This window comes from Trematomus bernacchii, unplaced genomic scaffold (genome assembly GCF_902827165.1).
Source record: "Trematomus bernacchii unplaced genomic scaffold, fTreBer1.1, whole genome shotgun sequence".
NCBI classification, from domain to species: Eukaryota; Metazoa; Chordata; class Actinopteri; order Perciformes; family Nototheniidae; genus Trematomus; species Trematomus bernacchii.
The window spans coordinates 3,421,977-3,494,065 of record NW_022987685.1 but is presented as its reverse complement, the minus strand read 5'-3'; the positions used below and the strand labels follow the sequence as shown (position 1 = coordinate 3,494,065).

At 42.4% G+C, this 72,089-nt stretch overlaps 2 protein-coding genes across 2 annotated transcripts; one reads left to right on the top strand and one right to left on the bottom strand.

Annotated features, from left to right (window-relative positions):
* Nucleotides 1-16,425: 16,425 nt before the first annotated feature.
* adgra3 (adhesion G protein-coupled receptor A3) lies at nt 16,426-43,149 on the bottom strand. Its single transcript, XM_034136636.1, is given in 20 exon segments — nt 16,426-17,985; nt 17,987-18,167; nt 18,853-18,948; nt 19,206-19,351; nt 19,806-19,929; nt 20,181-20,305; nt 20,468-20,676; nt 20,782-20,989; nt 21,077-21,244; nt 21,758-21,916; nt 22,449-22,598; nt 22,935-23,136; nt 23,661-23,825; nt 23,916-24,129; nt 25,185-25,345; nt 25,968-26,039; nt 26,147-26,218; nt 29,845-29,916; nt 35,291-35,362; nt 42,941-43,149. Coding segments are annotated over 20 exon segments (4,074 nt in total). The 3' UTR covers nt 16,426-16,716.
* Nucleotides 43,150-45,459: 2,310 nt separating this feature from the next.
* Nucleotides 45,460-51,667, top strand: gba3 (glucosidase, beta, acid 3). The gene is made up of 6 exons (XM_034136627.1): nt 45,460-45,494; nt 45,566-45,640; nt 46,719-46,943; nt 47,712-48,508; nt 50,630-50,753; nt 51,395-51,667. The coding sequence occupies exons 2-6, from the start codon at nt 45,586-45,588 to the stop codon at nt 51,592-51,594; spliced, it is 1,401 nt and encodes a 466-aa protein (XP_033992518.1). The 5' UTR covers nt 45,460-45,494; nt 45,566-45,585; the 3' UTR covers nt 51,595-51,667.
* Nucleotides 51,668-72,089: the final 20,422 nt, after the last annotated feature.

The window sequence follows — 72,089 nt, the reverse complement described above, 5'->3', positions numbered from 1 at the left end:
GAGTTTCTTGGAGAAGCCGGTGGAGGGAGGAGCTGCAGGGTTTCCGTAGGTGGGTGAACACATGGCTGCAGCTTCTCTAGTTTTAAATATAATGGGGCGTTATTAAAGGACCTCTGGATATTCACACAGGCCTAATTATTTCTCAAACATCAGTGAATTAGCAGTGAATATAATCAGAACACAGAAGTGGTTATTATTAGCCTTGTAATTCAAATGATGACCCCCACATTCAGACACAAACAGCTACAGCTTGCAAAACAATCTGTCGCTCTCAGCCAATGCATCTGGGAATTTATGCATTTTTTTCACCCCCTTGTGATGCAAGGCCATAATGAAATGCAGATGTGAACTTTTGGAGCGAGAGAAAGCTCGTCTCCTGAGAGGTTTCAGGAAGGCAATATGTTCTTCCAGCTATTCCAGGCGGGGGAAAGTAAATAAACAAAGTAACCGTCTCACACTGATAGACTGTTTAAATGAAACCAGCAGACATCCTGATTGTCTCCAGATAATCATCCCAGAGTAAAACAAACACTATTGTATGACATTGCTAAATAAAACATGAGCAGGCGATACCTCACTCAGAACAGTGGCAGGTCCCGTGGCAGGATCAAAAGTTTAAACATCAACAGATCATCAGCTGCTCTCTGGCTGGAGAGATTTTATGTATCTTTTAAATGCACACATTCTGAGGGCTAACTGCTATCAATGTCCCTGTGATCATCATCTTACCTTGCAGGATCAGACGCGGTGTGCACGCTCTCTCAGCTTCCTCAGTCTGATCCTTCAGGCTTCACAGGAGCACTTTCCTGAGCTGATCAACAGAGTGTGAACGGTAGGGGGGGGGGGGGGGGGAGGAGAGGGAGGACCGCTCTGTGGAGCAGAGAGAGTGAGAGAGTGAGGGAGAGAGAGAGAGAGGGAACCATGTGTGTGTTTTTATTCAGGTGTCAGAAGAAGTAGTGGTAGAAGATGCTGATGGTACCGCATTCAAAGCGGTTCGCTCTTAATGTCCTTTAACACCAAAAATAATTCATTTCTCCCAAATTTCTAATCAAACTTTTTTTTAAATCGTCAAAACTTGTTTCAAGCATTTTGTGTCATTTTTCTAAAAATAAATCACACAAAACACCAGTTTTACACTAAAAGTAATTTTGTGTACTATTACTGAGAAAAACCAACCAATACATCCCTAAAAATAAATACATTTCGTGTATCTTTTTAACTAAGAAGACAGCCATTAATGTCAGATACTTCTAAAGATATTACAGATAAAAAAGAGCATTTGAGCAGCATTTCTGTACTTCACTCTGTACGCAGGGGTTTGGTTAAAGACGATGCCTATGACAGTAAAGCCATTACACCACAGATAGAACTCTGAAGGTATTACCACACTGTTAAAGCTTCACACTGTCAGCACTGCCTAAAGCACCCTTCTGCTTATGCTTGGACATACACTGAGTGCCATACATTAACATGCACCCTATGCAAATGGCCTGTCCCTGCTCTCCAGCCAAATGGGCTTCAGCTGCCATTTAAATGCACATAGCATTAATTGCCGTGCAGTGATAGATGACAATGCTTAAGGGGAGACAGCAAAGCTAAAAATAATAAATTATAAAATATGAGATGCGTTTGATTAAAAGGCAGTAAAAAGCACTCCATTGTCCCCGACAGAACTTAGTCCATTATATTTACGTCCTCCCTCCCTTTATGTCCTCCTGTGACTCTCCCCTTTTTGTCTCAGTGTTGCAGGTGTTTTTAAAAAAGCTTAATGGTTATTCACTGCAGTATAAAAATGATAGAAGACACACATTCAGGGCAGCCGGCTCATTGGATCCAAGACCTGCATTTCCATAAAACCTTGCCAGGATAACGCAGGTCATTACAGGAGCCATTACCCGACATCAACAACATAGCACCGTAGCTTATAGGTGTTCTCCAGCACATTACTCAGGAGAGCTCACTAATTATCTTCACTACTCAAGTGCTAATGCTCAGAGGTGTAGCAGTTAAGTGGGGCCTACTACATGTTCAATCTTTTGGAAATGAAAACATCAATTGAAGGCTTAAAGGTTACCTATTATGCAAAATCCACTTTGTCATGTCTTTTATACATTATGTGTCCCCTCTGTGTAAAGAGATTCTGGAGGTTTCAGGAAAAAAGATTCCCTCTCTTTTTGTCCTGATCCATTTATATAAAAACCTGTCTGAAAATGAGCTGATCTGATTTTGGCCACTTTATGATGTCATAACGTTTTTTTGGCTTGTGTAACCATTAGCCAATCACCAACCAAGGTAACACCCCCCCCAACCTTATCACCTGAATCTCCTCCTAGAGCACCGTTGTGTTGTTTTTAACCAAATATCTCACAGAGGGGCGTGGCTCCTTATTTTCATCTAAAGTAGCGGACAGACAGAGAATCAGCACTTTTGAAACAGGGCTGAAACAGAGGGGATTATGGGATGCTACAACGCATGATCTGTTTGGTATTTCCAGCCAAACTCTTCAGAGACCTGTTTGTATATATCTGAGACCTATAATAAAGTCATGAAAAACAGTATAATAGGGGACCTTTAATGCTATGAGGCTAAAGGTAAGTGGGTGGAAGCCTCCAAAACAGTAAAGTTAAGATTAGTTTTAACTTTTCTAGTTAACCTAACGACACACACACTATCTCCAGCAACAGCAGAGTCCTGTCAAAGTATTCTGTCAATCACAAGTTGGAGCCATACATTCAGAGTGCTCATTATTCTCTGTTGCAATAGCTTGAAATCAGCTTTCTGCTTTCCTTCCCTGCTCCAACGTCACGGTGGTCAGAAACCCCCCAGGTCAGAGTCAGCCATCAGCAGATCAGCTATGTGCATCAAGGCCGGCTGTCTCTCTGCCTGCCGCCAACACACACACACACTTTCCCTGCCCAATTTCTCACACATCCACAGTGTCCTTGTCCTTAAAAGAGCTTACAATTAGCAGAATGCATGAGGGAAAACTGTGGATTAAATAAACTGCAATGCGGTATTTAAAGATTGCTCATCTTAGTAAAGTCATTTTGAAACATGAGCTCCACAATAGCGTCCTTGCGGAAACAGTGCTTGTGCCTTCATTTACTCCGGCTGAGCTGAAATCGATACAACCGCCTCTTGAACCCCGATCCGAGTAATCTGAGAGGCCGAGATCAGTGGCAGACTTACAAAAGAAAAGGAGCCTATACTGTAACTTCTTTAAATAACTTTACTCTCAGATAAGTTTCTTGTTTCATCTGGGTATATGTAAGGACTGCCTGCTGCCCCAGAATGCAACTTGTTCATTCAGATTACAAGAACCAACAACTTCAGCTACAAACATAGACAGTATAAGAGAGAAACAATGCCACTTTCAAGAAATTCAAAAGGCACTGCGAGAGGGTCAAAGTTGTAAAATGCTAAAAATCACAGTGACCTGTCAATCAAAAATGTGTCCTGCCATGAAGTATACAATTCATAATTTACAAAATGAACACCATGTTATATTGAAGACTTAGAACTAGCCATTGAGTCCAGACTAATCTTTGACAGCAGTGAGAGAGAATGCAGGTTTAAGAAACGTTGAAAGGGCAATGAAAGGGTTGCAGGATAATGAAATACACGCTGCCATAGCCACCGAACAAACTTGCTGACACAACTGTGTGTCAATCACAGCGTTAGTTCATTATCATGCTTTAATTATGCACCAGTATTAATTATCGCACTAATAAGGGTTCAGCACTTTTTAAATGACAACGCTCTTGGGAGAAGGCAACGCTGCATAATGGAATGAATAATGCGGACAGTCTATCAGTTCACATTTCCCTGCTCCGCCTCACACTGGTTAAATGGACCGTGGCGTCATCACGGTCGATGTAGCAGCAAGTTTTCGAGCCGAAAGAAACATTAAAAAAGTCAGCCCACATCATACTTCTGAAGGAAAGTTGTATAGACACATATCTTGACTAACAAACAACACACACCTCCAGAGACACAAACCTTTTACACCCCCTGCCCTCTTTGAGTGTGTGTCATTTTCGGAGTCAATGTGTTGGAATGCCTCCATAAATTATTCAGCCTCAGCGCCTGCTATGGGCAGATAACAGGGCTCTTTATCGGTCAGCGTGTAGAGACGGGACTCCGGCACCTTCTGTGAGAGGATGCGTGTCACAGTGGCACTGAAGCACACCGTGGAATACAGCCAGCTTTATGTAAGGTCACTTTCAGCTCAAAAGAAAAAGGGACAGTTGTTGCATTACTAATGAAGGCTAAAGATCAGGAAAGTGACCTGCCGTCTAAACGTGTTTAAGTGCTGAGGATAGAGAACGTTTGTCAGGAAAAATTATCTATACTGACATTTTTCAGCATGGTAATACTTGATTGAAAGTTAGTCGTTAATTTGTGTTCTTCTTTTACTCATTCCTCACCTTTGTTGAAAACTTTTAATTGAACTTTTAGTATAATATTTTACACTGACTGCACTGTAACTTTTATTCATGTATTTTTTCTTTTAATGTTTCTTTTATTATCTTTGCTTTTTAATGACTGTTTTTAAATGCCATTTTCTTAATGTCTTTCATTTTTGTAAAGCACTTTGAATGGCCTTGTGTTGAAAGGTGCTATATAAATAAACTTGCCTTACTTTATTTTATTATTTTTTTCCTGTCTGCAGTTGTTTAGGGATTCTATTGTTGCGTTTTCTATGACTCTGTTGTATATTGTCATACATCGACTTAAATGTATGCAGAGAGCAATGTCTGACCTGATCTTGACACTTGATTAAATATTAGCTTTAACAAGTAAAAGTTGGGTACAAAAGGCACTCTCTTGGAATGAAAAGTCAGAGAGACAAGTACATGAATAACCCAATAAACAAACCAGGGGCATGATTGCACTGTATGCAGGCTAATAGCTGGAAAACTGGATAAAACATGTGGAAAGGACATTTTGTACACACTCATTGTCTCCGTATAACCACTTGGTGTCAGCATTGCACATCACATGGATGCTGCTGCTACCATACAGAAGAAACTCTATGTTCAAGGTTGACTACTAGTTGACTTAACATTGCAAAAACAGATAATAATTCAATCATTGCTGCTGTTATATTTCCAATCTACTCCAGTTAACAGGATGGAATGAAACTGACATTTAGTAGCTCTTGTCCACATGCTTTAATGCGTGTCAAATCTCCCTTCGGAAACACAGATATGTTTAGCATTGTGTAGTCTATATATAGTGTTGGCAGTACCCTGCTGAGCATGGACTTTTGGAGGGACTTAAGAGGCTTTTTGAGCCCCCCCCCCCTTTGGGACGAGAGGACAGACAGGCGGCCTGCTTCCACATATGGCCTGTGTGATGTTCAGCTCTGACACCATTTCATCGAGAACTCCTTGGAAAGGGTCAGCCGACAGACAGACAGACGACTCATTCTTTAATGTTGGAGCCATCTTTTTCTTCTTTTTTTTAAGTTTAATGAGGCAGTGGAGCGTAACGTTGTGAGATGGGACAAAGTTGGAACATATCTCAAAAGCAGTTGATAAACTAAAGTCATATTTTAAGGTTAAGGATATCTCAAAGCAAAACGGAGAAAGATGAAATAAGAGCAACACTCAATTAAAATGTCAAGCTAGCAAATTGACATTTTTCAGAGGCCTTAAGATCCAAAAAGCCTTTTCTCCATCTTCCTTCCAGTGTGGAAAATGTTTGCTCTTACGAAATGTAGGACACTTCTTCGCAGGTCAGTCAGTTCACTGGGTATCGACAAAGAGATACAGACATGAAATTCACTTCTTTACAAAGAACACCATCAAATATCTATGGGACTCGAGATAAAACCAAACAGCATCTAAATGAAACATATTAGAAGTATGAGGAACTTCAACACATTATTCCTGATGTGGGCTGAGAAGAGTCATTCATTGTTTTGACTTGCAATAAAAAACGTATTTGTGTGTAGCAATTTAGAGAAAATATGATCTTCTTTCCAATTTCTGGACAGCAAGGTGGAACTAATGTTATTTTTCCGGGCACCAGGGAATGTGGTGTCTCTTCAATCTTACCTTGGCACAAACAAACAAAGAGGCGTTGGCATGCTGAGGCGACCCAGTTGGCATCAGAGGTCTGGAGTGAATGTGCGGAATAAACAAGCCCGCGGCTGGAAATATCAAGAGGAAGACTTGCCACTTCTTTTAGCCCTAAGCAATCATAATAAATACAAAATAAATATTGTGTTTCCTAATAGTTATTGCCATAGCATTGATGACTTCCCGTCTTCATCCATCCCTGTATTCTCCACCTCCTCCTCCGTCCCCTGTAGTAAACTCTTGTTCTTTCCACTTCTGCTTCCCTCATTCTTCTTTGGCCAGAGTCCCAACGCAGATGGTCCATGCCCCCCCCCTACTGTTGATAAATAAACAGAATCTGCAGGAGGGTGCCCAGCAGACGAGCGAAGAAGTTTGTGGTGCAATTAATCCGGGAATTGACCAAGCGCTAGTTTTATTGACAGGTAGACAGGAAGCACACAGGTCTGTTCACAAACAAAGATTTCTCTCTGGGATCCATCTCGATGCTAAGAAATACAATTAACTTCACAGCAGGGGGTTTGTCTTTGAAACCATCTGATGTGCTAAATCTGGCTGTTTCACAAGTCAAACTGCCCAAGTGTAATCTATTTATGGAGTGAAGCGGATACAAAAATAGGAAAACAGATCTGAAGCATCATGATTGATAAATTCACACAATTACCTGTATTTTTTAACAGTAAAAATAAGCAGCACCACCTGAACATGCTGTCAAAAAGCAGACTTTTATAAAGCCATAATTGCAATAGCGGCAGTCCAAAACAATCTGGTTTATGTCGGCCATTGCTTTCGAAATATCTCAGTGGTCACCAGCTTGAGTTTCAAAACAGGATCCATGTATTTATTATCCTTGCAAGAATGGAAGTAGTCATCACATACAGAGCATTTGGTACAACTAGTTCCTCGAATAGTGTCCTTCACATGCTTATATACAAGAGAGGGAGATACACAGTCACAAGATGGAGGAATACCGGTTCGAAGCAGTATACATTACAATGTTTGGTTCAGATTAGTTGAGGCCTATGTCAGAAATGATCATGCTTGTCATATGTCTATCTCCATAGAGGCTGAATCATCATGCTAATCGTTATCACAGTGTGTCATGCTTCTCTTACTAGGTAATCATACATTGTCCCATATAAACTGTTATACACTTGGGCCTTAGTTATCATGTGCATCTCTGTCCTTGAAATAGTACATTCAGTATTTTTCAAACACTAATCATTATGAAGTAAATGTCAATTGCATAATATAAAGGCTGTAACATAATACCATGTTTAAATTTCCCCTATAATCCTTGCTTTTCAATTCTGTCACCCACAAAATAAGATTTCCCTTTCACAATAAAAGCCCTAAACATACAAACTGTATGTGTAGGGTGCCTTTCTCTTCGAGGCAACTCAAAAAAGTAGCTTACAGTATCCATCCCACGGTAGAGGAAGAAGCATTTCAATGGTTTTATGAAATATCTTGGTCACACTGACATTAGGCACAGTATAATTTATTTAAAAAACAACGTCACATCTTTTGCTGAAACAAAGACAGAGGAACCTTCAGATCTATTATCTGAGCTGCACACTGTCAAAATGTTCCACTGAGAACCTTACACACCGTTCTGCTGTCTGACAGATTGGGAACACACACACACACACACACACACACACACACACACACACACACACACACACACACACACACACACACACACACACACACACACACACACACACACACACACACACACACACACACACACACACACACACACACACACACACACACACACACACACACACACACACACCACACACACACACACACACACACACACACCCACACACACACACACACACACACACACACACACACACACACACACACACACACACACACACACACACACACACACACACACACACACACACACACACACACACACACACACACACACTTTTTAAATTGCAAATAACTGCAAAGTGTTAGTGTATTACTTTCGGAAGACATTATCTAGCTTGCTAAACATAAGCCTTAGTAATTAAATGCAAATCAGGGTAAATGAAGCATTGATTCAAGAGCTATGGTAACATTTTCACTGTTTACATTTGACTTCTTAATGTTGCACTGTTCCGAGGCCATACAATATGATACATAATGTACTATGATAATTCATACTGACACAAATGAGAAGAGGACATTCATCATCACTTTGTTGTTCATGTACACAGCTCAATCATTTCAGAGCTAGCCGTGGTGCTGAAAGTAGCTCAGCCGGAACAATAAACCATATTCTGAGGCTCAGGGACACTAAAGGAGAGAAATGTCTGGGGGGGGCCGCAAGCACGCAACAACACAATATTCAATAGTGATCTGAGAGAGCTCTCCAAAGCAGTGATGCAAGGAATCACAGCACAGAGAAGCAGCTCTGGGGAGGATCAACTCACGGCTGGGTGGCTGTGGCCTTTCTGTGGACGATCGTTACATTTTAAGCTTCCTCTGGGAGGGATCATGATGTGGAAGCCCACTGGGAACTAAGTGGTGGGGGTTTTAGAGAGTGAGGAAGGATAAAAGAATGAATAGTTTGGAAAATAACTTGATTTGGTTTCACTGCAGGTCTCCCTTGAAAAAGAGATCTATGATCTCAATGGGACCATCTGGTTAAATAAAGGTTTGAAATGAAATGAAATGACTGCACAAAAGCAGTGAACAGATAGACCACCATACTGAAAATCTAACCACATGACAATGAGAAAAATGGTCAGGAGTGCAAATAACATCAAGTAAGAGACACCATGGCCCTTTCTCATGTCATCAAATGTCCCTCCTCGACTCCTCGGTTCTCCGGTAGTGACCCAGAAATGAATTTTAGCGCGCCATGTTGAAGGACATCTCATTTCTCGAAATGCACATCGAGGACCGAGCATCGAGCGTCGAAGAGGCTCTCTGGAGGAGCTATAACCGAGGATACACTGATGGGTCCTCCACGGTCCTCCACGGCTCCTTCGTGGATGCATTTCCGGGAACAGTGATGTTTCAAAGAGTCGAGACGCACGGCCGGACTGATCTCAGCCAATGACAGCTCTGCATGCATCCCCTGGATATTATTTTATTAACTGCTTTCATCGCGACGCGATGTTTACAGTGAGAACAGCTGTGAGGTCCGTGCAGAAAGCAGAGCAGTGTGTATAATATATATCATATCACTCAGTATAACAGGCCTACTCTCTTTATTTGCTTTAGTTTAGTAGATATCTACAAACAAAGTCGATATATTTCTAAAACCATTTAGTGCTTCACATAATAAAATACACAACGGCTGTAGCCTGATTATATGCTTTAGGAGCTGTAGGTGCGTGTGTGTGTGGTGTAGGTGTGTGTGGTACAGTGTGTGCGTAGATGCAGCGGACAGACAGGTCTTAGTTGGTTTGGTGTCCTCTGCTTACTTGTAATACTTGTAAATAAAACTTTTGGCCCGTCATTTATTTCCCTCATTGTAGCGACCAGAGAGGGGGGGGGATATATCCAGTCTCTGATAGTGTTACGTTATTATGAGAGTGCTCTGTTTGATTCTGAAATTGTATATATTTATATAAATATATATATGTGTGTGTGTGTGTGTGTGTGTGTGTGTGTGTGTGTGTGTGTGTGTGTGTGTGTGTGTGTGTGTGTGTGTGTGTGTGTGTGTGTGTGTGTGTGTGTGTGTGTCTGTGTGTGTGTGTGTCTGTGTGTCTGTGTGTATGTCCGCATCTGTAGCCTGTTATTGTCTCATTATACCGCACTGTGAATGAATGAAAGTAAATATACAAGTCGTCATGAACACATCTGTCCATCAGACAGAGGGCTGCTGTGCCTCCTGTCATCATTAATGGACGTCCGCTCAGAGGAGAGGAGTTCTCATTTCTCTAACCGCCTGCTGCTTCCCCTCCTCTCTCCTCGGTTCCCCTCCTCGGCTCCTCCGCTCGCATCTCCTGTGGGCGGGACTAAGTCTCGAGGATAGGAGTCGAGGAGGGGAGTCGAGGAGGGACATTTGAAGACATGAGAACGGGCCCATGAGCCGCTTGCTGCTGGAGGCAAACTCGTGAAAACATCAAACCTTTCAGAATTAAACAAAATACTTCTTGTCAAATACTTAATACTCTGGATTATTCAGCTCGTTTAGGTGCATTTGTCTGCATTTATCCTAAACTGGTACAAGTTTTATAATTCAAAAAGCTGTTATTTGAGCAGCTACCCACAATCGTTTCCCATTCTTCACGCCATGGGAAACAGGAAATCTAAATCCTGACACACAATTGAAGGGAGAATGACTACAGCTCAAATCCAGAAGGTATGACTCCTATCCTTAACGAAGGATAATCAGGAGCCAATTAGGTGTGTAAACAAATATTATCCTGGAGTCCAGCCAAGAACTGTGTAGGGGGCATGAGAGGATTTATGCTGCTCAATCTATTATGGTGTTTTTCCCCCTGATGCCCATGTGCCAATTTAAATTAAATTACCACATGGGGAATCCAAACTCTCCTGCATACTAATTGTAAGCTACAGATACAGATAAGTATAACAATAACTATATATATTTGACCATGGATTACATAACCATACAAAACTTTGGAAAAATGGTGATGCCCTGCAGGGACAAATATCCAGCATAAACAGAAATGAAGAAAAGTCGCTGCTACCCTGACACATTGACAAAAGACGCCCAAAAAAGGACATTATATTATATATTATATTTTCAAGAGAAGGCAAAAGTCGATATGTCTATGATCAGCATGCAAACTCAACTTTGGAAAAACAAGAACATCAAGCCAAAGTCCATTACAATAAACCTCAATGTAATAACGCCCAAAAATTCCATCTTCAATGGAAATGAGCGGTAATGGTCATCATCAACCTTCAATCATTTACATTTAATGTACATTTCTTTAACTGAATTAAATAGAAAGCAAACACCATCCTCAGTCTTTGTTTGTATAGTGAACGTTAATAGGACAGTGCGAAGTAATGAAGCTACTAGGTCAAGTTAAAGTTAGCCTTAACGCTAACATTTAAGAAGTAATGAAACCGCTACTTTAATCAAATGTTTAGGTGATATTACCAAGCCGAATTAAGGATTGTTCCTAAAATCACACATAGGTTAAGTTACAATTTACTAGGTACCTGTGTTTGACCGCTAAGAAAGGCAACACTTAATTGTGATTTGTATGCAAGGAGTTTGGCTTGACGTTCTCTCCATGCAAGCCCGAACAGCGGTAAAACAGCAACAAATGAACACATGCGACCACTGTCCTACCAGGTGGAGAAGCAGCAGCATCCACCCGGCCAGAGATGGTGTCCACTCTCTTTGAGTCCATAGTGTCTCCGGAGCTGGACTTCCTTCAGTGGAAAGAGGCGAGTTTCAGTGTGAGCAGCACCTGGCGAGGACTGGCAGCCTGCTAGTTGTTGATCATCACTCTAAAGTTTGAGAGAGAGAGAGAGAGAGAGACGCACTTGTATGCTGCTCGTGCACACGGGTATAGGCGGGAGCGCGCATACATGCTGGTGATGTGTCTTTCAAAGTCTGAATAATATGATCATACTATCCTCATCACGTCTTCATGAATAACCTCCACATTGAGCACCACGTCAAACTTGTGCCATAATTTTAAAATATATTTGCATACTTCAAGTAAAAAAAATAGCATACTATGTTGCAAATATGCAGAAACACAACATAGTATAGTATGTCCAAAATATGCAAACAATATAAGTATAGCTAGCTTGTCGAAAGAACATTAAAAAATACATTTTAGTTTAGCATCACACCAACATCTAACAAAGTGATGTGATATACCAAGTAAAAAAATAGGAAGCTGTTCCTGAGCCTGCTGATCCTGGAATGGAGAGTCTTGTGTCTGAAACAACAGTGTACAGGGATTTTTCATCTTCCAATAAGATCTGCTTTAGACAACTGTCTAAAGATTTTAACAACACAAAGGATTGTTCAACTATCTCAAGAATACCACAAAGGGTAGAGTTTTCTGTCTCTGTAAAACACACATTTAAACACCATAGACAGCTCATGACAAATCATCAAACAGAAGGCCATTTACTCTGCTAGTGTTATGAGAAATTGCTGACACTTCTCAAAAACACCTTCTTCTTCCCTAAACAGTTTTGATGTGCACGTTAGGCAACTACTTCAAACCACAGTGTACAGAATATTTGTAGACACATTTATTTCTGGAATATACATGAATTACATGCAAAAAAAGCAAAGAATAAACCTAGTGTTACATGTTCCAGTTTCCTGAAATCGGGGATTTCAGAAGATGTATAATAGAAAACAGGAGCTTTAAGAACTCAATGATACATGTGTTGGTGGAGGTGAAAGCTGCATATAACTGCAGTTTGCCTCATGCGTTGTCTTTTTATTCAAAGTGTTTAATCATATCTTTAAAAATGTGTTTTAAGATTATTAAAGGACTACTTCACTTTAGTAAATGCTCATAATAAGTGCTATTGTGTTACAGTAGTACAAGTAATGAGGAGCAATACATTTTGCTCAGTGAACAGAGAAATATCTAGGTAGTTTGCTAACATTAGCATAGCCTATGTAAACTAAGCTATGTTAGCTTGATGGGAAGATCAATATAGATTTAAGATGATCTCTTTAAATGCATGGCCAGCAACAGCTAGCCTTGCTTAGTGCAACTGGAACAAAATCTGCTTTGGAGTACGCTAGAAACCTTGGAATTATTACACTATGTTTGATTTGTGTAATCCAACAAAAATGATTATACGCAGTTATGTGCTAGTTGTTGCGCTAAGCTAGCCAACTCTCATGTTGTGATCATTAAAGATCCCCTCCTCATTAACACAAATAAGTCTTTGAAAATGTCTCTGTTCAATATTTGGAAATCTCTTCGGATCCGCACATGTAAAGCATCATTACAATCCCTACAGCATGTCCACAAGACAAATGTAATCCAAGGGACAAACTTTAATATCTGAGTGTGTGTGAGAGCGAGAGGGACACTGTCTTAATCTGTCACCATGAACAATGAGTGATGCTGTTTTTGAGGCGGCTATAAATAACAGAGCACCTGGACAGAAAGATGGGGCCAAAATGAGCTCCGACACTGTCTGGCACAGGTAGATGGATGGCAGTGCGAGGCCATTAATGAGAACACAGATCCACCAACACAGAGGGCTTGATGTCATCATTAGAGGGCAATGTCAGTATGTGTGACGCCGATAATATATCTTTTTGTCCAGATCCATTTATATAAAAACCTGTCTGAAAATGAGCTGATCAGATTTTGGCAACTTTGTGATGTCACAATGTTTTTTGGTTGTGCAACCATTATCCAATAACCAACCAAGGTAACACCCGCCTACCTTATCACCTGAATCTCCAGAGCATCATTGTGTTTTTTTCTTTTTAAACCAATCATCTCTCAGAGGGGCGTGGCCAGCAGCAGCTCATTAGCATTTAAAGCTACAGACACAGAATCAGCACTTTTGGAAGAGGGCTGAAACAGAGGGGTTTATGGGATGCTACAATGCATGATCTGTTTTGTATTTCGACTATTTGAGTCCAAACATTCAAACTGCTTTAATGATAATTGAAGCAGCAGAAGTCCCTTCCCTCGAGAACTCTTGCATCTATTTCTGCCCTGCTCTCTGATGGTGCCCAAAGTTGAATCATGATATATTTTGGTTTGCACACAAGGACTCTGCATTGTGATTAATGAGAAGTACCGTATATATTGGAATTATGCCACTTCAATTGATCTTAACACAAAGTTAGGGACTTAATATAATATTTTCATCCCACACATTCCAGGAGTATGACTGTGCCACAGTATAGGAGAAGACTCAATCATGAGGTGGAACATGGAATTTGCATTGTGATTTGACAGGATGAGATGTGGAGTTTTATTCTTAAATTGTTGACTGGCAGAATATTTAAAATGGCACTTATAGCCAGCTTCTTCTGACACCTTTATCTGTTGAATAAACAGTAAGTTCACTTCCTGAAAACACCAGCTAAATAGCACAGTTTCTCTTTAAAATAATCTTCCTTCATTATTAATTTGAGTCACTCGTGCTTCCCACGTCAATAACATGGACAGGGAAATGTCTACTCCTGTTTTGGATTATCAGCAGAAAACCAAGTAGGCCTTGCATAATCTGCTATTTTTGAGGAAATGATGTGCAAGTATGAAATATTCATGATGAAAAAAAACTAGCAACTAATAATTGTATGGATGTAATGTGACGCAATCATTTTGTCTTAGATAAGGTGGGCAGTATGATGTGTAATTAAGTGTGAGTTGAATGACTAAGTGCTGAAATGCAAACACTTACAAAAAGCCCTGACCTTCGCTTAAACACAATTTACAAACTGATGATTTCCAAATATCTGCTCAAAGAAAACAACAACATCAATTCATCAGTTATCTCAGCAGACAGCTGTTGGACAGCGGCAGCGATCATCACAAACCCTGTGTGCTAATTATTGCTTTAATCTTTACTACCGGCCTCAGAGGATTTTTGGGTAGATGATCACACTGCAGGTAGAAGTATTTGTGGCTCCCCTGGACAGCCACAGCCAGCTAATTACAATCAGATGGCTTCACTCTCTGAAAAGTATCAATCTTCATTGCAGAGGCAGGTTTCCACAGCAGAGGCAGATGCTGCTGCAGGGGGACGAGCAGCTGAAATGTAAACAGACATCAGCTGTCTGCCGCTGGTCGTCCTCCTGGTGAGGCACGCAGCTCAGATACACTCCACAGCGCACACTAAGTGGAAACTGGCTGGAAAAGACGAGTCATCGCTGTTCCTGAAAATAGACTGTTTACAATTAGGATAATCTGATTTGCTATTTCTGGCATCTGACCCTAAGACTTCTGAATGAGACTAAGAACAGATCTTAATGACTCCATTTGTTTTATCTTAATTTATTATGGATTTCCGCCCAAGGTGTCCCTGTGATCTTAAAGCAGAGATGCTATCAGTGCTTTAATGAGCTTTTCCCCCCAAACATCGTCCCATTGTCATTCCCGCCTCGCTGACAGCCGAAGATGAACTCTAGAACCGACGGCAGTGTTAAAGAACCTTGGCAATTATTTGAAGATCACTCTTTCATGCCTGGAGGAAATGTGCGAGGCTGCGACTAATCACGGCATAACTGCTCTCTACATAATTCAGAAGTCTTATTATAATTTGTCACATCCAAGTTGCCTGGACAATATATCTTTGCCTGTGTGTGTTTTATTAATATGCCATAAATGAAAAAACTGAGCTATGCTTCTTCTGACGCGGGTGTGATCAGCAGGCGTTCATTACTGATGAGTTCTTAAATGTGGAGAATAGCGGGGACATTTTGCAGCACAACCTTAAAAAAAAGAGTTAGTGGCATGCTGTGAGAAGACATGAATATCACGTTTAATAAGAAGTGATTGCCTTATTGAATAATAATATTAAAGCATTGGAAAGGGTTTTCAATCAAACAGTGTGACATTGACTTTCTGAAAATAATTGTACACTCCCCCAGACTGTTGACCCTTCAGATTTATCCCTTTGTCCTTAGCCCGACTAATGTTGGTAAGCATGAAAGTTTATAGTTGTATTGAAGTTAATTGTGGTGAGTACACCTTTCACCACAACATGGATGCTTTAGCAAAGAGAACTACAAATAAATGCAAAACAGCTGCAAATGAGACTCACGAGGACTATGAGAGGGGCAAAACGACCACAAGAGACAAGAAGCAACTTAAGTGAGACAAACAACGATCTTTAAGTCTGTGTCTTGCTGCTATATAGAAGAGGCGTCACACATCGTCACATATCCCCCTTGCTGTACTCTTAAAGCGTAAGAAGCAGAGAACAGATTTACTGTCAGACAACCACCATGTCAGATACATTCAAGTTATTCTATAATATAAATACTCAGCATAAACACCATACTTTGTGTCAGTTATATGCTCTCTGCCTGGGACTGTGTAGGAAGGGGGGGAAGGTGAAGGGAACAAGCTGCACTCCTCTCATTATTCTGTCTTCTCCTGGCGGCTGCTTTGCGAGTCAGCTGTCAATCACACCACGGGCATCGAGTCAGCGGGAGTTTAGGACGTACTGCACTCATCCAGTCTGCCAGCAGTCAGGAGATGCACCTCTATGCCTGAAGCCAGCTGCAATTAAAGAAGGCCCGCTGTGTGGGGGGGGGGGCTGAGGCCACCTGAAGGTCAGCGAGAAACCCAATTACCAGCTTGTCATATTCTGTCAGCATGAGTAATTCTTGGAAAGAAAGCAGCTCTGGCTCACCTTTACACCGGCTGCAGAGAGAGGAGATCACAGGAACAAAAACGTTCAATTAGGTGTACAACACTTTTGTTTTATTATTGTTGGGGCAAACTATTAAATGGAAAATAAATCCCCGGGGGTAAGGGTATGCAGTTTCAATTACACAACTCTTAGAATGGCACAACAAGGTTTGGATTAAAGTTATAAAAATAGACCATTTACAAAAAAAACATATCTACAGAGATAGTTCAGTGGCAGTAATGATTTGATAAAATAAATGTACAATAGAAAAAAACAAAAGCATTTCACAGTTTAAAGGCGATGCAGTCTTTGGGTACGGAAACTGTCGCTACACAGTAGTTTCATGTTTCCACAGGCCGGTCTTTATACTGGCTGCACTCTCTGTGGTTAGTAAAGGCACAAGCTGTCCGTTTTCTTTGAGTGTTCCACCGTTCTGAGTGATGAGGTTCAGCCCGTAAGATTTGGGCTGTGTCTCTAGTTCAGTGTCGGGCTGCGGGACAGGGTCAGAGTCTTTACTGGCGTCGGACCCCGCAGCAGCATCAGCAGCGACCTGCTCCGTCTCCACCGTCACCACCGTCCCGTTCCCCAGCGTGCCGCCGCCCCCTCCCTTGTCTGCGTGGCGGGGGCGGCGCGGCAGGCTGGCGCTGTCGCTGCTGTCGTGCTGCTGCTGGCTCTGGTGGCGCTCCCTGTACGCCATGTAGGCCGCGCGGCGACTGTTGCGCGCCGCTACGTCGTAATGATGGTGGCGCCTGTGATTGGCGCTCTGCACGCTGCCCTCCACGCTGGTGGGCACGTCATAGGCGTACTCCCGCAGGACCGTCAGCCGGCTGGCCCTGTGCGCCCGCGCTCTGTTTTTGTGATGCCTGCCCACGTGTCCGTTGGGAAGCGCCACCGGATTGTTGTTGATGTTCATCGGGCGGAACAGCACCTCCAGCGGAGCCACGTGCATTTTTATTTCATTGTCTATAGAATGTTCCGTCAGGCTGTTGTCTAAAACAGCTGCACCGTTGGCGGTCACAGGTGCCGAGGCGGTCTTGCACTGCGCCGCCTCTGCGTGCAGATTGGTCAGCTTGCTGCCGTGGGCGGAGTTACGCACGCTGGGGGCACTTTTATTGGTGTAAGAGGAGTCTGCGCTGCTCTGGCCGCACCGCGTCGACTCCCCGTCTGCTTTGCTCGCTGACCCTGCTGTCGACGTCATGGCTACGCCCGGCTGAGGCAGGAGCACGTCCTCCTGGGCAGAGTAGGCCCGTCTCCCCGAGCAACAGGCCTGGGACCAGTAGCGCCTCATATCCTGTCTGTTGACACAGTGATGGGCCACCATGAAGGCCCCCAGAGCCAGCGCAGCCACCCCGTAGAGGCAGGTGAAGGCCAAGTCGAAGGGGTGCTCCTGCGAGACGGCCATGGCCCCGAACACCCAGAGGGCGGCGTACAGCCCCAGCGCCCCCACCGCCCCCATCAGCTGAGCGGCGAAGGTGTGCTCGTTCTCCAGCGCCGACAGCGGCACCGAGTGTGGAGCGGAGCCCACAGAGGAGGATCCCTCAGGCTGCAGCTGCAGAGTGAGGGGGTGGCAGTGGCTGCTGGGAGCATCGGCCCCCCCCCTCGCTGTGGACTAGAGCCAGGTGCTGCTGCTCGTCCGTCAGCTCCTTGAACTCGTAGCGGCGCTCAGGGTGGCGGCGCAGCTGCAGGAGGATGCTGAGGAAGTACATGCAGTCCACGAAGATGATGAATCCCACGGGGCCGTAAAAAGCCCCGATACTGGGCTCCCAGGCCATCCAGCAACTAGAGAGGAGACGGACAATCAGACATTTCATTCAGGAAGACAATAGGTGTGGCGTTTGATACTCTTTGAGAGTTTTATGTGGAACTTGGTGGAAGGTTGTAGTATGTATTTAATAGTTATTAAATGTTATACAGCACCTCTTAAAAGTCAACTTGCCGACAGTGCTCATTAAAACAATACCACATCTCCTCATCTTAATCTGCCACCATCATTATTTACTTCTCAAACTCTTTGTAAAACTTTTGCGTGGTGTTTTTTACAGCCACTGTCCCATTACATTTAATAACCCAGGCTGGATTTGTCTTAATTGAAAGAAATTAATTAAACTCCAAAGACTTCAGACAGATACGGCTGCAGATTTCTCAATTAGTCATCCACCATCACTAAACATGTAAACAGCTGCTTCTGTAGGAGCGCTGTAAACTTGCAGCAGTTGTTGATGCTTGGATTCACATTACCATTAATAGGCCTCCATAATCAGAACATCAGGGAATAAACTTTTCATACCCTTATAAAAATATCCATTATTTACCAAAGCAACGCAGCCTGGCCGGTCGATAACTAAAGCCAGATCCTCCTGAGGAGAGTGTAAAACATCTCGTGGGCCTGGAGGCTTCATTTGAAACATCGCAGGAGCACAAACATGAAGGATCATTAATTGCTTTTCATACAGGGACTACTTACTATTGGGCATTGGTCCGGCTGCCGTAGTTCTTGATGTTTGCTGCTGCAGTGATTCCACAGACAATGATGGGTATCCCTCCACCGATTAAGTAGAACCTATACGAGAGCACAGAGATTGGTTAGTTAGTCATTGTGTTTGGAGGACGACAGCATTACTGGACAGTCTCTACACTGACACCGTGTGGCAGATTCACCAACAAAAAAAACAGGACCACTTCAGAGCAAGAGAAAATAAACCTGACATATAATTGCACAATAAAATACATTAAGGCTGACATGTGGAGGAGCTTATAAGTAATCTGATAATAAAACCTAGTTGTTAACTTTGTCCACCTATCTGTAATGTCTCGTACCTCAGCATTGGCCGTGGTGGTGGTGGAGGTTCGTCCAGCTCTTCGTAGCGCTTGGCCTTTCGGGTCACCTGTTTGTAAATGTTGCGTGCCGTCACCCCCACCCACAGAGCGGTGGCCAGAGTGGAGTAATGCAGCAAGATCCCAACCTAGCATAAATATAAACATAAGATTTAATGGAGATAAATGCAATTATTCTCCATTGTCAGAATGCAGCTGTAGTTACATTTCCCCAATAAAAGTAAGAATGATGGGCAGTGCGTCAGTATTTTAAAATGGCACGATGATCATTGAGCTATTTCCTATTGAGCGTGTCATTACCAGCCTGAGCTGAAAAATCTATTTGTGAGATATCTGTATGCCAGAGGGGATTACATAAATAAACAAAACGTTCTCTGCTAAAAAATCTTTCATCCAGGTACTTGGTGCAATGAACACTGAATAAGTAATGTGTTTCGAACCATAAGGGATCACCCCCGGACATGGAAACTATCTACTGTACCCTTCGATGCATCTTTTACTGAGTTTCCACAACTTTTTTATGAGCAGAGTGAACTTAGCCAAAGGCACTAGTTCTTTTTTGTGTTAGAGGAGTATACTCACTGCCTGGCACACGCTTGCATAACGCGTCTGATTTATTCCCCCGACAAAGACCCCGTAGGTGAGGCAGATGTGGAAGCAGAGGTTGACCAGCATGTGCCAAAACTTGCGGCTCACACGGACAGACCTGGGGTCAGAGAAACAAAACACAGTTAGCATTTCTTTATTACGGATGTGACACCTGTTCATGTAGACAATATATTTTACAATAACCTGAATATGACAACCAATGAGAAGTTAAAATGCATTCGTCTCGTGCATTGGTAAATGAATAAAATGAAAAAATGGTCGCAGAAAATCTCTCCAAAGCCAAACCCTGCAGGGTTTCAATATAAAAGGACAACCAATTAATGACAGACACACACGATGAGGTCTCACCTGTGATGGTAGATGTAGCTGATGGTAATGGTGAGCAGGCAGATCAGGAGTATGATGGTTGTGGCGTAGATGACAGGGTGCAGGGGCCGGATGCTGGGAGAGAAAAACTCCACACTGCTGAGGTCCTGCATGACAGAGGAGGGGATACATCCTCAGGTTTAGGTAATATTGGCACTCCAAGACACTACAGGTTATATTATAATGCTTAAAAAGACAACTACAAACTGTCCAATGCTGATACACGGACAAAGATTGCTGTCATTGTCATACAACAAAGAGCAACCCACCATCAGCAGGGCGTAGTTTCCCAGAGAGTTGCAGGATATGGTGGTGAAGTTGTCGTGATGATCCAGGATGCGGCAGCCGTCGCTCTGCCACCCTCCCTGCCCCCCCACCAGGCTGAAGTTCCAGCAGGCGGACACGGCGTCTGAGCCGCGGGCAAACCGCCGCAGGGTGATGTTCACGGGAGACCTCAGGACACGCAGGGACATGCCGTCTGATGGGAAACAGGTAATCAGAACTGATGCAAAAAGAACTGATGTCAAGTTGTTGTGTGCTGTGGGAAAAAATGATTTGAATTATAATTTGTCAGATTACTCACCAATCTTGGCCATGATGACGGGGGTGGCCACACTCCTCCTCTTCCCCCCGTCAGCTAGCTGGGAGGAGTTGCTGGTGGAGGGGAAGAACTTGCCGTTGCGGAAGGCCAGGAGGTGGAGCTTGTAGACGGTGTCCTCAGGGTGCCCGGGGAGCGCAGCGGGGGTGAAGAGGGCCTGAGGAAGCTGCAGGGAGGCCTCCACTATGGTGCTCTACAGGGACAACAAACATGAAACGGTTAGATTCTTACTCGGTTGTTATGTTAAACATCAAAGGATTTTATTCTTGATGGAGCTGACCTTGTGCAGGATGCTGGAGAAGGAGCTGGTGGTGTTGCATTTGAAGGTGAGCTGGCGATCCCCCCCCGGCGAGCGCTCCGGGCTCGGCCTCTGGAACAACATGCAGGTCATCCCGTTCCAGTCGGCCGCCCTGACAGCGTGAGCCTCCAGCGCGATGTTGGGGGAGGTCTGGAAGGATAACAACCACAACATTTGACTAAGGATTTTACAACTACATTTTAATAGTGCGACATGACATACAGGTCCTACTTAAATTGCACAATGCAGGCAGTCTTTATTATTGAGTATCTGCCGACCAGATATATATATATATATATACACTTTTCCCTTCAGATTACAGCTGCACAGCATACTGAAGCCAAATAACATTTCATTTAAAGACAGAAAGACAGATAGCCTCTCTTCTTCCTCATTAAACAGAATTTGTAGCTGCCGTTTTGACTACAATGAGACACATAATGACTACAAAGATACAAAGAAACAAACATATGGACATGCAAACGATCACAAAGCAAAGAAAGACATACAACTGTAAAGAGATACAAAAGATAAAGAAAATACATTTAAAAACTACAAAGAGAGACTGATCCAAAGACACAGAGACATGTGTTGCATGTTTTTCAGTTTAGGGGTCTTGCTCATGTATACATCTAAAGCTAAAAGGCAGAGATTAGGACTAACCAGGGAGAAGGCCTGTGCCGTGGCCAGGCGGTAGACGGCGATCTTCTGCAGGCAGGCGATGATGCGAGAACACGCTGAGGCTTCACGCTGAGCCATCCACAGCACTCGCTCATCAGCCAGCATCAGGTTGGAGGCCATGCTGATCATCACCTCACCCAGCTGAGAGAGGGAACATTTTTTTACATGAGGGAATGAACATTGGTTGTTGACGTGAAATGTCATTTATGAGTCATACCATATTCAAATGAGTATTGTCGTCATTTAAAATAGCTCCTGTGCTTAACATGGACCTGCTTTGTAAGGTTGTATTTTTTTAAATGTTTCCTTCAGGAGCAGCTTTTCTAAAAAGACATAAGATTCGAACATGTTCAGCATCTTGTTTGTATCAAACGGCCATAAACACATGCGGTGTTGACTTAGGGGGTGACTTGAGTCGCTAGGTGACGATTAGAAACACATTTTAAGCATAGAAGCGTCAAACTTTGAAACTGCTTTTTAGTGCTCGGAGCGGCTTCACTTTGAAAACTGTTCCTTTTGCCGGCCTACAGCTGTGCCCAAGTCGTGACAACACTTCTCATTAAACATGATAAGAAACAGCTGCTGAGCATTCATCTATTTATCTTTGAACAAGGACAAGCTTCACATTCTGAACATAAGCTCATGAAAAAAAAAAGTTAAGAGCAGCACTCACATCTTTAAACTTCTCGACAAACTTGCCAAACTTCTCGATCATGTCCGCCACGAAGATGATGTCCATCTTGTCGGAGAAGTTGGCGGCCTCGACGGTGTAGACGAGCAGGCGGCGAGCCCGGGCAACCACGTTACTCTCATTCAGAGGCATCTGGACACAAGACACAGAGAGGGAGAGTTCACTATCAAATAACTAATCTTCTCTATTAGGAAAAAAAGGGACAAACAGAAACGATGAGAAACTATTTTAAATATATAAAAAGCATACAAATAAAAACAAACAAATGGACTGGATAGATAGAGAATAGATTAGTTTGCCCTATTCTTGATTCTTAAGATATTCCTTTCTTTAAAGATTTGATTATATTTTAAAGTAAAGCATGTAAACCAGATTCTGAATGTTATGCTTTGTAGATTATTTGAACTGTTTGAATCTAGTGAATTCATTTTGATCAAAACTGAAAATAACAGTTTCTCAGACACAGACCTGGTTGATGACGAACAGAAATCTGGTGACGTCTTTCTGGAACTGGCAGCGGGAGTAGTCCTCCTCCGTCCACAGCCCTTTGTGGTCGCAGTATCTCCACGCTTTCTGCTCCTCACCCGAGCTGCCCGAGTACGTTCCGGCGCTCGACGGCAGTCTGTTGCAGGGCAGGTACGCTCTGATCCCCGCCAGAGTGCGAGGCCACCTGCAGGGAGCAGAGGAAAAACATGGTTCCATCAACCTGTATATGAAGCGTCCCTATGTTTTACTGACATTGTGTAATAAGATCAACAGAATCATGTTCTCATTATGGCTAAAGCCCTGAAGTAATGTCTATGCTTTACCACAAGAGGGCGCCACATAGCTATCTAAAAAAGTTAAACTGCATATTTACCAGTTTAGATGGCATTTTCATTTTAGATTAACTGACAAACACACATTGATGCCTGCGTGTTAAAAGCAACATATTTCTTATTGCAGATGCACTGATTTGAGATTTTTTTTAAACGTCTGACCTTTTCTAAGCATACTCAAAAACATTGTGTTACTTTTTTTGAAAGAAAATTGTAATTAAATTGTATCACTTTTTAATTACTTGACCAGCTTAAACTCAGTAACAATGCCTCTTTTAGAAAACATATCCTCAGATTTTAATGTATCCAACAAACTTAAGTATAAGTCAGTAGCTCTGTTCTGCTTGTTGTATACTCCATGTCGGGGGAAACTCACTTGAACTCTCCCTTGTTGTTGGAGATGCGTTCAGGAGCGCAGTACTCTGCAGAACTCTCCAGCACCACGATGTGGACCGTCCTGGTGGTGTTGCCTCTGCTCGTCCTGACCCGGCATTCCCAGTTCCCAGTGAACCCCGGCTGGATGTTGGAGATGGTCAACGCACTGAGGGGAAACAAGAAATTAGAAATATTTGAGATAACCATTTTGTCCCATTTCCTCGTAAAATGCCAGAGACTACAGACGCTGCCGTACCTGGCGATGAGAGAGCAGTTCTGCACCATGTGCTTCTCGATGAAGATGCCCTGCGCGGCGTCTTGTTTGACCATGCGGCCGTTCTGGTACCACAGCACCTGCATGTCCTCGGCCACGAAGGAGGCCTGGCACTGGAAGGGAAGGCTGTCCCCCTGAAACACCACCTGGCGCTGGGAGGGAGTCAGCTGGAAGGAGGGCAGCTCCAGGGGGGCGTCTGGGGAAACCAGGAGAGAATAAGAGTCAAGTTAGAAAAAGATTGAGGGCTTCATTCATCAAAAGCTAAGTTAGTTGGCTCAAAGTATTTTTTATTCCATTCCCCTTCAGGTTCAATTAGATTTGATTTGTAACATTTGATCCAGTTCCTCTCGATTAATATATACATACATGTGTATATTCAAACAGTAGACTTTGTACATATGTTGATATAAGAATCTCATATTAGGCAGGTGTTTTTTTAGGACACGCCAGGTGGTGCCTCTGTTTTTACTGTGGACATGTTTATAGCCGGCACAAGTATCAGTTTACCATGCAGACCCAGATTGGTGTCCTTGTTTTTTCATTCAATGCTCCAAAGAATATTTCCAATGTGTTTGCTTGTTTTACATTAGTTTAATGTTATCATTAAGTTTTAGTCCCATATACTTAGCGCTAGTTAGATTTGTGTTAGGGCCAGGTTTTATGTCTCTGAAGTTTGAATGGCCATACAGTTTAAAACTTATGGTAGTCAACTTGTGTCCTCTTTCGTGCTTACACAAGCCCAGTTTTAGTTTTAGTTTTAGATGACCATAATAACCCTGCTCTGGACATACTCTCCTTTTAGTGTCAAAAACAAAACAGTGCCTTGAATTCTGGGTAATTTTTCATTTATGTGAGGCCACGGCTCCTGCTAAACCTGTTCCCTGTATTTCATAATCCCTCACCGTGATGAAGGCCTCACAGATAAGACATGAGCAAGTACAAACACTGGCCCGGCCCTTCTCTTATCTCCTGTCACTGCACAAGCCCCCGCTCCCCCAACACCAGCAGCCTCTCTTGATACCAAAATAGAGAAATTAAAGAGGCAGGCCACCGTTTGACACCACAATCTGTGTCACGACTCAACATGACTTATTTCAACATTTCAAAACGTCTGAGACGGGACAAAAGACACATCAGAGAGTGTCCCTGGAATGACTAATGGCTCGGTATCAGAGTGTGCTGCTATTTTAGGATGACATCTTTCAGCTGGGTCAAATCTGTGTGTGTGTGTGTTCGGGTGTGTGTCCCTACCACAGGTGAGCAGCTCGGGCTTGATGGAGGTGATGAGCTGGCCCTGCAGAGACTGAGGGAAGGAGCACTTTGTGTTCTTCACCACCATGTTCCTGTCTTTGATCCAGCGCAGCAGCCACGTCAGGTTGCAGTCACACAGCAGGAACGGCGTCTGGAACTCCCTGTGGACACACACACACACACACACACACACACACACACAGAAACAAGACATGTTAAGTGTTGGGGAACCAACAAATATCAAGTTAAAAGACCAACAGAGTTCTGCCTGATGGAAAACCTCCACCTTGCTGCCATATTTAATGCCTTTAATACTTATTATTTAAGAATTGATTTGTTCATTTTGTATCCGTTATTGATGTTTTGCATGTTCATTTTTTTTTTTTACGTCTGACCCATTTATAATGATTTTCCGAAGAACAATGATTTACAGCATACCCAAAACAAATTCTAACTTTTATTTAGTGGAAAAAAAATAAATGTGTTCCAAACAAATCATTGGCTATTTAAAAGCTTGCATTTTCTCTAAAACTGCTCCAAGAAAAAAAATACTTTCTATCACTCAAACAAATCTCAAAATTAAAAAAAGTCCACCGTTACTGGAAATAAACAAATCCAATCGACATGTTTTACGTTGCCAGAAGGAAACGGGTGCAACATTTCTATTTGGAACACAGCCTGTGTGTTCATTTGACTGGCAAGCAAATGGAAATATGATCAGCTGACATCCAGACAGTTTCAATCAGTGGTTTATTAATGCATCTGTATTCATTTCATACTTACAGTGACTTCAGAGACACCAAGCTGTCAAAGGTCCCCTGAGCCAAGGAGGAAAAGATGTTTCCTGAAAGGTTTCTGCAAGAAAATAGAGATTATTCATCCAGGTTGATGACAAAGACATGGTTATATAAATTCATGTTTTAGCACACACTAATATATTCATAACAATACTGTGGACTTACAGTCTGATCAGATTGGTGAGGCCCTTGAAGATGTCCACGTTGAGACAGCCGATGCTGTTGTTGGACAAGTCCCTGTAGTACACAGAAAACAAAGTTTTTGGTTAATAAGTTCCACTTTTCAGCATAAACACAAGATGACAGCTACACTTGTTTGAAACACCATCTATGAGTAAAAGGCTGGGAATGTTTTCCAACAAGATAAGCCATATGAGAAGAATGGATAAACAGAGAAATAATGGCGTTGCCGAGTTAAAGCGTAGCAGGGTTTTTGAGGGGAGAAAAAAAGTGAAACGGGGACAGGTTGAGGCAAAGAGCCCAAATATCCAGCTGACAGGTTAACAACGTTCAAGGTGATTTCAGATAACGTGTCTGTGTGGGCCTCCGGGGGAAAACTACACATCTGAGGCAGAGGATTAATCGCCTTTGATTAACGTCAAAAGCGTCAGAAAGAAAAGTGTGTGTTTCTCCTTGTGGATGTGATCTGACACGATGTCTCCGGCAAACATCAGATGGAAGTGTCTGAGAATGCCGACGCCTTTTCTGGAGGAATCAAAGGCGAGTCCAGGAGCGAACACGGAAAATACTGATCCTGCCGCTGTGAATTACACTCAATGCGAAGGATCTGCAGAGAGGACATTTTCACTGCAGGCTCCTGGAAACTTTAGCACACCGTTCTCTGAAGCACATATACCTTAAAATGTGAACGTCTGTAAGACAATGCTTATACCAGGGGGTGTCCAAACTACGGCCCGGGGGCCAAATGCTGCCCGTTGTCCATTTCTAATTGGCCCTCAGCAAATTCTTAAAGTATAACGGTATATGGCCCACCACCTGAAAATCGTGTTTGTCTTATATTGTACTTCTTAAACATATATGTGAGCCTATATTACACAGTGGTTTTCATATGTTAATACGCCCACTATTCAAAGACATTCAGTCAATTAGAGCTGAGAACATGTTCTAACAAATCTTTGCTTTATTTCCATAACAAGCTTTAAATAGACCCTTCATATTTCCCCTTATTATAAGAAATCTGAGGCTTCTGTATTAAGGGATGTATATTCAAGTAGAAAGCATCCTTTACCTACATTTGATTGATTTTGCTGAATTATAATTTAACCTATGAGGCAGTATACCTCACCTCTAGTGAGGGGCCCAGCCCTTTGTATGTTTTTCTGTATGTGGCCCTCAGTGAAAACAGTTTGGACACCCCTGGCTTATACAGAACAAGAAGGATAGGTGCTCTTTGTCTTCCCAGAGAGATAACATCTAAAGAAACCAGTCACAGCAACTCAAAGGTTCAAAGTCAGCGCAGCTTCACATATTCTCCTGTGAGTGATCCAATCATTGTGACGAAACAAGAGCCTGGGAGAAGACATTACCTCAGCCCACCAGCTGAACAGTGTCCTGGGGGTGCTGGAGGAATGTGATCCCCACACAAACCTGGAAAATGTCTGTCAGGCATACGCTAACATCCGAGTGTTTCTGTAATTATTGGTGTTGGTGCTTCAGGTACCAGCTGGGGATTTTACTGTGTGAGGTTATTAGTTCCACTTGGAAGGAAAGAGAAAAGGCTTCTTTTACAGGCTTGCCAATTTGTGTGGGCATTGTGTGTCAGGGGAAGGATAAACCAGGGTGGAGGGAGGGAGGGGGGGGGGGAGGGGAGCTGAAGGCAGACTTTCATCTCCCTTTATCACCTGGACTCAACTTCTAGAGTTACAACAAGGGACTGAAGACAAGGGGGAGACTACTGTTATTACTCTCTTTTACCGTATCGGAGTTATTTTCACTCAAATTAAAGATTTAAACATTTCAATTAAAACGCAACATTGTGCAAAAGTTAATATCTGAGTGTTTGGTCTGAAATGTTGAACTTATTATCTCTTTCTTCTACTTCTGCCGCCTTCTCTTTAAACAGCCCTGCTCTTTGAACACATGAGAGGAAAAGCCGCTCCAAATGGCACGTCTTGAATTGAGAAGAAATCTAATTAGGCCACACTGAGGGGGGGTGGGGGGGGGGGGGGGGCAGCCACACAGATGGAGGGAAATCAAACACCGGCTGCAGTCAAAGATACAAAGATAGGGACAAAAGAAACGTGGGGAAGCGTGTGCTTAAAGTAAAGTTAATGATAGGAATGGGGGGAGAAAAATCAATACAGCATATTATTACGATGCTTTTGATATTTTAGCAATGCCATGTATCAATCTTTTATTATATAAACTACTAAATACAAATAACAAATCCAACTTTTTAGTAAGAAAGGGCTTTTTTAGTCCACAAGATGGTGCTAAGTTTTGCTTTTGTTTACGCAATTGGCAGCTCATTGGGAGTCTATTGGCATAATTTGCTGTTTAAAGAAAAGGTCATATATTGCAACATTTATAAATATATGATATCCCAATACTCTCAAAATGTTTAAATGCAAAGATCCTACAGTAATTACATCGTATCATGGAGCCTCTGGAGAATCCCAACCTTAGTAAATGTAACAAAGAAAACCTCCTTTCTGATAATTAGCTCAACTCCCGTTTTCCAAATCTGGCGAGCGCTACTGTGATGTGTAACGGCGGATGCCAAGCTTTGATGTCTGGCTTCAGTGTTGACATTCCCATGGTCCAGCAGCACTACCTCATCCTCTCCTTCACTAGTCTCCTCTTTTCTCCCTCCTTTTCACTCCAGTGAGTGACAACCACCCTTTGAAATTAACTGAGGCGGGCGGAGGGGCCAATTAAACTTTGTTACCCTGAGGCGAAACCAAACTGGAACAAACATCATCCATGTGAGGCTACAGATCACTCTGTGGTGATGAGGAAAGTCTTTATGGAAAGCTTAATATGCAGAAGACATATAGGCAGGCCTGAATATGCAGTGAGGAGGATGGGGGTGGGGGGCTGACCGCCTTCCTGTCTAGCTCTCATTGCTCCACAGCAGCAGCCAGGCTCGGTTTGTGTTGGCAGCCGCCGGGAGCTGTCGGGTGATTCCAATTCATGCTGCACTCTCACTCTCTCTCATGCACACAAACAGAAAGAAAAACACACAACTGAAACACTCTGACCTCCCACTCTTACACACCACGTCCCAGAAGGACAGGGCATATCAGAATCAACGTCACATGACATTCATAGACACACAGCTTTATATATCCGCCTGCTTCTCCTCCTGTGGTGTGTGTGAAAGTACGGAGGGCCTCATGCAGTGGTCCCTGGCAGCGGCCCAGAGGCAACAAGCAAATAGAAAATAGACCGCCGCTGGACCCTGCTCCCTTATGGACACTGGATACACTCCAGTTAGAAAACACACAGCTCTTTGCATTGATGGACACAAAACAACAGCTGCTTTAAACACAATATAGGATTGTGTGAAAGCTGAGAGACGCCAGAATAAATGTAATAATAATAAATACAGCCACACACTTAATTAAACGTTATGATGTAAAGTTTGACTGAATCGGAAGAAAACGGCACAAAATGTAAATGAAAGATGACAAATAATCTGAGGCGTCTCTTCACTCACACTATTCATAAGCCTCTATTCTTACATAGCAAATAATTAAAGCAAGCACTCACTTTAAAAAGCTGGAGTTTCGCTCATTTGGTTGCAATATTAAAAGAACACCTCAGTGAAATCCCAGAGGGGCTAAATGTGTGAATGTAGAGCACAGAAACACTTGCAGAAAAGACACAGCTCCACCACTCACAGTCTTTTGAGTGCCGGCAGTCCGAGGAAAGCTCCAGGCTCAATGCGACTGATCATGTTACTCCGCAGGTCCCTGTGGGGAAAAGAGAACATTTCACGAGTAAATCAAACAGCTGAAAATGTATCTGCTGTTAATATTCAGAGATCTGGAAATTGGCGTTGGGAACTTGTGAGGAGCATTTTTTAAAGACAATTTACGGACATTTGTACCATAAACGATTATTAGAGGAAATGATTGGTATCTCACTGATGAGTAAAACAATCATTATTTGCAACCCTGCAAAAATGTCAGGTTATAGGATGCATGAGACAAGGAAATATGAGCAGGCAGGGGTTCAGTAACATGCAGTCTGATACTTAAATATTCTAAATTACATAAAAACCAGAGACTGACATTTCATGCAAGCATCAACATGGCAACAAGTGAAAGTGCGAAGGAAAGACTTGGATTACTATCTTTACACCAACTCTTGGCAATCCCAGTAATTATAACAGCAACACGACACCTCAAAATAATATGTTTACAGTGGAGAATATCAACTATTTACACATATTTCTTTTTTATACAATCAGACCACCCTCATCTCCACCCTCACCATCACCCTCACCCTCACCCACTGACCCTCCCCAGCTGCATCACTGACGGTGCTCAGCTCTCTGAGGTTCAAAGGCTCGCGGTCACACATTCCTGCAGCCTCACCTGCACAGTCACTCATTACACTCGCCACCTGAAGCAGCACAAAGGCCTCTGGGTAACTCTGCCCGTTTCATGTGGTGGAGCCGTCATCTGAAGGTGGGGAGGTGGCCATAGATAAGTCCCATACAAAAAGCACGCTGCTTGATAAAGCTTTTGATGTGAGCAGGGGGTGTTGAGAGAATAATGAGAAGGCAGGACGGGGATATCAAAAACATCCTTACATGACCTTCAGAGCGAAGGAGAGACCGCCGTGTTCAGTGCAATTATTTAAAGTTCATTTACTTTCATGTACACTTTTGCTTGGAGTTCAAGTTGTTAAGAATCAAAAGGAAAGCAACACACAAACAGCATGAGCTCTGATTTTCAAGTTCAGAAAGTTACTGGCACAAAATAATGATCCCAATCTCGATCATTTTAATAAAGTTAAGTTAACTTAAAATAAAGTTGCGTTGTTTAAAGGTTGCATTAATAAGAAGGACATGTGAATAAATCAGTTTACGAATATACTTTTTCTGTTTGGTAAAATGCTTGTTTTTAAAGCTAAATCAAAAGATATGTTAATACAAGCTTTCTAAAAAAAAATAATAAAAGCCAATTTATCTTGGAAAAAATATTGCCACAATTCATTCAAGAAATGGGACCAAAATAAGCTTTAAAGAAGAAATATGTATCTGCATATCTTGTGTGTTCTTGTTTTCTTTTATACGAAATGTCGAAGGCATCCTAGCCGTTTTGTCTTTCTTTATTTAATATTACAATTATTATTATTTTGTGTGTGAGCTGGTATTGTCATCTCATCATACTACTGTGTACTTAATGTTTATCTGTTGCCTGTACTTCAAATAAAACACAGAGATACACAGTGAAACCTGCAGGTGGTCTTCACATACAGTCAAACTAGCCACACACACTGCAGCTCTGATATTGAAACACTTGTGGATGAAATATGTGGAGTTAGAGCAAACCAGCCTGTGCTTAATCATCCATAACAGAAGTAGAGATTCCAGAGAGCGCCGACCACACATGACCTGGCACCTTTTTAAAGCTATGGGCCAGGGAAACATGCAGCCAGGTTTTATCAGTGGGCTCAAAGTGAAATAGCTGGCAGAATGTTTCAGAAATGTTCCTCAACCAAAGGGCGGTTTCACAGCTGCTCACATTTCTACGGGCACACAAGCAATCTTTCAAAGGAGCTTTTCAGGATAAAACTAAAACACATGTGACAGAGTAAAGATGAATGGGCATTATGTTTGTTTTGGCATCATTTCTGGTGGAGGGTTATGGAGAACCTATGGAGGTTTCCAGTTGCAAAAAGTGGCAGATGGTTATAGGTTAACAATTATATATATAACAAATAAAAATCTCCCAGTCTACTGTACCAACTCACCACAAAATCAAAGCACATTTCCAAATGGGCGTTATTTGAATACTGACAACATATTAAAAATCGAAATATTTACTTTCATGCCTTTAAATATATTATAACTTAAAGGGGACCTATCATGCACCTATATTTGTACGTCTTTTATACATGAATGTGTCCCCGGTGTTCCAGGGAACTCACCAAGTGTCAGAAAACACAACCCTCTCTTTTCCTCCATACCCAAATCTCTAAAAACGGGGCTGCAACGGATCGGATACAGACTGATCCAGATTTGAACATTTCTCTGATGTCAGGACGGAGGAGCTGACCTATCAGGGGAATGAGAGGTTGCCGTGGCATGGTAACAGCATGGTAACACGACGCTCGTAACTCGGCCCCCTCCTTTGCAGGGGGGCGTGGTCAGCTGCAGCGCATGCAAAGACAGGGTGGAGGAGAGCAAAATAGAGCGAAATGAGGCATGGCTAAAATGCATGATCTCTTTGGTATTTTGAAAAAGAAAACGTAGAAATATACCTTATATAGGTATGGCCCTACAATATATCATTTAAATATAGCATGATAGGTCCACTTTAATATAGTCAAATGTTAACAGGTTTACAACTGCCTAAAAAACACACCAGTTCTCCCATCACCCAAAGATTGATTAAATAATGACTTTTAACCTGGTTCCTATTCTTTAAAACTGTATTATATGACTTCAATTGTCATTTGTTTAAATAATATTGCATTTTAAACACAGTCTTGCTTTATTAACACTGATTGAACAAGTCAAGCTTTGTTAACAGTGTCCTCCCTACAGATGTGAACTAACTAAAAGCAGAATTGCAGTATCCATTTCAAACTATCTTTATATTTATGCGCAACATGCTACCATACTTCCTTCCACAAGTCATGAATAAACAACTCTTCAGGAAACAGGGCACACTGGAGCCGTTCTCCTGCTCTGTTTTCCACAATGAGCATTCCTCCACAGCAGCGGATTAAGAGGGGAATTAGCATGTGACGGTCGCCTAGCCTGGCTGCTATTTCTATGAGCAGAGTAATAATGGGGATTCTGTGTGGCTTATTTCCAAGCAGGGGCACCTTTTGGCCCCCGACAAAACACAGCGGTCTCCACAGTTACTTTGCAATTTCACGCAGAGTGCCGGAGAGGCAAAATCAATTCTCTCCCCTCTCTGGACTCAAAGCCGGCTGCATACAGGAGGGCCAAATGAGGGAGAGTTTCTTTGTGGAATAAGGAGGGGGAAAAGCTGGAGGAAGAAGGGGTGGGAGGCAAGATGGAGAGCCTCAGCTCATTGAGGAGGAAAGGGGAGTGTGATTGAAGGAGGGAGGGAGAAGCTTCTGGATTCAGTGTGTTTGGGATTCGTACTGCAGACACCTCTGGCCTCGGCTTGGCTTCATTACAATGACAAAAGCCGGACAGCCATCAAGTGATCTCGCCTCATTGGCTGAGGGCGGGGTCTCTGACACAAAAGGAAGCTGCTCTTTGGAGGTAAACTTGTCTGTGGAATGATGCAACGGCCGAGTTTACAACCAAATCCACTGGCCATTCACAGAAAGAACACACATAGGTGCCTGAAGGGCTTACTGAGTGGAGAGGGATCAAAGCAGGGTTTTTTTCTGACACGAACACACAGCCTCATGTTAATCTAGTCTGTCTGAGCTCTAAAAACATTCGATTCAGTGGGGGATTGTCTGCAGCAAATATATAAACAAGCTATGCAGATGGATGGATTATTAAACTTTAGTCATTCAAATTCAATTAAATGAAGACCACCATATAAAAGAGTTGGGTCCAGAAAAACAGGACGTTATGTAAAGAAGAAAATTCATCGGTATCGGTGATTAACTATATTTGCAAATACGATGATTGGGAGCATATTTAAACCTAAATCTTTTTTCTGAAATGATACAAAGGCTAAATGTGGCTGATATAATCTCATACCCTTGTATATTTCAGGTCTTTTCAACCATAGAGAGTAGAACAGGGGGGAACATGCTCTTAGAATTCCATATCAATGCAGTCATGTGTTAGTGTAGCCTTGGGTAAAAGCAGGGCCATTAATGGTCTGGTTATTTTATCTGCATGAAGCCATTCCACAGTGATAAATCACACACAGCCCATATGTGCAGGCCCACAGCCATTTTCATGAGATCTCTGTAGGAAGGAAACACCAGTAATGACATTCCTATCTCCGAAAAACAGGGTCACATGACATGGAGGACAGCTTTCCGCTGTTCAAGGGACAGAAAGGACTATGCTAATAAAAGTCTTTATCTAGAAAAATAAAAGGTTTTCCTTCCAGATATATTACAGGGGTCTGGAAGTCTGAAGTCTTGTCTTATCTCATGTTTGGAATGACACTTGGGAATTTGGTATAACAGAAACATGTCTCCTAACTGCAGTTTACAAAAAAATTGTATCTTAGTACAGGATTTAGCAAATGTTTTCATCCATGTTAGCAAGCAAGCTAGCTAGGCAAGAGCTGTTGATAATGTAGAAATTGATATCCATTTTATTTTTGTTGCAAATTGTACTACTACTACTAATCTCGTATGTTTATATACATTTATTTTTTGTGTGGACATTTTATCTTTTTAGTTCATTTTTTAAATTTGAGCAACTGTCATGAAACCTTATTTTACCCCCGAGAATAAATAACGTATTCTGATCATGGCTTGCTCGTCTAAAGTTGCCTATATGTACATTTTAAACAGAGATGCAAGAAAGACAGAACGAGTGCCAAATCTAACTTACAGTCATACATTTAAGATAGGGAGTCTGACATAGAATATGACACAACCATGATTTTAGAAATAGCATCTGTAATAGGAAGACAGTCCTTTTGGGAACTTGAGTTAATAAGTAGCAAGGACATTTATTCTGTAATGAGGCCCTGATACTTTACACCCTGTGTTAGAAGACTAGTATAAATGTATCCTATATGTTACTCCTCTATTAGAAAGTGGCCCCGTCCCCAGAATAACCAGCAGCTGTGTGTTGATAGTGTGTCACCAGGCAGACAACAGCCATCACTCGGGGCTGCTCCTATAATTAGCCTTTTCTAGTTCCATCTCCAATCTTCCTCCATACACTGATAGTCTTCACCGAGGCTAAGTGCTGTGCGGCTGCCTTCTCATTCTCTATGACCTGCATGTTCCACTGGCATGAGGCCACTGTGTGTTTTATAAACCTCTTTACTCCACAAGCCCGAGCTTGACTTCAACCCTAATATCGGCTGTGAGCGATGGAAAACATCACTTATTAAAGCGAAGGCTATTATTTGACTAAATCCTAAGTCAACAATGTCAAAAGCTGAGGCACCACAAACTGGAAAACAATACATTTATGGTTTTTATACTTACAATTTCTCCAATGTGGACAATCCAAAGAAGGATCCATTTCGGAGTTCTTGAATCTTGTTGTTGTTCAGAATTCTGTGGAGAGAAAAATATGTTCAAACTCAAAGAAGAGAAAACAATACATGTGAATGAAGTTATTACGTATTACGTCCATTCTGTTGTCTTTTATATCATATCTTTGATCCGATAATTTTAATTTTGCAAAATAACACTGTATTATTGTTTAAAACATTTTAATTGTACTGTATTTTGTGTTTCCGCCTGTTGCTTGCAAAATAAGAGGTAACCTGAGGCAACCCTTCAAAACATGCAACAAGTACACATCCTGTTATCGAACAAAATCAGTCATTGTTTTAATCGTTATCACTGCAAAACATCAAGTACAAGTGTGAGTTCTTGATTGCTTTCTTCCTGGGTAATAAACCTAGATTTTATGATCCGGTTTATTCAGCACAAACTGATTTGCTGCATACCAAGCTGCAAAGTAAAAGCTCCACTTTCTGTGCCCGAGTTTCCCGAGAGTTGCCGGCTTTCTCCACAAACTACTCCCAGAGGATTTGGAGAATCAATAGCACTGTTAAGTCCCTGCAGAAACCCAGTGCAGCGACTTGTGGTTAGCGTATGTTTCTGGCCAGCTGGGAGGGGATGTGGTAGGTGACATACATGCTAGCTGCACCCACAACCCGGGGCCATATTGGAGTCATTACGGGGTGTTGAGGGGTTGTTTTATTACAGGGTTGGACAGCGCAGGCTCATTGGAGATTTGCAGCTTGGCTCGCTGCCCCTCTGAGAGAGTGTGCACACAAACGGTTCCTGTGTTTCCCCGCCCGGTGCTCTGCAGGCTTCCTCAATGCCGAAATGGCAGATGTTAAAAACACGGGCGTTGTACAAGGCTGCAAATTCTATCACTGCCTGTGTACACATGATCTGATGATATAGGCAGAGACGCTGGGCCTCCCAAGATTAAGGTTACAGAAGTCTCATTTATATTGAAGAATAGTTTGCATACCAATGGGATGCTTTTACCAGGAGGCCTGTGTGAAAAATAAGGAATGTGGCACTCCACATAATATAAGGAGAGCACGGAAACCTCTCGCACAACATAAACTGCAGTTCAGGGAAGCTTATAATGAGTGTTGGCAACTGATGTACGAGACAAATTAACATAGTGACTCTTTCAGTTGAATTTGAATGTATTTATGCAGTCTAATCTCATGTTTTCCTTTACGGTATGTGCGGCATTCAAAACTCTCTATGGTTTGACCCTTTATGCTCAGAAAACGTAACGATGAAATTATACTGCAGTATAATTACATTGCAAACCTACAGTTTAAGGATCTGAAAGAGATGAAGCAACTTCCAAGTGCCGCAAAACAGAAATGACCTGAGGCAGATAACCCCCTTTGCATCATATCTGTAATCTTTAGCCTGACAATCCCTCTTTTTATACGACACCATAAGACAATTTTCAGAGGTACAAAGAGGACAAGAAAACAGCTACATTATAACAACTTGGTGATAGGAATTCATCAAGACATTTGACAAAAATAAGCCTTTACCTAAAGTGACTGTACGTTTTTGGACGTTACAAACAGCACAAACATGGAAAGTTATATAATTAGGTTTACAGAACACATTATGATCTTTAAACAACATGTCTTGGGAATGGTTGGGGAGTCTGGCTGCATAAATACACATTTCAAGCCTTGTGACTCTACAGGTCGTCAAAATATAGCTGTGACAGAAAGTTCTCCAGAGAGTCATGAGCTCTCCTTCAATCCCTGCCTTCTTTCCGGCTCTCCCCTCCCTCTCTCCCTCCCTCCCACACTAGCTGTTGTCCCTCCCTCTTCCTCCTGACAGGAGTGTGACCTCAATAAATTGCTTGGCATGCAAAATTGAGTTTTTTCACAGAAAGAAATATTGCAGCCGACTATACAAGCAATATACATAACAAAGTGTCAAAATGGTATGGATTGCGGTCATTTAACAACTCTACCCCGCCCTCAGGACGTGTATCCAGCCATCTGCTTCCTTTCACTGTCTCTGGACGTCAGCCTGAAGTCTCAGACTGAAGAACTGTAAAAGGAATTTCTTCAGACTAGGCCTCGAACCCTGGAGGAGTCTCTTATCTTGATGCATAGATAAGACCTGCTAAAGCACCGGCCAGGAACAAGCTGCAAGGGGATCCTACCAAACCTCACGTCCTGTCTCCTGATACAGAAGCTATAAATCCCAACAACATTTATTGTAAAGCTGTGTCCAGAAACCCAAATATTTATTTTGAGTAATAGAGACATATTAATAAAGCCGTTGGCCTAAATCTCATCTTTCCTTCCAATGAGTAAATATGTTTCTTTTTCACTTCAGAAAAAACACTAAGTAGGAGGAAAAATGGCCAGCCATAACACCAACTCCTCACAGGCGCACAGCACTTTAGAGACAAATCCAACTGGTGCTCTCTCAACACGTTCTTTATGCATAGGGAGGCTTTTAGACAAAGAACTCCCAAGCGGAGAGCTGTAACCCTTCAACAGGTTTTCAAATAAGTTTCAGATTGAGCTCATAAAACCCCTTCTAGAGTGACCTCCTCTGTGGTGGATGGAAAAGTGGGCCTCAGTTCAGGTGGAAAAAGAGTCCACTGGCTGAGGTGCTGCAACTCGCCAAAGTCATTCCTGTGGTTATCCAACACTTTCTTGTTCCATTAATAATCCAAAGATTCTGCTGCGGTATTTGGATTTATTTTGAGAATGTGCACCAACTCTGTAGTGGATGTTTGTATTCCATGTATAAAAGCTAATATTAAGTTCTTTAAAAGAGATTCATTTGCGTGGCGCAAGGTAAAAAAGGTAACTTGTCATACAAGCTGTTATTGCCCCTTCATTCCTGTAGGCTTTGCAATATCCTCTTTCAACGAGCCAATAGAGCACACTCTGGCTGAATAGAACAATGATCCACCATGCAAACAGCAGGATAAAAGCAGATGAGCAGCAGACTTAACACAGTCAGGCGAGGAGGCATTACACAGCCTTACCTCATGTCTCCGCACTAAATTCAAATGTTTGTCCGGGATTATATGAGTCTTGACTCGACCTGGCAAAGTCAAATCTCCACAAGTCTGCCAAATGTAAGGCTGTGGACTGACTAAATGTGCGGGCCACTACTACGAAAATACAGGAACATTCCTTTAGGGCAATGCAAAAAACTAAAACAAATCCTCTGAGGACAGGTATGACCGCTGGCGTCTAGTTACACAAAGCACCGAGGACTCCCCGAATGACGTACTGGCTTTTAATGGTGAAGTAAACAACCACAGGAGGAGATGATTGACGAAAGGAATGATCATGCATTCCTAACCGTTGCGTCTTAAGATCTGAAATCCAAAAGGAAACCAGGTGGGAACATGTAACCCTAAATGCCAGTTGGCTGGGAAACAGGACCGTATACTTCACTACAAAGTGTCATCACATTGTGCACGCTTTTCCCTGCACAAGAGAGGAAATCCCTGCTTTCTTCCTGACAATAATCCCGTGCTGCTCTGTAGAAGCTAAACCAGGTGCGCTTATTTGCACTGTCCAACCCAGGTGCTCATGTGAAAAGGATCCTGATTACACTAAACAAGACCTGTAAAGACATATGAGCTGGGTGAGTGCAGAAAGCTTAAATATAGTCAGTTCCCGTCTGCACCGCATGTGTGTAGGCTGAAACTTAAATCAGATAAACAGAAATAAACACTCATGTACACACCCATATAGACGGCTCCTGATTTATACCTCCATGTGAGGCAAAGGTTAAATTCGAGCCCTCGTATTTTAGCCGAGGCCTGCACACTAACATGAGAGGACAGGCCAGCTGTAAACACATTTGTGTCATTTCCTCTCGGATTACTTTGGCATGCGGTATCATTTGGAGAGCACGAATGTGGGGAATGCATCACTCATTTTCCTCTACAGAGAAGAATTCAGAGCAGAGCTGTACGGAATATCTACATGTTATCTATCTAAGGGATAAGTTGTACCAGCAATCATTCACGTGTGGTAAAACCATAGCTACTTAACTGTGCTCATGTACAGATTGTTAAATAAAGAACACGGTAAGACTCATCATGTGAGAGCAGTGGTTCAATAAGTTCACTAAAGACTAGAGTAGTGTGCTTCAAATCTCTTTTTTCTTCCTCTGTAAAGCCCGATTAAAATATATATTCAGTAGATTCCAAACCCCTGAAGAGTAAAACCTTACATCTTAAGTACAAAGGGGGGTGGGGGTTGATGAATTGAAAGGGTCTCTAATCACACCTAGCTTATACGGCCGTTTCTCGTAAGGCCTTTAATCAACACTCGCAACTAGGCGTGTCAACACACAAATTGAAAAAGAACATTTTAACAAGGCAACTACGGTATACTGCTACCACTCAACACATTAGGGAAATACCATGATACCTAAACTGAGGAGTAAAGTTCAGAAGTAGTATTTTTTTTTTGTATAGTGATTTTAAAATGTAAATGAAGTAGTAGAAGTAAAAAAAAATATGAATTAAAACTCCAAGCATTTGAGCAGTCTGTTGTAGGGATGTTCGTAGCGACAAATTTCTCTGAGTTTAAAATTAGACCAGTCGAGAAGACAAGACCAGAAGAAAACCGGATTTAGTGAATTCACAGCGAGGATTTCATGCGTTAACACTAAGTGAGCAAAACTAAACGGTGAGGTCTGCTAAGGCTTAACAAAATGGTCTGTCATTTTCAAACTTGAGAAAAGTCTCTGACAGCAGCTGAGACCTTCAGATCATTGCAGTTCAGACCAGCTGTGCATCAGCCACGGTCAACTCCACCAAAAGACACTGTGTGTGTGTGTGTGTGTGTGTGTGTGTGTGTGTGTGTGTGTGTGTGTGTGTGTAGGGTTGTAAAAAAGGACCACCACACCTACTGAGAGGGACGATCTTAAAGGCCATAAATTACCACCCAAAAACTGTGCAGTCAACATAAAAAGACGTTTCATTGTTGCTCGTGCCTACAGGGATTTGTGAGGAAGACAGTTCTGTTGTTTTCCTACAATTAATGAAAACAAATGTCCAGAAGTTTAAATGAAAAGACAGAAAGGAATTCCTGGAAGTTGCTTTCTGTCCGGGCTTTTTAATTACATCTTTCTTGTTCTTTGGAGGCCACATCACAGCGCTTTAGCTCGATGCTAAATCATGAGGATCATCATCACGGTCACAACTAAATTACGTTAAAGCACGTCACTGCTAAAAGAGATCAGAATAGTTCAGATTCTATAAATATCTAAAAAGGGCATACTAAAGTTATTCCAGACTGTCAAGAGGAAGGTAATGGGGAATGTAATCAAATGTAAGAGCTACCAACAATTAGATCCCTTTTTTCATATTTTAGCCAATTCAGTGGAAGAAAGTTCTTACAGTCTAGGCAGCTAATGGTCCCATTCATTTAAGAATTGTATGGTTATTCATTTTAAAGAGACTTGCTTGAGCCAGACCTTCAAAGATCTCTTGATAACAGTCAGTGTGAAGTGTGTTGCATTTATGTGTTGGTGGGAAACTGCCAAAGCTAAGATTTTAGTCAGCTCCTGAATAGAGAGGCATTACAACAGGAACAAGCTATGAAATAAACTCCTAATGGCTGATTAATACTCTTCTTTATAAAAGCAAAGACTGAGTATACTGAACTCAGAGAGAGAATTTGTTTTACAGGGAACATTAGTCCTAAAGAGAGGTATATAGTCTGTTTTACTGACAGGTCTAAACACTTAGTTGAGTGGCTGCCAGCTGTTCAGCTCCACCCCACTCGGCTAATGTGGATTTTTATGTTGGCTCCAGTTACTGATAAGATGACTGTAAATGTAACCCTTAAAGTTTAATAATGTCCCCTGCTGAGACATCAGATACATGGTATTCCTCCAAATCAACGTGTCTGGGTTTTAATGCCACAATGGTGTAATCATGACAAGAAACAATATTTATCTTGTGGGTTATCCAACTTAAGCAAGTCTCTCTGATTGTATTGAATACTGAAAACCATTTTGTCTGGAAAGCAGATTTGAACCTGTTGCTTTGAAAAGTGCTTCAAAGTAATACACATGTGGTTTGTGGTAAACGGGTGAAAACATGCAAGCTCACTTAACTTAGCAGCCAATCCTCTCCCTTTCCTTCCCCGGAGTCCATTATTTGCTTTTCTACTCTTGCACCCTGCCCTGGTATTCTCAGATTTCCCATGGCTCACCACCACAAAGCACAGCTTTGAATTTGTGTCTTTTTTGGTTGGTTTGTAGAGGGTAGTTATTCTGTTATTATTCTTCAGTTTGGTCAGAAAATCCCACAAAAGGCCCATTACAATTACTCCAAGTCCATATAATGTCCTTAAATGTGATATAAAAAAAGCAGGAAAAGGAGGAAATCTCCATTTTGAGGGGCTGAAAGCAGCATTTGTGCATGCTTTGGCAGCTCAAAAATCGTTAAAACACCATGATACTGAGGTGTGCTGTCAACAAAGTACTACAGTCTAAATCTAACCCCAGCCGAGAGTGTGTATTTCAGCCAAGTGGAAAAAAACGCAAGGATTAACTCAAAAGCTAATGAGCTCTGGTCTCTATTAAAATGCCTAGGAGGTAGAACATAAGTGTCTTGTGTGAGCACTAAATATCTTCCAGCCTGTGAGAGAATCAGTACAGGAAGACAGGCGGTTACTGTTACATAGGGTTTACATTTACACCATCACAGTATGCAGCTGTGAGAGAATGATCTATGGCTGACAAGGAGCAGACACAAATATAATGAGTGTATGTGTCAAGCCATATTAAATCATGTTTTCCTTACTTTAACTAAAGAGATAGATGATAAGGAAGTTAGTTATACACACATGTAGCTAATAAGACCACTATGTAGTTTTAGTATAATCACAAATACATGTGCAAATTCCTGTAGAGACACCAAATGAACTTGTTTGAAGACACCATATTTGGGGAACAACTAACAGCCAGTCTACCTACAAGGGATTCACATTTTCATGGCCAACAACAACATTTAACATGGACTTTTGTGAATACGACATTAACATCTTTGAATCTTGTCTGTTTTTGACTCACTCGTAGCCCAACCTACATCATAGGTATAGGTAATGATTTAATGTGTTTTCTGTCTACTAATAAGTTGTTTTGGTTTACTGATTTTTGTAATGCTTTCTTCATGCACATTACAAGTAAACACAAGATTATGGTGGTGACTTTGCCTGATTATTTGTTTAGTGCGAGTGGTTTAGTTACTTTTCTGTGAATGCATTTCTCCTCTGTCTCTTTTTGGAGTTAAATATGGTTCTCAATTTTAACACACCAAAAGAGAAGGATAGCAACACAGATGTGTTCTTTTGCAAATGTATAAAACATATAGAGAAAAGAATAATGCAACAAGGACCTAAATACCTTTAAAATAGTTCTAATACATATGTTTGGCACTTTTTTGCAACCTCATACCTCCAAATATGTTTGTATATTCAACATTTTACACCAAAGCAAAAAACCTACCTGGTCATAAACCTGATTCTGGCTGTTTTACCTTAGTAATAAACCTTGCAGACATTAGTTCAGTGTGAAACAGTTACAGGGTGCAGAATAATGTGTTTTAACCGTGTGAAATGGATGCAAACTCACAGGGTGACGGTCCTGTTGGGGAAGGAGTCCGGGGGGAGCACCTGATGGAGCTCCATGTTGCTGCACACCACTTTCCGGTCGGACGACAGGCTCTTCCCCCCGCTTTTGGAGCGCTCTTCATATGATTTGCAATCAGATGATACCGCCGAACCTCCACAGCCTCCACCGAGCAGCAAAATCACAAACAACCGCAATACATCCACCTTCATGTTCACACAGAGAACCACCGCAGCATGGGCACAGGAAATGTTTCGCTGCTAAACGCGGAGCTGAGCTTTGTTAAGATAAAACAGAGAGTATCTTGTTTGGCTCCAGACAGCCTTCCTCCTCCATTTCTCTCTCTGTGTCCTTCTTTGTTTTTCCACAAGACTCATTTACAATTCCTCTTCCATCCCGGTGTTATTCCCATTTCCTGGAACTGTGCGAATCCGTGTATTTTAAGCGGAGTGTGCTCGCTGGTTACTAAATAACTTGTGCAGTAGTTGAGAGGGTTTCTTTGTTGCACATAGCGTGGGTCCGGGTGTCTTTTCCACGGGAGGGCGGCAGGAGTACTCCCAGGTTATCCGCACTAACTTCAGGAAACAAAGCCAGACTTCTCTTAAACCCACACTTTAACTTCCAAGTTTTTTTTTACTTTACATAAATCCAAACAAAAGCGATACACTTTCCCTCTCTCTTCTTTTCCCACAGGAACTTACTCAGGAACGGAAAAAAAAACACAAAAACAACAACTTCTCCGCTTAAAATGTGCAGCAAAAGCGGGAAAAAACAAAGTAAAAATAGCTTTACGTCGCTTTAAATAAGAATATCCTCAGTTGTTGTGTTGTTTTTTAACTCCACAGCGTCTTTGGAAAGTATTCATAGCTTGGTTCTCTGTCCATTGAGGATTCCTCCTCCTCAGTGGCTCTGCCCCGGGCTCCACCATTGTCAAGTCCCTCTGAAATAAAACCATATCCGGTCAGCTTTTCAAAATAAAGCTCCCCGTAGGGGCATTTCAGGTTGTACCGTTACTGCTACTTAGGCTTCAGTGGGGAGTATTCAATTGCTTTAGTAATACATTTTTAAAGGTAGCAATACTTAACTTAAATCATTTAATTTTATGCTGCGTCTTCTTCACTTTGGATGAACATTATATTCCATATATCCCCTGGCATACATCTATAATGTAGTCGTTAATAATAACCTCTTCGAGTACACGTTATTACTTTACTTGGATGCCAATAAAGTTGACAGCATTTCTGCACTATTACATTCACTTTGCAGAAGTATTCACATAAGATTTCTTATACACAATCAAATATGATAATTTTTTTTTTTTAAATAAAGCCTATATTTCAATGCTCATACCATAGTACTTCAAATAAGGTAAACAACCATTAGAGACAGTAGAATGCTGCTTATATGAATATGAATACAAATGTCCAAAAATACTTTTTTCATACAATATATTTTGTTTAAGATCATTACTTCTGTATACTTGGATAACATTGACTACTTAAACACTGTTGTTTAGCTATGTTCAACTAAGTAATGTATCTGAATACTTCCCTTGGTCTTCTCCTGTGTTTGCCTCTGAACAAGTGCAGTCTTGTTTGCTGTACACACAATAGCCGTGAAAGATTAAATAACAAAAATCCAATTGTGTGTTTGTGTAGTTATATGAGGAGGCGAGGATTTGTTTGCCCTTTGGCTAACATCCATTTTCTTTGTTGTGATCAGGTCGAGTGGGTCCCTTCACTCTATAGAAAACTGGACCAGAGGATAGCATTGAAGTGATCACAGGACAGAGAACATATGCCTTTTAGGCCATTATGCTTTCACCTCCTAGTCTATTTGTTTTCAAGAAGACAATCTTTGAGCAACCTCTAACCTTTTTATGTCTGCAGAGAAGACGTCACCATGTTGTTATGCAGAAAATGGTGCAATGGATCCTACTCAATAATTTAAAACTAATAAATTATTTCCATCTGACTGACTCTGAATCGGACACATCATCTCACACCCCATCAACGGCTGTCATGAATCCTAAACATACTTTTACACTTATCACTGCACTTCACATAATGGACATGAATAAATGTGGACTCTTGTAAAATCTTAATACAAATATGTTATATGTTATTTTATATTCTGTTTCTATGTAGCTAATTTGTACATTATATAATTATATAATAATAATTGATACACAAAAAATAATATATTGTTTTTTAACTGTACTTTGCAGTAGCTTTTTGCATGCAAATCTCCTCATGCATGCAAAACAAGCCTCAGGTGCTGCGTTCAAGTTTTTTCCGAGTCGGTAGCTACATCCCGCAGTAATGAAACATAATAAATAGAAATACTCAACACAGTACCTATTGACTGATTCTTTAACAACCTTAATAAAATAAATAAAATAAATAAGAAAGAACAACACAGTATTTGTGTGTGTTTGGTTTACCTTGACGTGTAAATCAAGTACATAATAATCCCCACGCTCCATGAACGTCACATAGCGGAGTGCTTCCTGGTCAGCAGCGTTGACACATACTGCGCGAAAACGACCTGTTTAAAAGTAAGATATTTTCGACATTCATATAAATTCAATACAACGCAGTGAAATACATTAGACCTGCTTTGATTCAGTGTCCTAGCGCTGATGGAACATGTTCCCACGAGACTTTGCGTGGGGAGCGGGAACTGCTGCGTATCAAATTGAAGGTATGTAAACACTACCGTGAAATTCGTGAAGCTATTATTATGACTAACACTTGTGCAGTTTAATACAATGAATAGACTTACAAAAAAGACTTAAAGAGTTCAAATAGTCGTTGAGACCAGAACTTTTTTTTTTTTAAATAAACTTTATCAAATGATTGCTGGACAATTAGTGATGCAAAATCACATTCAATAACTCAAGAAAAACTTTACTAACAAATTACAATCCAATATATCAAACAAGGATTTTAACAGTTACCACAAACTGAACATTATGATAATAACTTACTTAACCCTTGTATGGTATTCGGGTCTGTGGGACCCGTTTTCATTATTTAGCTAAAGAAAAATGATATGATCAGAATGTGAGGATCACATTTCTGAGAATTCTGAGTCTGACAGTGACTTTGAAGAAGAGGATGAGATTGAGCATCAGCTAGTTACAAAAAAAAGACGAGCCACAGGACCAGCCGGTCAGTGGGCAAAAAAACGAGTAGCACTTGAATTCATTAATGTGATCTAACAAATGTAAAAGGGCAAATATTAACCACATATGCTGTCTATATTGCTTGTAATTGAGATGAAGTAAACATCTGTTGAGTATTTTAACATAAAATAGTTTGATTGTGTTGAATTGAAGCCCAAAAAGGCAGCAGGTCCACCAGACCCACGAACACTGCCTGAGTAACACAAATATGAACACCATACAAGGGTTAATACATTATTGTTTCCACACATCACACAAAGCAAGGTCCATTGTTCTGAGGTTGTATGCATATTGTATTTTAAATTGTCATGTGACGTTCAATTGTGACACACCTTCACCATTGTGATGTCTGACCAACTCATACTGTATAGAATCAATGGACAAACTTGAAACACATACAATAATGTAAACACACTAACTGACATCTACAGACCATGATGACTGTAACAAAAGGAACATTACATTGACATTTAAATAATGAATACTAATATAGACAAGCCAGTGAAATCCACAGACACACACAGTTGAAGTCCCAACAGAAACATTTCTGGGATTTCGTTTTTGTTTTGAAAATGAATTTCTGTGTGCATGGAGGTGGCTGGCAGGCAGACGGTAAGGGGGCGAGTATCTGGGACACGTTTACTCACGAGGGGGGCCGAGTGTTCGGGGAGCAGAATGGAGATGAGGCCTGCAGGAGCTACGAGCTGTGGGACGAGGACCTGAAGTGCATCCAGACGCTCGGACTGACACATTACCGTCTGTCTCTCTCCTGGGCCCGCCTCCTGCCTGACGGGAACACACGACACGTCAATCAAAAAGGTATTTCCATATCCCCATTAGACCCATGCCATATTTCTATTCAAAACAGCACAAATGAACCAGCTTATTTGAGGGTTTCAGTGCTGCGTTACCTCATCACTAGGGTAGGGTCTTTTCCTCTCTTTGTTATGACAGAAATGTGTTTTAGGCTTTGATAAATAGTCCAAACTTCTCAATTTCAACATTGTTATTTACATTGAACATTTTGCATTATTATGACATTGCAATATTGCAGCAAGAGTTGGTCTGGTCGAGTTTTAAAACTGACTTTAGCAAGTTTGATGTCTTTTTTATGTTTGTTTTTCTCTCTATACACTTTAAGGTACTCTCTCCCAGATGTATACTGGGATACCAACGTTTTGATGACTGATTTAAAGGAGACATATATTGCTAATTTTCAGGTTCAAATTCTCTTTTGGGTTTCTACTAGAACACGTTTATATGCTTTAATGTTAAAGAAACACGTTATATTTCCTCGTAATATATACCTATATGCAACCTCAGTCTGAAACGCTCAGTTTTAGCGCCTGTTCCTTTAAGGCTCCCTAAAATAACCCAATCTGCTCTGATTGGCTTCTGAGAAGAATTGCAAAGGTAATCGTAGGTTGAGATACTCTTATTGGGTATATTCTACCAAGCCTGCATGTGACGTAGGAAGAGGAACCAAATCTGAATGTCCTTTTGAATCATATGTTTACAAAATGTCATGGTTTCCACTCCAGATGTACAAAAAGCATTGAAACTGAGTTTTTCCTGTGTGTCCAACAGGGGTGGAGTACTACAACAAGGTGATTGATGATTTGCTGGCCTGCAATGTATCCCCCATGGTCACACTTTACCACTTCGACCTGCCTCAGGCTCTGCAGGATCAGGGCGGCTGGAAATCAGCAGGTACCGCGACCCTGTTCGACAGCTACGCCAAGTTCTGCTTCCACACATTTGGCGACCGAGTCAAACTTTGGATCACCATCAACGAGCCCTACGTGTGTGCCAAACTGGGCCACGAGGACGGCATCCACGCCCCGGGGTTAAAGGAGCCGGGGACTGCCGCCTACCTGGTGGGCCACAACATGCTGCGAGCCCACGCCATGGCCTGGCACAGCTACGACTCTCTGTACAGGGCGCAGCAGGAGGGCGCCGTGTCTCTGGCCATCAACAGCGACTGGCTGGAGCCTCTGAACGCAGGATGCACCGAGGATATCGCTGCCACTGAACGCCTCCTCGCCTTCACACTCGGGTGGTTTGCCTGGCCTGTGTTTGTAACAGGAGATTATCCAGAAATAATGAGATCAGCCATCGACGCTCAGAGTGAGAAGACGGGCTGCAGCTCGAGACTGCCCAGTTTTTCTAAGGATGAGCCAGCCATTCTGGGCACAGCAGACTTCTTTGCGCTGAATTACTACACGTCTCGTAAAGTGAAGCAGGGAGGAGGTTGTGGAGAGAAGCTGTGTATGAAGAGCGACCGAGACGCAGGAGAAGTTTTGCACCCGTCCTGGCCTATCTGTGGTGTGTCCTGGCTCGCTGTTGTGCCTCAAGGCTTGAGGAAACTTCTCAAGTACATCAAGGTAAAACTACTGCTGTATCACATCACTACAAAGTATGGCTGCACGATATTGAGAGAAAATATTGCCGTATGACTGGGGTGTCCAAACCTTTTTCACGAGGGCCACATACAGAAAAATATACTGGGTCACTCACTAGAGCAGGGGTCGGCAACCCCTGGCACGCGTGCCACCAATGGCACGCGGCACCATAACCAGTGGCACACTAGGAATAAGTGGAATAAGTGTGCAAAATATTAAAATTTTATTTTCGGATCCTGAACGTATCGGATCTCCCCGTTACCTGCAGAAGGAAGCCATGCACGCAACGCAGCCCCGCTCTCTTTAACTCCAGGCGACTTTCTGCCGCTTTCCTCCGTAATGCAGTGCTGATAGTTTCACCACAGAGGAAAGCACTTCACAAATTGCATTACCCATAAGGAGCTGTAAAAATGGCGCAGTTTTTGCGTGGCGATCGATATCGGCCGATACTCACTCTCTGCCGATCGATCGGTGCTCTCTAAAAAGGCCGATCGCGAGACGTAAAATACATGACACTTTTCTCTGTGTGCGGCAAAACAAGCTCGCCAAAATGGCTTCACCAGTCTGGCAGTATTTTAAGGTGTCCGACAGTAAAATAGCGGTGCAACGTGTGTGAAGCAGAAATCCTGCAGCTCCACCCGCTGTGACGGACCGGTGAGCGAAGCAAAACACACAAGAGTTAGACCTACTGTAACACACTTACCTATTTTATCTACCTCTGGAACAAGCTAAACTAGTTATAAATATATTTATTCTTCACTGTCACTCATTACTGGATCAGTGAGCTGCATGAGACGATACTGACAGGCTGTCAGGAGAGAGAGAGAGAGGGGGAGAGAGGAAAAGAGAGCGCTTCCGCTAATTTCTCCCGTGTTATTATCCAAAGTTAATGTAAACTTGAATAATGTAGGCTACTTCATTTGAATGTAATAATTATGTTGGTTGTTGTTTGTGGAAGCGCCAGTGAACGAGCCCCATTAACTGAGTTTTAAACATCACTTTTCACGAGCGTTTTCGTCGAGCTCTTCACCCCCCCCCGTTGATAATTCACGATCGTCGGCACGCTGATAATTTTTTTTTTTTTTAATGGCACTTCATATCAAAAAGGTTGCCGACCCCTGCACTAGAGGTATATTGTCTCATAAGTTCAGTTATAAGTTAGTAAAATCAATCAAATGTAGGTAAATTATGCTTGTGAGTGTTGGCAGCTCATCCCTTAAAACAGAAGCCTCAGATTGATTATAATAAGAAGAAATAGGAAGGGTGTATTTCAAGCTTGTTATGTAAATAAGTCATTGGGCTTTTTTCTTATCAACTAAGATATGTTAGAAAATGTTTCCAACTTTAATTGACTGAATATATATGAAAAGTGGTCTTATGAACACATGAATACTACTGTGTAATATATTTTTACATTTATATTTAATAAGTACAATATAAGACAAGCACAAGTTTCATTTGTGGGCCATATTCCACTATACTTTTTTAATTTGCTGAGGGCAGATTCAAAATGGACCGCGGGCCGTAGTCTGGACACCCCTGGCGTATGAAAAAAAAAAGGAAGTTTTCCAAGATGACATCAAAGTTTTTGGTCAACATCATCCATGTGACATTTGCACATCGTGTTACCTATCTCGAAACAATATATGTCGTGCAGCCCTACAACAATCTATCCCCAAACACATCCCTCACTTTGAGTGTGAATTCAATCAGCTGAAATGTGAAGTCATTTTTCTCTCTTCTCCTGGCATCAAACTGAATTGACCGACAAGAAGACAAATCGCCTTCCGCCAAACGAGTAGAACACCCTGGCATTTGTTTAGTGTCTTGCTATTGATTTTGTATGCGGTAATCTTCTTTTAACACCTCCAGAAACACATTGATGCTTCATTAGTGCTGTCACATTGAATGAAACAGTTACTTTGCTGAAAGTGTTTGCAATTGCAATTTCCTGCTGTTGTGCCTTGTCACAGGCCATTAGTTTGATCTTGGCACCGTTGAAAAGCAGCTAAACGGCACACTGTGGACCAATCTGTCTCGCGCTGGATGTCTGACAGCTCAGATGCCTTGTTTGACGACAATATTTGCCCCGTGACTTTCCAGAACAATTTCAACAACCCAGCGGTGTACGTCACAGAGAACGGCTTCTCTCAGGTGGGCCCGCTGCAGACCGAGGACGTGCAGCGCGCCGAGTTTTACAAGGACACCATCGCAGAAGTGGCTAAAGGTAAATCTGGAATGGAAATAAGATAAATGCCATTAGCACACAGTTGTACAGTCCACATTAATTGAGCAAATGACAGTGAAATCCTTTCTAAAATGAGCAAACACAACACTTTGGTGTCAGTCCAGTGAAATGAATGCTCAAATGTGGTCTGTTACACATCTAGCTCTTGCAATTTGGTATACATGATTCACAAATATAGGATGCAAAGATTGGTTGCTGTTGTATACAAATGTTTTACTTTGCATATCACCAACCAACATGTACACTATTGGCAAAGTTGACTCATTCTTATAAATCTTGCATTAGATAGTGCTCAATTAAAAGAGATCTTAAAGGGTTTTACATGTATAACTAAATAAGTTTCATTTGAAATGGCAGAAAAAAACGTAATAAATTGACTTCCAGACTATAATACTCAGGAGTTATTGCCCAGATGTTAAGTTTGTTTTGGCACCACCATCTGGCCAATCTATGTAAATATTATTTCCAAGGATATCAAAAAGTAGAATTTGTTGTTTCTGTTGGAATGAATAACAGTAATTTAGGGCTAATACAATTGTATTAGACCCTTTGGTTAGTTTTCATATTTGCTACTTGTTGCAGATAATTCATTCAAGTTTTTACTCTGTGTTTGTGTGTAGCTCTACAAGAAGATGGGGTTAATGTCCGTGGATACTTCGCCTGGTCACTGCTGGACAACTTCGAATGGGCGGATGGATTCAGCGTCCGTTTTGGATTGTTCCATGTGGACTTCGCTGATGCAAAGCGAAAACGAACATTATACCGGTCTGGACGGGAGTACGCAAAGATCATCTCGAAAAACAGATGTGGTCAATCTTGAAGATAAAACTTAATACAAATAATTAGAAATCCACGTTGTACAGCCTTATTAAACTAGCAGATTTTGCATTATATTTGTCCGAACAGTGTGCCTTTTATTGTACGTTTGGGTTACTTCTCAGTTACGAATATGGTCATTTATAAATAATCTAACTTCAACAGGGGATGCAAGGACATTGGCAAAGAGTGTTAAGTTGATTTATATGGGATAAAATTCAGTATTTATGGAGAGTTCCACACACATGGGCCAAAGGCAGCTGCTGCATAGACCTGCAGAAGGATTTGTTGGAATGAATTGCATTTGTCCATTCACATTTGATGTATAGCAATCTTATCTATCCACTTAAATCTACCTGAACAACCTTCCGTAAGTTTCCATTTCAAGGTTAAGTAAACACTGATGTTAGCTTATTGTAGTTACTGGTATTTGAAGTACACGGGAAAATAAATGACACAGTCCCTTTGGTCATTCTTTTTAAATTCAACACCCTGTACCACCTCACCTATCACACAGGTAGGATCAAACACTATGTTATCATAATGCCGCCAGGCTGCATAAAGCACACTCCAGCGGCCTCAGAAGGGGAGCCAGCTGAAAGCAACAGATGTCCTGCCACAGGAAGAGGAGTGAAACGCCATTTGTGTTCCCCGGACAGCTGTGCAAACTCTACTTAAAGAAAGAAAAGAGTGAACAAGGCGAAAAGCCACCCGAGGCCTTCTGTTGATTCTGTGAGCATGCTGTGGTTAAGGTAGGATTATTTATATGGGCTGAAGAAGAGAAAAGTGCACTGCAAATCAACAAGCTTGGGAGCCATATTGAATATAAGTGTGTACAGGTGTGTGTGAAAGAGGGATTTGTAGTCAGTTTTAGGCTTACTTAAAGGAAAATGCCAGATAAAATCAACTTGATTTTCAGAAGCAGAGCAGTTTGATGTTCCTGTTTGTTGGCCTACACTGCCACCTTGTGGTAGTAAAGAGAAATGCAGATTTTATTCAGCAGCTCATTGTGCACTTTATCTGGTGTCACATGATGTGCTGCTCGGATTAATAAAATGCATCCTGGTTGGTGTAACAATAAACAACTAAAGCAGCTCCCTAACCACAATACATCATAGATTTAACACAATTAATATTTATGCTCCGATGTGAAGGAAAATATCATTTATATTCTTTGTTGGGAGACTTTGTTTGCATTAATAAACACGGTGTATCGTGACATCCAGTTGGCTGTGCATACTGCTCTCAACAGATGTGAGTAATACCCTCGTGGCCCTCCTCCATCTATGTCACGCCGAGTGAGATTCTCCTTTGTCTTATGATGAATAACAAGCTATTGTGGAAACATGAATAATGCCACTGCCGCTCGCGTTAGAACTCTTTGCGGGCTGCTTTGAGCACAAAGTTAAATCTCGCACTCTTTCAACGCTAATGAAGTTCATCTCATATCTGCGGCTCTGTCACAAGCTGTTTTAAATCTCAGCAGAATGATGGCGACACACCACAAAGCCCTGAACATTTACTAAACACATGTTATACGCAGCCTGTCAGGTGGGGACAACTGATTAAAAAAACAAGCAATGAAACTTGTAGGGTAAAATATAAAAGCAACAATTGAAAAGAGAGAAAAATCCCAACTACAGCAGGGTTGAATCATGTTTCAGCTCAATTCCCAGCTGACTTTATATTAGTAATTCCACCAGCTGTCTCCAGTATTGATGGATTCAATCTGGCTGCAGGTAGCATGCAGGAAGCACCGCTGCATTGATGGAATGAAATATGAGCAAGAAGTTCCCCTGCACTTAGTGAATGTAAGGAATAATATGTGCCTATTGCAGGTTGGAAAGCTTAAAACATTAATTAGCATTTAAATAATTCACTCCTCCAGTCTCTTTAATAGCCCAACTACGAATATTCAACTTCAATTCATTACGGCGAGCAGAATTTATTCTGATTAGGCCATGGTGTGGAGAAAACCACAGAAGAAACCATTTCTAAATGTGCTCTCCAATTAGGCGCCAAATATATCATGTGTATAGATAAGTTGCTTTTGACAATGAATTAGTACGTTTAATTGTAACATTCAATCACATTCACTGGCGGAGATTTACCCCGAGGAGAATTCTGGCAAATTACCCAGAGAGGCCCATTTGTATTGGACCAAACTTAACTCATTATATTTTTTGACAGACTATGAAATACTCCATAACTGTGAAATCCATCTACTTATTATAAATTAAATAAATAATCTTCATTGCATGTTTTATTATTAAAAGCACAATCTGGTGCAGTGCTTACAGGTGCAAAGGGTATGACTTCTGGCAAATAATTACCTGTTTCTATTTACTGATTACCCTCATATGCATATTCCCTGGAGAAATGGTATAATTAGATTGTTGCTTCAATATCAAGATGAAGAGACATGAGCCACTCCCTTCCTCTGTAGCTGATAAACCCCCCCCCCCCCCTCTCCCCTATTTGTCTGGGTGTCTCAGTCAGCTGGCGAGGGACCGGCAGAGGCCCAAACCTCCTCTCAGCCTGCCTTCTGTCTCCTTCTTCCCCTCTCTTGCTCTTCTTCAGCTCATCATCTCCCCCTCTCCTAATCGCATTGCTCATTTTCCATTGACAAGAGACTATGAGGAGAGAGGGAGGAGGAGAAAAAACAGCACAAACTTTCTAAATCCCATTGACCTACTTCGCCAGACATTTCACTGGGAATTTATATTAGTGCAAAAATAGTTAGAAGAAGAAGAAATGTTTCTCTCTTTCAGCTGGGAGCCATTTTCTCTCACATTTTGATCCTGTATGACCACTACAGTGCATTATACCAGAGGATAACCGCCTTACTGTGGCATCAGAAGCGCCTGCCGCCACTTTTGACAGTGGCATAAGAAGCATGACATCGGAGCCATAAAAAGCTTTTGGAAGGCCTCGTCTTTGATTGATGAATTTGTCGGCGCGCAGACAGGATTGAGGGGGGGATGAATATTGCTAGGCCTTGAAGACAGGAGGTTGGAATTATGGCGGACCCATACAGAGAAGTGAAGCGGCGAGACGGAAAGAGAATAAAAAGAGAGAAAGGCAATTCAAATCTTTTTCTTTTAAGTCCCTCCCTGAGGGGCTGCAGATGACCCTGCTAACGACTGCTGAAGTTCCAACTCCCCTGAGTGTGATGGCGCCGCGTGACGGGAGGGGGGGTTCGTGGACCTGCCTGAAAAATTGAAAGCTCGTAGAATATTCAGCTAACCCTGAGCGCTCGGTAGGGGGTGGTGATTGGGGGGCACATGATTGGTATTCAGGGTGTGTGTGTGGTGGGTAAGCCCAGCGGTGGTGGTGGCGAGAGAGAGACCCCCCCCCCCTCAGTGTGTGTGTGTGTGTGGTGGGCAATGAGCCGGGCGCAGTGTCTCCTGGGAACAGTGGTAGGAGTGAACAGGAAGAGAAAGAGACAATTTATAGAAGCTTTAAAGTGAATGTGAGTGTGATGGCGTCGTATCGGGGCTGGATCCAAGAGAGAGACTAACGACGTGGATATAACCTCGCGCTCCCAATATGCAAACACAATGTCATCAACAAAGAAAGAGTGGAGAATCCATCTGCTGCAGAATCTCCTCTGAAACTTTAGAGATGGGAAATGGTTACCTGGGGGTTTTATCAGTCTGAAAGTAATGAAAGGAATACGAAGGGCCACATACAGGATGAGCACCATGATTGAACTTTCCTAGGCCATGGAAATATCACATTGGAAATCCTAATTAATGTAGTGTTCCCCTTTACTTTCTAAGATGTGGAATATTGATACATTAGCGCCAAGAGGCAAGTGAGTGAAAAATGGTGATGCGTTTTCTAAGACTGATCTAAATGGGTTTCTCTGCTGTTTAATGACAGGTGAAGGGAAAGGTATTGCAAGGATATTCTTCAGAAGTTTGCTAATTCTTATTACGTTTTTTGAAACGTGGGATTTTTTAAAGGATTATTTACGTTTCGTTTACATCTAATGGAAAAGTTCCTTAAAGGTGGGGTAGGTAAGTTTGAGAAACCGCCTCGAGATACACTTTTTGTTATATTCCATGGAATGCTCTTAACATCCCGATAGCAATGAATATCTTAAAATCCATAAAAAAATGTCATCTGTGGAAGCCGTAATAGCACGACCAATCATTTTAGCCGGCCCGGCTAAACAAACTTATCTCGTGCCCTCATTGGTCATGTGCGCCTTCGTGTGTGTTGGAGGAGGGGCTCTGTAAGGAAGTGGCAGATTTTCTCCGGTTGTGTATTTTCAAATTCTAGCGATCTCGAGCCGGTTTCTCAAACTTACCTACCCTACCTTTAAACAAGTTAAACAGGTGAAACTTTTTTTGTCAGGATGATGTTGTGTTTTAAGTGTTTGTTATTGTAACAGCTTTCTTTTTTTAGTCAATTTGAATTTCTTCATAAGAGAAAACTATTTTGACCAGACCTAAAAAATGTATCACTTGCTGCTCAGGGCTTCTAGAAGTTCACTATCTGAAAGCTCCAGTTTACTGCCACCATTTTATCATAAACAATACAAGAGATTGCCATAAATCTGGAAATAAGACCTGTACATTTCCTTTAGTCTTAGTACTGTACAAGACACTCTAAACTACAGTACATTTAGAGTTGTGTGAGTGCCGCTCTTTATTGGAGTTTTAAAACAAAAAGTACTTCCTGGAACAACAAGTGTTTCCTGTGTAAAACTCTGCGGCTCATCTTTGATTAACTGCAGACGCTGCTTTAAGTTCAGGCCATTTGAAGTGCGAGCGGACGCATGGGGCGCCGAGCAACAGCGCGCAGACTAATTAACTCTAAGTGTTGTAAGACATGCTCCCTTCTCACCCGTGTTGTCACTCATGGTTTGAGTGGCGCTAATGAGAGAATTATCTAGCCTCGGACCCTGGTAATGCATTCAAATGAACACCAGCTGACCTGACCTATGAGATGGCTTTTTAATCTCTCCACTTAATACCAATCAGACCTGTGTTCTCATGTGCTTACACTGGGAGGGCCCTCTACTCCAAACGCCGCCATCCACTGCTTTTTCTCCCACTGTTGATCTAAGGGAGCGAGTTAATTGTCTTGGATGGCTCAAGGGCCTGTGCTGATATTATGCAGGGATCCTCAGGTGCGCCGGATAAAACAGGTGGATATGGCATCAAAGTAAAAGTGTTTGAGTTTGTGTGTGCGTCGTGTAAGCCCCTTATCATGAGAACCCAGTTGAGGATTAAGAAGGTTAATAAGGTCATGAGTTTGCAACAAAAATCTGCGACATACAATAGAGCTTTGGCATTGTTGGACAAACCTGTGACTCAATTGTTGTGCTCTAGATGCAATACAAACGTTCTGCAGGGGGTGGGTTGGGGGAATTTAATAATTACCTGCTGGTATTACCAATTTAAGCGTTTATACTTTGGCAAGTAAGCCTGTGTATCAAATTGGATCAAGGTATTTTCGGTTTGTTTTGTAGCGAGCTTAACTGTGATGGTTTGTTTCAGGCAGACAGCGCACAACTTGTGGGCAACATGAGCAATAAGCCCTTTCAAGTGTTTGGGCTGCAGCCGCTTTTGTTGCTCGAGGTAACAAATAGCAGAACAGCCAGAGTTCAAGGCTGCTCGCGAAATGGTTGGTGCGTTTCAATGCCTTTTGGGGAGACTTTTATTGTTATAAATCTTGTGGTGTACTCGGAGCATGCATAGTGTGTGCCAGGGAGTCCAACACAACACATCTGCTCGTGTAAACTTGCAAATGGAGGTGTAGAAAGCAAGTGCACCCTCCTGGCCTGCAACCATGCCACACTGCAGCATGTATCAGGATAGAGAGGGAGAAAAAAACTATTGATGAGCCTAATATGCCGCTCTCTCCACCTCCCTCAAGTCATTAGAATCTATATTCTTATATTGTTCACAAGCAGTCAGGATTTGCTTGAATGAGGCCCAATTAAAAGGGATTTAATAGGATTTGCTTATTGCTGATTCAAGGAGGTGGTTTGCATTTCCACTCTGCAATGTATATTTGTACGTTACAGTATTGAATGAGGGGTAAGCCCTTCGAGTGTTGTCATCTTGAAGGATATAATATTTAAATCGCAATAAGGGCTGGGATTAGATGCATTATTATGCAGCTTCATTTTGTCTCCCCATTATATGAATATACAGTATCCTGAGTGAGGATCAGTGCAGACAGTGTTTTGACTGCTCTGCATGTGTGATCAAACCCAGTGTCAGAATATTGCTCTAATTATGGCGGGTGAAAAGTTTGCTTGTGCAGAGACACAGTATTCAATTACTTGTTACCAGCCTGGGTGCATTGTACAGCACCTCTTTACATGTCGCCGGCTGACAGCTAATTGTACGGCAGACAATAAAGATCAGCTACAGTGTTGTGACGTGTGTGTGTGTATGTGTGTGTGTGTGTGTGTGTGTGTGTGTGTGTGTGTGTGTGTGTGTGTGTGTGTGTGTGTGTGTGTGTGTGTGTGTGTGTGTGTGTGTGTGTGTGTGTGTGTGTGTGTGTGTGGCACGGTTGCAGCTTTTGTCTCTCTATCTCAGCCCACAGGCCCATTGTCATGCAGGCGCTCAGGTAACGGGGCCCCGTCGTCACTCATCTGCCTGACGGGCCGCCGCTATCAGCCCCGCCGCTGACTGATGATGGGAGTGTGTTAGCACCACACAGTGTGTTGCACCGAAGGGGGGTCTGTGGCAGGTAGGCAGGCAGAGAGAGAGAAGAGATGGATACCACCCCCCCCCCCCCACCCGACTGAGGGCCGTGTTAGAGGCCAGTACTGCATTCACTGACCGTGCCCCTGGGCAATACAGGGGCAAGCAGGGACAGCAGTGTTGTTTGGATGGATCAGTTGTCACAGAATGACAATGAAAAGAAAGTTTGTGCAGCTGGATGAGAACACAGTGTTAACTAAAGGATGTGATGCGGCTCAAGTTCAACTGTCACCTAGACTTAACTGTTACTCTACAACAGAGGCTGTCAAACTGTGGTGTGGAAGTCCACCAAATAAAGTTACAGGAGTCTGTTTATTAGGAAGGTGAGTACATGTATATAGCACCATGTCATACACAGAGGTCTTTCCAAGTGCTTTACAGGTAAAAGGTAGGAAATCTAAAAGTATAACATGTGATGGGATCTGAGAGGTTGGGGAAATGTGTTCTTTCTTTAAAAAGTTCCACCTGTTTAATGGTCTTATTTTTAAGTAATAGTCAACCCTACAAAGAATAAAAGCGTGAATGTTGTTCTCTAAATCTTTCTTGGACAAAACGTTTTACAGCTTTGTTTTTAGATGCTAAAGTTTGTTTTAACTTGAACATGTGCAATATAAATCTTCATCAATTCATGTTGGAACAATATGCAAACAAGAGGATTACAAGAGTTCTGTATGCAGAAGAGTACATTAAATGTTAAGTAGAATGGACAGATTTTTTTTAGACAGGTAAGGCAAGAAAAACATTTTGATGCTCCTCAAGCAAACACGCCAGTCAAACTGAAGTTGAGGAGTGTGACAGTCTACCTTGCTGTCAGGTACACTGTTAAAATATTTCACTGTCTGTCATACAACTGTAGCAGGTTGGATCAAGTTCTCTCAGGAAATGGAAATATCAGTTTTTATCATATTTAGAGAACGTTGAGTTAGTCTGAATGTCAAATACCCCTATGTGTACATTATATGCACATCCATGCACAGGTGTTATGAATTTGTGTGGACGTACGTTTGAGCGCTCTCAAGCTGTCCGGGAAGATCAATGCGTCCGCATCGATGTCGTCTTGCCCTCCGCACGTGAAGTGAATGGAAGGGGGGGGGGGGGGGGGAGGAGGGAGAGGCAAAAGGGTGGGAGGAGAGTGGGATGAGAGGCGCGCTAAATGGATGCGATGCAAATGGCACCAGAGGACATAGGAATCAATTTACCTTATTGAAACAAATGAGAGAAGCTCAGCCCTGCCATGGCAAGTGTTCCTTTTTTTTGGCCGCCCCCATTGTTATTGTAATTAACCCACCCAACCCAAATCCCTGACCCTCCCTCTCACAAACACCCCCCCGTCCCTGACGCCTGGGGTCCCTTTTACCCTAATGAAAAAGCCTCAGAGGTGCCCAGGTAAAACTGGAGGTGCCGTAATCGTGATTCATGGCCCTGGGTGACATGCTAAAAGGCATGGAGATCTGCCTGGGAAAGCATTTAGGAAAGGGGTTTCCATGTGCGTGCGCCAACACCCCCGCCGCCACCACACACACACACACACACACACACACACACACACACACACACACACACACACACACACACACACACACACACACACACACACACACACACACACACACACACACACACACACACACACACACACACACACACACACACACACACACACACACACACACACACACACACACACACACACACACACACACACACACGCCTAATGACTTACGGACATTCCCCATGCTCATGTTTATACACTTTCATGGAATCCCAATAACCAAAATGGACTCCCCCTAACATGCTATGACCTCAGAGCTAAGTGGCCAGCACCCTGCCTTTTTCATATAGTGATGTCCTATTGAACATTTGCCATGCTTTTGTTTAAGGGTAGGGCCACATTGACGCCTCAGGTTTAATTCCCCAGTTTGGCACGGGCATTGTGTAGGGGTCTTTGGGGATGGATCAATAGTTAGAGAGAGCGATGGGGTCACGGTGGAATCAATGCGCTGGACAAACGACCTCCAGCTGCCTCGCGCACCTTCCAAGCCGCCTGACACCTGAGGCGATCTTTACTGAAATGTCCTCTGCTGAAATGCCACAGGGCCACGGGCTGCTGAGCAGTCACTCATGCAGGGCTCCCGGATCAAGTGGTGTATGCAAACCGGGTCTGCTGTCATCCACGGAGAAAGGCCTTGGCTCAGCGTTACTACATAAACAAAACCCATGCACCTGAGAATGTCAATTACTTGCCGCCAGCCCCTTTGGACGGACCCCGTGCTTGATGGCCAAATTGGGATTAATTTGGGAAGGATGGGGGCCGCTGTAGAGGTGACACTGTGTCGTTCCACCCTAAAGAAAGAGAGGCGGCGGCGGCGGCGGCGCTGAGCACAGCAGCAGCAGCAGGCCGGCTTGATTGTTCCCCTATTACCCTGCGTGGCGTTTTGCATAAGCGGCAAAAGGCGCTGATGAAAACAAGTGGCGGTTTCAGGTCGGAAGCAGACACCCAGAAAATGAGCTTTTTTTCCTCCTTTCCCTTCTTACCCTTCCGCTGGGCCGCATAATTTAGAAGAGCCATCTCGTGGAAATGTCATGGCGTGGTGGCGGTGGAGCAGGCAGTGTGACAGAATGCTGTAACGCCTCCCGGGCTGGGGGCTCTCGCCACGCCCGAGTCGGCCTGACCTTGCAGGTGCTGATATATGCAACCACATCAGCGTCAAAAACGGACACCGGTGCCTCTTCTTTGTGGAAGCCAACTTTCCCCTTCCAATTTGGGTTCACTGAGAGGTGGTGCATATTTCAACGTGAAACTGCATTTGTTTATTCGCTTCAGGATATAGATTTCTTCCCTTTTTTCCTCCTTTTTGAATAGGGGTCATTTCCCACTGTGTATTCCCTTTTATGCACCAACTCCCTATTCTTCATTCGTCTTACCTGCTGACACATCTGACAACACGCCGCTGTATTATTATCTCCCCACCCCCAGCTCTTTACCTTCCAGAACAACACAGGGACGGCTCCGCTCCTCCACCCCTTCTCTTTCTCCTTTAGAAAACTGATTATAAATGGTCAATTTGAAAATAGACTGGAAAGTCCCAAGGCTGCTTGCCTTGTCAAATTGAAAAGGGACAAGGACAAGTCAGTCGAGTTGCCCCCCGTCCGCTGTCCTGATATTTCCGAGGCAGGCGTAAGAGAGGGAACATAACAAATTCCCCCTATGCGGCGGGCGAGGCGATGGCGAAGGATGACGAGGGAGGGTGGGGCGGCAGTGAGCTGAGGATCTTCAACATCTCGCCCTCAGCATTTATATCACAAGTCTCCACAAAGAGTCTATGGATCACTCCAGTGGGCCGATGTTGGCAGTATCAGGAAAAGCCATAGGCTGTCAGGGAGTGTGTGCCTTCCATATTTCACTGTAGACAGCCTTCCCTTCTCGCGGCCTCACTCACAGCTACCTTTGAGGATAATATCTTCAAATCTCTCCTTGCCATGCTGAGAGGCTATTTTTAAATAGATATTTATTTCATTCTCTCCATTTTTCTTCCTCCCTCCCCCCTCTGTCCTACAGGTATGGAGCGTTGTGACCAGAGGAGGAATCTGCACTGTGTTTGTGGCAAGACAGTCTTTCCCTTTCTCTGTTTCCCAGTTAAATCTGAATTGTTTTCACTGTCGTTACAAACCAATCTCACCCTTACAACTTGAATTTACCAAATGATTCTAAGCAAAGCTATAAAGGACATTGAATATGAACACTATTATGCTGGGACTTGTCTCATCAACAGACACAGCGAGTGAATGCTTGATTTTTACGGGTCGTGCGCTGATCTGCAGTGACTTTTTGTGTTAACAATAAATTCCCTTTCTGATTAATCACACTGGTGAGCCCCCTTTGATAAAGCTGAGATGTCCATTGCGGCACGATTCATCAGCGAGGACCTTGCAATCAGATGGGATGTGTGCCTCTTTTCCAACACGTCTCCCCTCTCCGCTCAGAATACATTAGAGGAGTGTGAGCGACGGAATCATCAGATACCACGAGGTGAATTGAAGTGGTCATGAACCTAGTGTCAAACTCAAATAGCTGAATGGCGAAAGATAAAACAAACAAGGGACGTGAGCAGCGTGCAGAGGGGGGCGAGCGGATGCGTGCTGCACTGTCGAAAACTTTTACAGATGAAGCCCGCTAGCCCTGCATCGCTATCGGGGCTATTATCGAGCGTGACCCCTGCCGCTAACTGTAACACATGACCCCAAATTTATGTATTGCATGAACTTTCTCCCCAGCTATCTTGACATGAGTTATGTTTCATGTTTGAATTGTGAGCTGTCCCTGCTTTCCCCCGGGGTGCACGGTCCTCTTGACCCACTGCAAAAAAAATAGAAAAAGGTAGATGGAAATGTATGAGCTGTGACTTTCCCTTTGGGCGCAATGTTGCTAATAGCAATGTGAGCGTGCTTCAGGTTGAATACTGCGGGGATAGAATAGACAGTGATATAAAACAAAGCGTGTCCACTTAAAGGTCTTTTCACTTCAAGGTAGGCCTCACAAAATGAAGCGGTATTGCTCTCGTGTTTACCATTGCACACACAAGAATAATAGATAAAAAAACAAGCCCCAGCTTTACTATAGCCTCATGCTGTATTCCCTGACGACTGTCTCTTGCACAGTAAGCACATTTGAAGTTGTTGTCTGTTATTCTTTATCGTATTTCCTCTAACCATGGCTAATAACAGTTATTCCTATCTCCCTCTATTTCTGGGCTAAGCCGGGTCTTAGAGCTGGCTCTCCGTTTTACAGAGAGGCAGAAAGTGCTGGAGTAAGCAGAGGAAGGATTCCTCCGTTGTTACTTCAGGTAGTCCCCTCCTTCCCTTTAGCTGAGATTTCTATCCCAGGCCCTTATTATCACCAAACAAGCACTTTTTGATGATGATAAGTAATAGCCACATCCCTGTGTGTAGGACTCTCTTCTCAGGGGAGTAAGAGGAGAGCACGCTGGTCATTTTTCTTTCCTGTTTGGCGTCCAGCGATCCCCGGGAAAATAGAAGCTGCTGTGTTTGTGCAGCACTATTCACAAGTGAAGGAACGAGCTAAAGATTGTGTGAGAGTAATGCTTTGTGATGTTTTTCCAGCACGTGTTTTGAAAAAACGAAATGCGGAACACTAGACTTATTATAATGATGATCACTGAAGACAGCGAATCTCACAAGCAAAAAGAGGCATTTATAAGTTTACCTTTCACATTACTGGTGAAAGAAATCGAAAGGGGCCACAGCTCCTTGTTAAATATGTCAACGTTATACAAGCAGTGTGGATAATCGCAGCGATAAATCCCCAACGTGATTGTTTGCAGGAACAACGATGGAAGAGGAACATGAGAAATGGAGGATTTCAGGGTCAGAGCTTCCTGACAGAAAGTTCTGCAGTCATTAATAGCGCTGTTGGGTTCAGAGCAGGGATGATAGGCTCTGGACAAAAGTAAAGATACCCTGCAACGAGCGGACACATAAACAGCATCTCAGAGCTTCTAATCCCACAGACGTGCTCGACAGTGGCCTGTCAAATCATGCGGGCCAATTTGAATGCACAGCAGGGGAACATCCCTCTTTTCAATTTGTTTATTTCTCACTGCCAAAACACACCAACACACCCCTCAGACAATCTATAATTTAGTTGGACTTGTGTGACAATTTGATATTATACTCTGCTCAAAGTAAAAAGAAAAAGAAGGGAAGAAGAGAGGGAGGGAGGAAGATGACAGAAAAAGTAAATACACAAAGGATGGAGGGATACATTCTGAAAGGAAGTCGTGTCTGAAGACAAATCGAGCAAAATATCTCAAATATAAGGCTTTCTTTGTCATGTTTTCTTGTATAAAAGTGTGGTGTGCCAGAATGCATCCTGTCTTTGACAAATTGGTCATATTTCCTTAAAATGTCTTTTTGAAAAGCCCTTTGGTCACCTCCTCTATGACAAAACTATTAGCATCACTATGTAGCCGTTTACCTTCTAATACAACTGTTTCAAAATAGTTTTGATGCTACATGGACTACGGAAGATACGTATTTAGGGGGTGCTGAGTCGCAAAAATACATATTTCCACATTACATTGCCTTAAAATGATGTGTTAAATGTCAAACACACATGTTCACAAGTATCTAACAACAGGAACGCACAACTGGAAAAATGAATGTAGAAACGTATTGGTATGTATCCAAGTATGAATAATACTTAAACAACATAACCCATTCTTTTAAAACTAACTTTTTTAGTCACTCAAGTGTGTGTATTTAGTTTGTTGTTGGCATTTGATAGTATATCCATATTGAATAGGATCTAGTTTCATCACATAATGCCTGAAAACCTATGTGATATGAATTTGTATAGAACCTTAAGGGGTAGAGGTGTGTATGGAGTGGTCTGTGTGGCCTGATTGAATATCTCTAGAGTGTGTGGTCACATGAGTGTGGGGGCTTCTCCATCTTGGTGTCTGCCACACACCGTCCCCCAGCTGCCACTGAGCAGCCTGACCTTTTATCTCTGCCTTTTAGTGCATTGATCCTCCGGTCACTTTGAGCCAAGATGGCTTCCCTGGTCTTGTTTGCTCCCACCCAGTTAACCTCTGACGTGTGGTTGCCCCCCCCCCTACACACTGGTCTGTGTACAAACCTGTCAAAAAGTATTGCTTTTTCAAAATAGTATTCAGAAAAAAAAAAGGGCTGTTCTTCCAGGCCAGATGCACAGGGTCATGCGTTCTAATTTTAGGTGGTGTTAATTGCAGCCCTCTCAAGTGTCCTCACTGCCACCTTTGACAAAAGCAGCGCTCGCAAGGGGGGGGCGGCTGGCAGGGCGCCGTCTCGCCAGTTGTTGCTGACACCTCCTTGGCACCGCCCGGGCCGACGCTGGCTGAGGCGTCTGCTAATGCTGCCCGCACAATAAGCACGCCTCATGGTGCACGTTTCATAAGCACAAATGTCGCATGCTCGTGTCTGAGTATGTAACACACGGTGGAGGAAGAACTCAGAATAGAAGTAGCAATAGCAATAAATAAAAGTACTCAGTTAAAGTGTGCGTATTTAATTACGGAATTATCATTTTTTTCTTTATCCTGCAACTGGATGTCTTACGAGAGGGCTACTTCTGTATAAGCTATGCTCTCTGCCCTAACGCTTCTACACATTTTGTGTGTTTTTCGGATGTATAAACTGTTTAATTGTTGAAATAGTAGAATAAATTAAAAAAATAATTACCTCAAAAATGTACTTTATAACATCAAGTTATACACATGTTTAAGAATACAAGAGGTAGAGATACTACTTAACTTTAACAGATTCAATTTAATGAATGAAAACGACTCAAATAAATCCCATAATCTAGTTGCTATTACACATACAGTGCACAAACTGGGTGCTTTTTAAACCTAACCAACAAATAAATAGTGAAGTTACTTATTAAAACAAAACATTATATTACGTATATAGTCTCAGGAACGACTCATTACCAGCTCACTTCTGAATAAAGTCAAATGGATTTCATAAACAAGTTGCATGCTATTACAGCAGTGATGCCCTCAGAGGCTTGCTGTAATTTCAAGATAAGCTTGATATGATCATGATGCAGCGCGTGAAAGACGGAAATAAAACACATTCTGTGCAGTGCATAAAACACCGCGGCTGTCTGGATCTAAGTGAGGGCATTTTGTCACTGTGAGGCCTGGGACTTCACCTCCGAGTCGGGCCTCGTAAAAAGCAGTCCCTGTAAAGGCATGGAGGCGCAGCACAAAGCGTTCTGCCTCCCTGTCACCGCGCTCACATTTCAACCCGTCTTTATTCTCTGCCACACATCCAGCAGGGTGTAAATTGTGTTGGGCTGTAATTAATCCATGTCAGGTCAGAGGAGAAGAAGAGGGGGGGGGGGGGGGGGGGGGGGGGGGGGGGGAAGGAAGGGAAACGAGCTGAAGTATGAGGTGCCTTTGATTATAACACACACACACACACACACACACACACACACACACACACACACACACACACACACACACACACACACACACACACACACACACACACACACACACACACACCACACACACACACACACACACACACACACACACCACACACACACACACACACACACACACACAATATTGTTTTGCACTCATAAAGACAATCTGAGACCCCCCGAGGAGCTAGGGCCCCTCCTACAGTACTTTCATGTTTCTTAAGCTCTATTTGTCCCATTGTACTCCACTGTAGGACGGAAGCAGCCTTCTAGCGGGGGCGGAACTAAATATATATATATCTTCAAAAGACAATTCATGCTGGGCTCATATATGTGACCATAGTATAACCCCAATTTCAACTCGCACCATCAAATCAGGAAAAAAAGGCTGGAATTAAAACGTGCGATCCACATAAAATATATAAAGCGATATAGAAATCCACTCCCCTGCTACAAAAAGTTCTCGTAAAGTTATGATGTTTGGAGAATAAAAGGCTCTACAACCAATTTTCAGGTTTAATGGAGGTGAAAAGGTTCATTACACTCCCACCTTTTGGTGATATAATGATGGCTCACCTAATTCAATAGCTTTTTGAATTAGCCCCATCAGAAGTGCTGCTGTCAATCATGTTGACAAACATTTGCATACGAGGACGGAAAAGTGCTAATTCTGAATGGGAGTGGTTGCGTTAGCTGACATGATTAGCACTTACTGGAGATGGACGGCCTGCTCCTAATTTCATTCCGTGAAAGAATTTGGCACATAAAACCTGAGAACTATTTCCAAATAAATATCAAGTGTGAGAGGGATGGGAGTAATATGTCCAACCTGAGGCAGACAACCCTAGATTTGTCCATCAACCACTTTAGTCTAGACTGAAATATCTCAACAGGTATTGATTTGTACCATGCTGTGGAAATCAGACATTAATCCGGTTTGTAACCACCCTGTACTTATGGTTCAGAAAGGGAAATTCTGCAGGCTTTTCTTTGGTCCATAGTTAAGTGAGTTTGTACATTCAGCATAGTTCTCCCATACGTTGTAATCAATAAAAGCTTCAGGTATGAAAGGAATCTATACCATGCTCTAAGTAAAGAATACCAGCCGCACACTGAATAGATTTATTAGCTAACCCTAAAGGGCCTTTTCTTATCTCTTTTTTTTGTACTCCTTGCATAGCTTCACAAGCTTAGCTTCATTATTACTTCTGCTGAACACCTCTTTCTTAGTCTGGTGAACAGAGAGATGAGCAGGCGGGACTTTAAGAGAGAGGAAGCGCAGCGTGGAAACTTTTTTCAGGCTCCATTTAAACTTTGAACACTAATGCGTTTCACTGCAGACTCTCAGAGGATGAGGGATTTTGGGTTTCACTTCCTGGCCCGGTGCTCATTTAGGCCTTATTAATCTAATTACTTGCCCAATTGTACATATTTAACTTTGCCCTCGGCCCCCCTCCCAACTCCACTGTGAGAAGATGCCCCATGAACTCAGCTGGCTACACCTTTATAAGGGAAATTGCTGAAGCCTGCAGATAGTAAAAAAAAGAAAAAACTAAATGGCTGCAATTCATCACGCGATTACACCAATTATGTCGCTGGAATTTGGACGGGCTCAGATCACAGACCTCTCCGTCTGGGATTCCTGGCAGCCAATCCCATGTGCACACCAGTGTGAGATACTAAAGCACATTTATCTACCTTTAGGGAGCCGATATTAATGCCCCGACCATGATTCCCCATCATCTGCTCGGTGACACTAGCGGTTTACACATAGGTTATTAATGGTCTATAAATATTCACTCGATGTTTAGTGAGACTTTGTGGCGGCCATTAGCAGAAGCCGTTTGCGTCGGGGGGGAGGCAAACGGGAGTTTTTTATTTCTTGACGTGACAGTTCAATGGTGGGGCTAACCTTGGGGATCCGGCCTGATGGGGGATTGGACCTTGGTTTGTGGCACTACTTTTATCCGCTTGCTTTCCATGACTAGTGAGGCTGTGAGTGATGAGCTCCATGCATCAGACCCCTCATTCTTATCTAACTTAAAATACAAGGTTATGGGAGGGGAGGGGAGGAGAGTACACCCCCTCTTTTCCCCATGCCCACACTTACACCCATTCTTTGAGCAAAACAAATCCATCAAAACATAAACAAACATCCCTTTCTGGGAGAAAAATCTGCACAAATACCAGGAAAATCAAAGAAGAGAAATGAAGTACATTGTGAAAAATGTTGTCTCTTTCTGGGTAATTGTTCCTCTCTCTACAAGTGAGCAGCGAGCAGATCTGCACACAGCCAAATGCAATCAGACAGCTTCCTGGAACATGCACAGCGTTGCACCTTGCTCACCGTGGATTCAATTGCCATTGACAAAGTCTTGTTGTTGCTCTCCTTTTTTTTCTCTTCGGGATATGATTTGAATTGGATTCATGTAGACGGTTATGACACAGTGAAACAGAGAGAGAGGGAGGAGGAAGCAAGCGCTGAGGAAAGGTGGGGACCGGAGAGGGGCAATCAGAGACAGAGGAGGAGGAGAGATAAAAAGAAACAAATCAAGGAAGGAGGGTTAAGCCAGCGAGAGACAGAAGAAGAGGAAGTGGTAAAGAGAAAGAGAGCATGTCTGACTGTTTCGCAGGTTCATTCTGATGCATGGAGACAGACAGGAGAATAGATTGGTAGCCTTGGGTGGATAAGGACAGAACCATTCCCCAGAGAGATGGATTAGACGAAGGAGTGGAAATAAATGATCGCAGATTTTAATGGCCTTTTGGCTTGCTGCGCCCCCCCCCCCCTCCTCCGCTATACCTTCCCATTTTCCGAGTAGGGGGGAGTTTTACAGTGATGACATTTTCACATGCCAACTGTCTTCCCTTTCGCAGGTTAACTCTCAAAAACAATCATCCCGGTGTTCGGCGGCAGCACAGGGGTCGAGGAAACGCGGAGGAAGCGTGTCCGTCTTCCAGTTACAGACGCACGCAGAGATAGGGGAAATGGACACCTGCGCTACGGTTACATGTAGAAAAGGTGACCGATACAAATCAGGATGCATGTGCAACATCCACCACCCAGAGGTCATTATACAGTGCGAGGGGCGTCTACAATTTCCTTTATAGAACCTGCATACAGGGGCAAATGCACAGTCAACTGTTTCTAAATGTAAAGATGGAAAACAGAACACTGAATAAAAACTGTGTGCCTCAACTAGAGTTTAACCCTCTGAGGTCAAAGTATAAATGACCCTCAATCCTGTACTGCACAATCAAGTCATATACATTTTTATTTTAAGGACAAGCACAGCTATCAGAATATGTATGCTGCAGAGGTGTCACATGGATGTTAAAAAAAATGTGTTCAACCACACAGAGAAAGCTTCAGAAACATGTATTTCAAAGTATTTGGAACCAATAGGAAAACAAAACAACATTGTAACAAATAAAGATCTACAAATATTTAAAGTTTCCGATCTGTTTCCCTTCTAAGAAACAAATTGACAACACAAATGGTACCAAGAAATGTGAGTACATTATTCAGTAGTGAACTGGTAATGAGTCGGTTATGAGTAGTTCCTGAATAACTCAAAGACTATATACGTAATATAATGTTGCGTTTTCAATAAATAACTTGGGTTCGATTTAGAAAGCACACATTAGACATTTATTTGAGTTTTTTGTATTCATTAAAGTAAATCCATTCAAATGAAGTGCTATCTCTACCTCTTGTATTCTTAGACCTTTGTATGTATAACTTGACAGCTTTTAGCCTCATTTGTTGCAATACTGTGCTGTTGTCTTAATGTAAAGTCAGTAAAGAAGAGTTAACTGTATCTGACCGACGCTCCAAGGAGAACACCCACTGAAGTTAACACCTATAAATAATCAGTAAATCAGAATAACGACCACTTCCTTCACAAGTTGTTCCTGATTAACTCTGATCAAGTCACACACCCTGATTCATTTCCTACACTAAAGTAGTACATCATACTGAGTAGTCTTACATTTGTGCGTATTGTATTGTGAACGAAATTACTTCTTTTGTTTACGCTATGTTTTCTGTTTGTCTTACTGAAAAACTACTGGCCTGGTTTTCTTTAGAACGCACCCACTGCTTTCTCTCCTGTGCAGAGAGGTGCAAAGGGCATTGCACATTAATGACATGCTGTTCATATTACACTGCTCCACCTTACCTCATAATGCAGCACCCCATTCATCATGGACACTTCAACGTTATATATATATATGTGTCTGTGTATATTTAAAATACAGCACATAAGTCAGTTTAGTTGAATAATATACCTGGCCATTAGTTTTTATGGAAATATAGCCTTGAGGTGTGGAATAAAAAATGGGTCTCACTCCTAATTTCTGTTATGATAAGTTCCATACCTGATTGCCTCCATAAGAGGCAGATCTGTCTTCATAAGGCCTTGTGAGGCTCCTGACAACTATTTAGCTCTGCTAATCCATTTGTTTGATTTATTTCTTACAGTATGTGGCTAATGTCTTTTAAAGATCTCACAGCTACAGAGAGATGAAGGAAAACCAATTGCTGACAGATAGCATCAAATTGTGGAGCATCTAATCATTCTTGCATATCTTCCTCTCAGAATTCCTTTTGCTTAATAAATGAGATGCCTTGATGAGCACAAGAGATACGGATGCTATTCTGTGCCAGTCTCGACAAGATAGTGATTTGAGGGTGAGATAAGCATCGTCTAAATAATGCAATGCACTGCTCAAAATAAATTGACCTGAAACAAATCGCAACACTTCGGCAGCTTAAACTCTGCCAGAGAGGAGGAACAAGAGAAACAAAGAGCGCTGAAGGAGGGTTTAGTCAACTTTATTTCCTCGCTTCCTCTTCCACATTTACTACTCACAAGCCTCTTTCCAAACAGACAAAACGACTCCACAAACATCTGGCTTTGTATAAAATGGGAAAGGTTAGAATCGGCATGAAATGACTGCAGCATTCACAGTATATTAATCAGCTCTGTTTAGCAGTGATGGAAACCACCAGAGTCCATTGAAAGAAATACTAAAAAAGCAACACACCTCATTCAAACCCGACAGAATCAAAATAAGGTTCTAAAGAAATCCACAACTGTTCTATACGAGTTTAAAAGAGGGACTGAATAATTGACTGTTTTAAACGAGAAGTTGTTCTGGAATACAAGATGATGTTCGAAGACATTTCCTCCAGTTATTCCTTAGACATTGCGTAAATAATAGAAAAATAATAAACCACCGTTGTTTGCTAGCAGTGATTTGCTTTTTCAAACCAGAAACATTGAGAAATAAATACTCGTGTACTGACAATGGGAAGGCAGTCATCGATTATTTTGAGAGTTTTCCCATGTCTAAAAAAAAACTGCACATTGATCTAATTCTGGTGTGAAAAGTGTTTGAGCAACAGTTCCTTCCATTACTCTCTGACCTCTGAGGGACCGGGCCAGCAGGGTAAGGCCGGCGCTGAGATGACTTTAGGGGGGGGAGGGGGGTTCTCCAGCCCAGTCCAACCAGGAGCATCTGTCATCGTCAGAGTGACCACAACCAGAGCTCAGTCTAGCATTCAAGAGGCGGAGGGGGGAGCAAAAAGTAGAGATAAAGACTGATGGGTGAGGGGCTCCTGCTCCTCTATCATCATTTCACAGGTGTGGGGCTGCAGACAGCCGCTCCTCACAGTGGGACTCTGGTTTGGGAATGGATGGGAGACGGTGAAAACAGGAAGCTGCAGGAAGGTGGAATGCAATCAGCTCGGTGGACGAGACCCTGCCACTTAAC

Excerpts from the sequence above, each read along its gene's own strand:
- gba3 (XM_034136627.1), top strand. The coding sequence starts at position 45,586 with ATGTTCCCACGAGACTTTGCGTGGGGAGCGGGAACTGCTGCGTATCAA. Across the intron at positions 46,944-47,711 it reads ACGACACGTCAATCAAAAAG|GGGTGGAGTACTACAACAAG; the intron begins GTATTTCCATAT and ends TGTGTCCAACAG. Across the intron at positions 50,754-51,394 it reads CATCGCAGAAGTGGCTAAAG|CTCTACAAGAAGATGGGGTT; the intron begins GTAAATCTGGAA and ends GTTTGTGTGTAG.